Consider the following 71740-nt stretch of genomic DNA (forward strand, 5'->3'; position numbering starts at 1 on the left):
TGGTAAGCTAAAAGACGCAAAATATGTCAGTAGGAAATCACTCTTACGACATTTAGTGACAAGACCGGGATCCCGGGATCCCGGGATCCCGAAATAAAAACTTTCGGGATCCCGGGATTGGCAAAACGTTCCGGGATTGCAATCTCTATTCGTAACATGTTACGAAGGCACCAAAACTACTTCGTAAATGTTCAAATGGTTGCTAAATTCGAATTGAGCTCCAAAAACTAGCCTAGAAACATGTAAAACTCGAAAAAGTGAAACGAGGTCACCCGAGGTCACCAAAGGTCAATGACCTGACCTGACCTTCAGGTGACCTTCATACGACCCCCCCCCCCTCGCGATTGGCTCCTATGACACTTAGAAACGCCAAATTTACACGGTAGGTGGGTCCATAGGAGATCTTGCCCCTGCGGAAGTTTGGTGACTCTATGTCAATATTTAGTGGGGTTTTGGGGGGTATGAGTGCAAAAATTTGGCTAAAACATGTTAAAAGTTTTTTCGCTTATAACTTTTTACCTAGTAAAGATAGAGCAAAAATAAAAGCACCAGTGAACTCAGGACGTCTGTGCGCATCGAATGATTACGGAGCGAGCGAAGCGAGCGGAGTCTCATACTGAATTAAGGGAAAATCCTGAGTATGAGCGGCCGGCCGGCCGGCCGGCCGGCCGTGGGGACGCTCTTCAAAAGCTAATATCTTAGGAACGGGACATCCGATTGACAAGCGGTCTTCTTTACTGAATGTCACTTGGACGTAAAAGTTCTGTGGTGTGATGGCCACCATGCGTTCTTGCCAACCACCGCACGTGGCGCGTGGTAAAGTTGGACATTTTTTAAGAACCCCCGAAATTGCAACCTCAATAACGGCACAACGGTTGGGCCGATTGAATTGAAACTCGGTACACAGTTAGGTCTCCATCAGATAATTCATCTGCATGTGTTAGGGTTGGGGTGCTACAGCACGTGCGCACGTGCAGGGGGCGCTCCCAGATCTCGAGAACGGCTGGGCCGATTGCGCTCAAATTTGGTACACGGTTTGGGACCAGTTAGTAGGGTGCCGTGCAAAAGTCAGTTTGGACCCCGCTTGCACGTGCGCACGTGCAGTGTGCCGCTTCCAGATCTCGAGAACGACTAGGCCGATTGCGCTGAAATTTGGCACATCGCTAAAGACCGGTTAGTAGGGTGCAGTGCACAAGTTAGTTGGAGGTACCCCTCGCAATTTCGCACGTGCAAGGCCCATCCTCTCGCTCGCTCCGTTGGTCGCCCCAAAAGGCGTTTTACTGGTATACTTTGTTACCAATTTTAATGAATTCTGGAATTCAGCTGCCGCTAAGCTAGTCCAATTTTCCCCTGACCTTGTACCGGTTTTTGTATCCTGGTGACCTGACCTGAAAAGACTGGGACTTCAAATTTTCAGGAAAGGTGCGGAAATGTTGCCCCAGAGGGTATGCCAAATTTGGCGGCGCTACGCGCCGCCGTTTTTACGTTATTTGCGAAAAACCTTAGGGGGGGGGTTGCATCAACCCCCCTCGTCGGGCGAGGGTTAACAAGCGACTGGGAGGTAGATTGTACCGCAGCATAGGCGCGGGAACCGGGGGGGGGGGCAGTGGGGGCAGCTTGCCCCCTACCCAAGTCTGGGGCTGTGGGGGCGGTGCCCCCCCCCCACAAATTTGAGACGGAATACCGCACTTGTTTTGCAAATGTTTTCTTTTTTGTTGAAAAAGCCAAGGGATGGAAAGTAAATGGCCTAAAACCGGTGAGAAAACTAGATTTGGGGTACCCTAGGTTGATCTCTGTGTATTATGGTGTGCCCCTCCCCCCAGTCTGAAGGTAGCTCCCGCGCCCCTGTACCGCAGTACCTATTTTAGCAAGCGACTGAGAGTTAGACTGTACCGCAGTACCTATTTTAGCAAGGGACTGGTAGGTAGATTGTACCGCAGTACCTATTCTAACAAGCAACTTGGAGGAAGACTGTACCGCAGTACCTATTTTAACAAGCGCCTGGCAGGTAGGCTGTACCGCAGTACCTATTCTAACAAGCAACTTGGAGGTATACTGTACCGCAGTATCTATTTTAACCAGCAACTTGGAGGAAGACTGTACCGCAGTACCTATTCTGACAAGCAACTTTGAAGTAGACTGTACCGCAGTATCTATTTCAACCAGGGGCGCCGCCACGGATTTTTGACCAGCTGGTTTGAATTACATACTATGCTTGGTCAACGCGTAATTAGCATCCGCTGCAATATAGGTAAGTAGCCTCTACGAAAGATGGAAAATAGTGATGTAAAAATAGATATAAAATCCTTTTGCAAATATTCATTATTTCCTGACCATTTTAAGTTTAAAAACTCATAAAACTGTGGCAAAACAACTGGTTTGAGGAAAGTAGTTTAGGTACATACCTAGGTGTCGATTTCTACCGAGTTGGGGGTGCCCGGGCGCAGCAAATCCGCCGCCGCCCTATAGCGGTGACCTTGACCCGCGCGGTCTGTTGAGGCTCCAAAGCCAAGCTGGCCGAGCCGGCGGGAAATTTGGAGAGCTCGGGCACCCTCGACTTGGCGGAAATGGACACCCATGTTTAGGTATTTCCTTAAAGTAATGGCTACAGACCGCATTCCCACCGAGTACCTACCTACATATATAGGGGAAGGTGGGGTAAGACGGACCAGCTAAGGTTTGAGGCCGCATATCTTGCTACCCTGCTCTCGTAATTCATATTATTTATAGTCTTCGGAATGCTCAATCCTTCCTCTGTTGATATGTGTAAAGATTAAATTTCAAATTAAAGACATCTAGGTGGTGGATGCTCTTAAAGAGGGACATGTCAAAAACTCAGACAAGAAAAAACGTGGGGTAAGACGGACCACCCAGCAGTGCCTGCTATCCGTTCATGTGTGTTACACTTCTGCTCTGTACTCTTGTAAGAAAAAGTAACCAGAATGGTAAAATAACAAAATGAGCCTTTATTCTTTACTCATGTGTGATGGAAGTGCAGCTAAAAGCTAGGAACATGTGTGTTGATTGTCGTTTGGCATGAATGCATGCTAACTGAGCACTTGCATGCATGGCTCACATGCAACAAAGACTCCTTCCTGAAAAAGTAGCTTACTTAAACTTGTGTCAATGTTTTGGAAAAGAACTTTCCATATGCAGGGTACAATGGACCACCACAGGGTAAGATGGACCACAGTGGTCCGTCTTGCCCCAAATCTAAATTCTGTCATTATCATGACGTATATGTCAAATAGCCCAACATTGCAAAACCATGCCTTTCCTAAAGTGTGACTATAACTAAGTTTATAACTTTGTTCTTCAGTATAGTGCAAAATAGAATGACTAATCATGCAAGAAAGGCGCCGTAATTGAATCACCCGTAGACCTCTTATATTAGATCGGTTTGACGAAAAACAACATTTTTCTCAATAACTCAAAAGCTATGCATCCTAGCAGCATGAGCTCAAGGTAGTCATTGTTACGAAGGAAAACAAACATAGTGAGTGCATAAAGTAGTAGATACCAGCAGCGGTTCAGCCTGGAGGGCTGGTGGTCCGTCTTGCCCCGCTGGGCCGTCTTACCCCACCTTCCCCTACACATCTGAGGCCTCTTGCACCAAACTACCTAGCTAGGTAAAATCGAAAAACCGGTTTCAGAATAAGCTAATCTAACGGTGGTATATTTGTTTGCAATAGCCCAATACATACCTACTCCTACATGTGCTTACTAAATTTTGCACGCAAATTGTTACAATTGAGGCTTGGACTGGGTATACGTTGCAAAATAATCCAAGCATTGGTGCAAGAGGATTTTGGTGCAAGAGGCCTCGGATGTCCGATTCAGTTTGACACGGCAAAGCCTCGTGTTCTATCACGGTATAATTGCTGATGTATGCCACTAATATGATCGATAATGCATAGGTCTTGCATATCCGCGTGGGGGAGGGGGCGTTGTATAGTCACAAATCTCTCTTTTTGGTTTGTGCACGAATGGGCGCGAAGCGCCGCGAAAATTGACAAAAAACATTAGGCAAAACTGCTCCAAAATACGAATTTTGCAGCCCGTGTAACAAGCTTGATACCAGAAAACCTTAGGTCAGGAAAACCAAGTCAAGTAGTCAAGTCGCCTCAAAGTTTTGTGGTCCTGTCAACCGTATAGCTTATTTCTTAGAAGCTGGAAATTTAGTGTAGCGTGACTGCAGAAGTGTGCGGTCGGAGCCGGAATCAGTCGGAGTTGACTGTTTTGGCCAGTTTTGGCCAGAGTCGGAGTTGAAGTCTTCGAAAATGTTCGGATTTTGACTTCGAGGTCGGATTGGTGTAAAGTCATGTTCTTGGCTGGTTAGACGAAATATATTAGGCCCGTGTTCGGCCAGTCGTGTTATACGACACACGTTGATCACGATATCAAAAATCGGCAGTTTTGCGATGACATGGGTCGGATAAGTGCTGGAGATTTTGTTGGCCGAGGTGGCAGGGGTCAGACCAATGCATGTAGGCCCACATCCCATATACTGAGTATCTAAACCTCCTGGACCCTCTCAGGTTCGGCACCGGCCGTTCCATCTATTCCATCCTCAGGACAGTCAAATCCTTCTCCACGCCGCAACCCCCTGTTCCGGGCTGGACGGGCAACTCTATCCCATGCGGGAATGGCTCCACTGGAGCTATAGTCCTTTGCCGGGTGCAGTGTGTGCCAGTGGGCTGGGCTGCCTGTTCAATTGGTTGGGTTCATCCCAAGTGGCTCACTGGGGTGGCTGCCCTGACTAATGTCTCCCACTAATTCTTTCATACTTGCGGCTCTGAGACCTGCTCTGAAATGGTCTCATTGGACCGAAGGGCCTAATCAAATTTCGAGTAGGATAACAACCAGTAAAACGCCTTTTGGGGCGACCAACGGAGCGAACGAGAGGGTGGGGTGGGCCTTGCACGTGCGAAATTGCGAGGGGATACCTCCAACTAACTTGTGCACTGCACCCTTCTAACCGGTCCCTAACGATGTGCCAAATTTGAGCGCAATCGGCCTAGCCGTTCTCGAGATCTGGAAGCGGCACCCTGCACGTGCGCACGTGCAAAATGGGTCCCAACTGACTTTTGCACGGCACCCTACTAACCGGTCCCTAACATGTATCAGATTTCAGCACAATCGGTTCAGCCGTTCTCGAGATCTGGAATCGACCCCTGCATGTGCGCACGTGCAGCAGCACCCCAACTGTGGCACATGGATATGCATTGCCTAGTGGGTATACCTACCTACATGCCAACTTTCAGCGCAATCAGCCCAGTAGTTGCCAATATATTGAAATTGTTTCAAACTAACTGACACTTCTTCGTTTTTCACGTGGCACGTGCATATGGTGTCACTCACATGCATCGGGAATAGTCCGATACTCGTTAGAAGGAACGAATCTAGTGCTACCTTACAAAAATTACCGCATGTAAATCGGTCAAGTGGTTGCTGAGATATCAGCCTAGCAAAAGCGTGACCACGGCATACTCAGAAATTTCCGCTAACCTACGAAAGACTACGCTCGCTTCGCTCGCTCCGTAATGAGTTTGGGGGGACGTCCCCCTTCCATTCTGAGAGTGGGGGGGACGCGTCCCCCCCCGTCCCCCCGGTGGCGGCGCCCATGATTTCAACCCTCGCCCCGTTGGGGGTGGGGCAAAATGGCCCCCACCTGTGGTTATTCCTGAATAGTAAGAAAACAGCGGCGCGCAGCGCCGCCAAATTCTCAGTACCTTCCCGGGCATCAATTTGACACTTTCACACGAAAGTCGAAATGTCAAGTCTTAGGTCACCTTAGTTAGGTCAGGAGTTATTGAGGTCAAACTGAGGTCATGTTCGAGCAAAAATAAGCAAAAAACATGAAATCTTCAAACGCTCACAAAAGCTACAGTTAACAAGCAATTAATTTCAAAGTTTTTTTTTTTGTGTGTTTCGTGTAGAGAGAAGACGGCGCTACAAAATTGCTGTCTCAGAGTGTTCCAAATTTTGTGATTTTGATCCCTCAAAAAAGATGGCAAACAAATCCCTTAAGTTTTTTTCGAATTTCAAAAAACCTGGATATAAATGATAGTCCCTGCACTCTTCTATCTACATACCAAATTTAAGATCGACACCTACTTTTTTGGCGAAGTTATAGCGAAAAAGCTGTTCAAAATTGATTACGTGAAATTTTTAACTTTTTTTGCAATTCTAGACCACGTAGCGCAAAAGAAAGACCATCATTAGACTCCACGTGACGAGCTACATCGAATCGATACCCATTTTATGCAAAAGTATGAAGTTTGAAATTTGACCTAATTTGACCTGGCCTTGACCTGACCTTGACCGTAACATGGCCTTAACTGGCCCCAAAGGCTGCCTGATCCACATAATCACATTTGCCATGTACAATGGACCAGAAAACATGCATCACATTATATTTTTATATTGCGACCCTCAGTGACCTGACCTCTGTGACCTGACCTGGTATCAGTGACCTCAAATAGCAAAATATGTGTTTGACGAACAATTCCCCATCGATGATTTTCAATGACATGCATGCATTTTATTCGATTTTACAACGCATTTCTTGAAATGCCTGTAAACGGTGAAAATTCGATATATGGCCTGACCTGTGACATCATCGGTCTGACCGAGGTCAATGATTGGGTCACAAGGTATTACCCGTTGGGGCTATCCAACACCGTTTGCTGCTTGTCGCTAGGTTGCGTGGTTCTCGAGATCGAGACCCTGATCGAGCTAAAGCTTTGCGGAAAAAACGAGCATGTTGCCCGTGACGAGAGGAAGCCGATGATTCCAATTTTAAGATCCTAGGTCACTGATTGACCTTCCAGATCAGGTCAATGACCCAAAAGTCGGGAAAATCGGGAGCTGCTAGAACATCGTAAAGTGTGACTGATAAAGGGTTTTTCGGGGTGCTGATCACGAATATTATGTTGGTTTTGACTTTTGATCACAGATGCCTTCATGCATTTAGGCCAGTTCGGGTCAGGCCAGGTCAGGTCAACCAGTAGGGGTCCTGCCGGGCATTCGTAGTAAGTGTAAACCGCCTCTGGCTGCTTCGTAACATGTTACTAAGGCACCAAAACTACTTCCTAATTGTTCAAATGACTGCTAAATTCGAGCTGAGCCCCCAAAACTAGCTTAGAAACATGTAAAACTCGAAAAAGTGAGCCGAGATCATCAAAGGTCAATGACCTGACCTGACCTTCAGGTGACCTTGACAGCCACCCTAACGCATGGGAGCAACATCATAGGTATCACATGTTTGAACGCTTGAAAACACGAAAGACTGCAAATGCGCGGCTAATGCGAGCCGATATACGCCGAATCGCGATTCCGGCCAAACATGGTCTCGAAAAGTAGGTCACAGGTCAAAGGTCATTTGGGCCAGGGTCATGAAATTTTCAGGGTTGGTGTAAAATTGATAAACGCGAGAATACTGAAAGTTTCGTTGCGATCGGCCGCTTTTGATACGAGTTATTTATGAAAAGCCGAGGGGGGTCTGCTCGAGCCTCGATCCCCCCCTCCCCCTATACGGGCGAGGGTTAACAAGCAACTGGGAGTTAGACTGTACCGCATTACCTATTTAAACAAGCGACTGGCAGGTAGGCTGTACCGCAGTACCTATTTTAACAAGCGACGGGGGCTAGACTGTACCGCAATACCTATTTTAACAAGGCTCTGGTAGGTTGACTGTACCGCATTACCTATGTATTTCACCAAGCGACTGTTAGGTACCTACTACCTACATTTATCAGGCGGCTGAGAGGCAAAATGACCACAGAAGTTGGTAATTACAGGGGTGGAACTTGCGAGACAGAGTAGTCTGCACCGCAGTTTTGAAAAATTACGAGCGAGCGAGCGCAGCGAGCGAAGTGAGTCTTTTCAATATAACGGAAAAATCTCAGTATGAGCGCCGAGCGGCCCGGCCCGGCCCGGCCCGGCCCGGCCCGGCCCGGCCCGGCCTGTAACGCTTTTGAGAGGCTTATATCTCAGCAACCGCTGGACCGATTGGCCTGCGGTCTTTTTTGTTGGGTAGCCCCATCCCTTCTACCCCGTAATTGACTACTTTTGATACATCTCAGTGACCGTCGTGGCACGTGCCACGTGAAAAGTCAAGGGTGTTCAAGCTGTTTTGCAAAAGTAGCGATTTTGAGAGGCTCATATCTCAGCAGCCGCTTGGGCGATTGACTTGCGGTATACTTTGTAGGGTAGCAGCATCCCTTCTACCCAAAATAGGATACTCTCGATGTATGTGGGTCACCCCCCGTGCACGTGCAAAATACAACAATAAGAGGTGCCAAATTTGTTCCCATTTCAGTAACTCGGTAATTACTGGGGCGATGTCGCTGAAACTTGGCATACAGGTAGGCACCCACCAGGCAATGCATTCCCATGTGTTGCGGTTAGGGTGCTACTGCACGTGCGCACGTGCAGGGGGCGTTTCCAGATCTCGAGAACGGCTGGGCCAATTGCGCTCAAATTTGGTACACGGCTGGGGACCAGTTAGTAGGGTGCCGTGCAAAAGTCATTTTGGACCCCGTTTGCACGTGCGCACGTGCAGAATGCCGCTTCCAGATCTCAGGAACGGCTGGGCCGATTGCGTTCAAATTTGGCACACCGCTAGCGACCGGTTAGAAGGGTGCTTTGCACAAGCCCGTTGGAAGCACCCTCTCGCCCTTCCGCACGTGCAGGGCTCACTATCTCGCTCGCTCGTTCTTCGCCCAAAAGGCGTTTTACTGGTAATTATGGGTAGGAAATGGGAGCCTACGCTTGTACAGGCTCCCATGTACAACCCATTTTCAGGCAACTGGCAAACTAAATATTCAATTTGCAATATCGAGAATAAAATCTCTTCTCAAGTTTTCCGAGGGGCGGCTCCAAATGTTTGTAAGCACTAAGGCATACCAAACAACAATCTTGCAAAGGTAACTACGCTTCTGCAGCCTGTAGCTATGCCAGAAACTCGCAATCTCATTTTCTGACGCACTCGCTGCAACGAAAACATCAGCAGATTCTGCGCGCTGGGGTTGTGATACACTTACCTTGCCGACAACCCTCCCTCCCTCAGCTGCTCTTCCTCCCCCTCCCCCCCCCCCCCGCTGACCACCGGCCTTGGCGGACGCATGTGGCACGTGCAGCGGTGCATGGCGGAGGCGGAGGTGAGGTGCGCGCGGCGGTGACAAGAAACGGCGCAGAGCGGCGCGCGGCGGCCACGGCGGCCTTGACGCCGTCGGCTGGCGTTCAGGTCACGAGAAGCGGTCACACGGAATTTCCGGTGGTGACGAGACGATCGCAGTGGTTGGCTTCATCATTTCAATATTGATATCCCCAATGTGCCTCTTACAGTTTAGACCTCAGTTCAATAATCGAACCAAGATTTGTAATTATCTCACAGCTGTCATTAAGTTTTCTTACTATTTATTCGTAAACGATCGATCGCGACTGATCGCATGCGATTGAAGTTGTCAACTGCCTCGAGACATTTGTATACATTTAAGTCCCAAGGAAGGAAAGGAATCGCTTCTCTCAACAATTATTATCCAGCTGCTCTCAAACTCACGTATATGTATAATATGCAGAAACACTCAAGACTCAAGCTGGGCTCTCAAACCAGTAGCGATCATCTGCAGGGTAAACGGGGTCAGCTCGAGAGAAAGGCGTCAGCGTCTCTCGCAGATTATTCCTTCTGCTCGGGGTCGACCGGCGGGTGCCTTCTCTTGCTATTCCAGGTAAGTGAGAGGAAATTCACAGATGAGCTCCCAACTGACTGGATCGGGCATCCGAAGGCCAACAAGGCATGGGGTGGACTGCTCAGAAGCACTAAGCAATTGCTACTGGCTGCGTATGGAGCGCTTAACTCAGCCGACTTATGTCTGCCCGGCTAAATGGCTTATGTCTAATATTTGACTAAATGACTAAGGTCCGTCCGGTTAAATGCAGTTGCTCGCAAATAGACTAGGTGTATAAACACTGTTCTTGTGATTATAAATATACAAGCATGCATGACTGTGTTGATCGATTCAAGAAAAACCAGCAACCCTTGCAAAACTTGCAAAAGTTATTAACCCTCGCCCTGGCAGGGGGGGGGGGTCGATGCGACCCCCCCCCTAAGGTTTTTCGAAGATAGCGTAAAAACGGCGGCGCGCAGCGCCGCCAAATTTGGCACAGCCTATGGGGCAACCTTTTTACATATGACCTGAAAATTTCAGGTCCGGGTGACCTTGGGTCAGGTCACCAGGTCAGAAAAACCGGTACAAGGTCATGGTCAAATTTCAATTTTCTTTTTGCACCTGTCCAGCTCACAGTTTTGCACTGATTTCCTTCAAACTTTCAGGATGTGCTAAGTTCACCGAGTTGTATAACATATAGTTCGGGTTTTTTGAGGTCACTGACCTGAGGTCAGTTAGAGGTCATTACGTCGTAATGCTAAGCCTATGGGAAAATACTAAATTCGGAAAATACTGGAGATATCCGCTTCGTTCTATCACTTTTGTGCTTTGAAACCACAGTACTTAACAGCAGGTCACTTGGTGCTTCTTTGTTTGGTGTACTTATCCATGGGTCAGGTCAAATGAGGTCAAATGAGGTCAAATGACGTTTTTGCCAATAACTTCGCACATAATGACGCTAGAGCTTAAAAAATGGTATCGTTGTGTTCCTGGTGATCAGCCGAATCGAATGATATGCGATATGATGCAATTTGGTTAAATTTAACTTAATTTATTAATTTAAGTTTACTTAAAATTTAAGAAAAACTTTAAGTACACTTAAGCAAGCTAAAAAGTATATCATTCTACGCGCCTTGACGTGCTGAGTTCACTGGTGCTTTTCTTTTTGCTCTATCTTAATTAGATCAAAAGTTATAAGCGAAAAACTTTTGACCTGTTTTTAGCGAAATTTTTACATTTATACCCCCCAAAACCCCCCTAAATATTGACCTAGAGCAACCAAATTTGCACAGGGGCGAGAACTCCAGGGGGTCCACCTACCTACCAAATTTGGTGTTTCTAGGTGCCATAGGAGCCAATCGCGAGGGGGGGGGGGTCGCATCGACCCCCCCCTGCCAGGCCGTGTTATGAAAAATGCCCTGCCAGGGCGAGGGTTAATAAAAAAACTGGCCACATAAGTTGCAACCTTTAAAGTAGTTAATTGATAATTATACAGATATTTTGTTCATACCCTTGCACACAAATCCGAAAATCGGTGGGAACGCCAGCCGGATGACCAAATCTCCTCAAATTCCACAACTTAAGCGTTAAATGTCACGGCAACCGAACGATTGCGCGACCGGTTGCATGACCTCGGTATCACGCGTGTTAGCCACGTGTGCTCCATCTAGCATGTTATCCCAACATTTTGGTCAAAAACCATGCCTGGTTTATGCAATCTTGGTGAGCCTCTGTATTGTATGATACACTGATAAACAAACGTGATACTCGGGCATAACAAGCGATTGGCAAAAGGTCACGGAAGTGGCGCAAAGGGAAAAGGAGAAGAACCCTGACCGCGGTGGCACTTCTAAGCTTCAAATAAACAATACTGAGAAATATATATGTAGCATTTCGGTACTTCTCATATAACCATTTACCACGGTGATGAGTCAATAGCATTTGACAACATTAGAACATCCGCGTCTTCGATCATGGGAAAAATTATTCACTGGCGGATCCAGGGGGAGGGGGGGGGGGGCACTTGTGACATTCATCCCTCCCGCGCCGTCCAAAATTAACAAATTTTATCGTTACCCTCGCATAGAGGAAACAATTTTTACTAGAGTCACATTAATTTAATCTGCACAGCAACTCCCAAAAGCCATGAAAAATAATTCCCTTCTTATGATTCTCCTACGCCATATGTGACCCGAAAAGTACCGAAATAAAAACGATTTTGATGTAACGCTTAATGCTTTCAACTTCTATAATCGTTTGATACGGACACCAATAACGATAAAGATAAGACTTATTTCCTCTGCATACATCGGACTATTGGTCGCGTGAGGCTGAGATCAATAAGACGTTAATCGGAATCAGGTTCTAGGTACTTTCTTTCGTTGCTGATACTGCAAATAGCCGGTTCTTCTTATTTCAGGGAATTCATTGACGGTTGATGCCGCAAGTACCTTGATGTCGATGTTCACAGCGATGAGAAATCGGCAATGATTTCTTATAAATAGCTCGTCTCTTGTGCACTGAAGGATGGGTTGAGCATTTATGGTTCTTAAATACAGCTATGGTTGAGAGGGCCAGCCTGTTTGGGACTTTGGCACTAATTCTGCTGCTAGCTATATCTGCAAGTATTACATGGGGCCTTATATTACCTACTTCGTCTGTTTTGGTCGCCTGCCAAAAATCGGCATTTGATAATGGTTTTACGCCATTTAACCCTATTAGTTGCAGGCTCCTGGCTACCCCTATTAGTGGCAGGGGGGGGGGGACTGTTTACGACCCCCCTTGATATCTTGAGATCTAACGGGCCGATTTTCAAAATTCAAACGGCATTCGATTTCGCTCAACGTGATCTACATTTCTAAAAAATAAAAATTTTAAAAATGTCAATAGGGGGGTAGAGGGGGGTAAAAACGGGCAAATTGCAGATACATTTTAGACTGTTTATCACGGCCAGGTTTCTGAACCAATCTTAACGCAACTTTTGCCGATTGATAGAGAATGAACCAGGAATTCACATGAATCCTAAAAATATGCATTTTCAAAAATCATAGGCGGATACAGATCATTGAGATTGGGGGTACACAAAAAGTATAGTAAATAAGGTTTTTGTTGGTACTGTTTCTAAAAAGGGTGGTAATGGTCTTGTTATGTTACAATTTTCTTATGAGAGAACGACTACAATTGTATTGGTCATGCATAGGCGGTGTCAGGGCACCTATGTTGGGAGGTAAAACATAACCCCCCTTTTTGGACGCCTGGATCCGCCTATTATAGCAAAAACGTGTCATCAAACGTGTCAAGGAGGATGCACAATAACTTTGTATATGTTATCACATGATACCTTTCATTCACTGTTCGTAAAACTGGTGCAGCATCGTGATCTTCGCCCGAATGACTCGCTTCACGAATAGGACCCCCAGTGCTCTGGAGCCGCCCCTGGTAAAGTTATGAACTTGAAATTTCAGGGAATGTGCCCAATTCAGTTTTAGGAAAAGTCAGAAAATTTCAGCATCGTAGCTTCAGCGGTTTCAGAGATATTCCCGAAAAACCTGAGGGGTGGATGAAAACAACCCCCCCTGCCAGGTTAAACGTACAGACATCATTATCGTTTTACCGTATGCAAACATTGCGTTGAAATGCCAGCATATAGACTTGGCCTTTTCTGATTTGATACGTTGAGCATAATAAATATAGAGAATTGCTAAATGCCCTCACTTTTACTTCTTGAACGGCTTAAGTGGACGTTTTTGATGTTTGACTTCGCTGGTGATCAGTTGTCGTCATGATTTTCCAAAAATATCACAGCTCGCCTCAACCGTTCAAATGTGCGCAGTGCACACACCAATGAATCCAAAACCAACGCACTAAACTGCAATGAATCGTGTATTAACAAATTGGCGAGTCGCCCCTCACGGGGCACATGGGTCGATGATCGGCGAATAGTGCGGGCTCAGTGGTCTCTCTCGGGTCTATTCGAACTGCTGGGGCGCCGAGGCGTACGCGGCCGCCTGTGCCTCGGCGTTGGGGTCGACGGGCGCCACCGGGATGGCATCACCCTGGGGCTGGAAACCCCTCTCGTCGGCCACCCAGTTGATGGTGATGTCGACGGGGTTGCCGTTCTCGTCGGGTGCGGTGAAGCTGTAGGATCCGCGCTGTACGGTGCCGGCCTCCTCGCCGATCTGCTTCAGCTCGCCGCTGACGTCCTGCGCGGCCGGGTCGGCCGTCTCGTAGGCATACTGGAAGGTCCGGCCGTCATCCGACTGCGACGAGGCCATACGCAGGATGCCGAAGTCGGCGAGCGTCTTCTCGACGACCTCCTGGGGCCGGGCGGCGGCCACGGCCACCAGGGCGAGAGCGACCACCTGTCCAACAGAGGGCGAGGGGCCAGGTCAGAGGAAGGGGTCAGGTCTAAGGGGAGGGTTTAGAGGGTGGTCTGGGTGATCGCATGGGTTATTCTGGAGATCAGCTGAGAGGGTGGCCCATTAGCTTCTGACAAATAATGACAAATGATGTGTCTTTTTTGGGATATAGATAAAAACAAATGAATTTTCACTTATCACCGATGCACGAGAGCCGCTAACATCGCATAAACGCGAAAAGGTATTTAGCACATTTATTGGGGGCCTGCCTTTTTTAGGCTTAAACAATTTTGCAAAAAATTATTAGCGTCTCTTCAAAATGCAATCCCGTGCATGGAACTAATAGATAAATGACGGCTTTAAAATGTGTGTTTTGCCGTTTCCATCCCAAGGTGGTGGGCGGCTCAGCGAAACTGCGGTCCTCTCCAATGCACTAAAAGCGATCAAGCGAAAAATATCACGAGAAATGGAACCCCTGTGCTTCTTTGTCTTTCAAGAGTGAATTGCTTAAATTTGCGGGACATCTCTTCGATCAAATATCTGTTACGATAGGTGGTTTGAAGTCACCTGAACGTAACACAAACCGTTCTGTTCAGCCCTGCGCACTCAGTGCCGGCCAGTGTACTCACGTATTTCATGTTGAGTGTGTTGGTGGGCGAGGATCACTGGAATGATGTCTGCTGCTGTCCGCCGGCCGCCTTTATACCTGTCCGGTGGCTGCCGCGGGGGCGGACAGGTGACGGTGGGGGGGGGGGGGGGGGGGGCTGGGAGGCAAGGCCGCCGGCCAGTCGCGGGAGCCATCTTCACCCCGCGGCCAGTCCCCGGCTTGGCAACACTGCCCAGTAGTCTGGCAACACTGCACGGTAGCCGGCTGCAGCTTCGGAAGCCAGCCGCAGCGGTCCGGAGCAAGCTCTCAGGCTGCCTCCTCAGCGTGAGGTGAGCTGACGGGGCCTGGCTGGGCACATTAATGAGCAAATGACACCCGAAAGGAATTTACGAGGCGACGTAAATGATGCACCTATAAGTGTGCTCGTGTGGGTGGCGCATTGATGGAATGGAAATATAGAATGGGGATAAGTAAGGAAATGTTCATGGTTTAACTCACAATGCATGGGAAGCCGAGTTGCGTTCATTCGGATCATAGTCATTCATTCGGTATTCAACGGAGTCAAGCATTCGGATACCTACTTGACATCGTTGCGGGACCGGACACAGCAGAAAAAGGGCAAAACGCTTAGCCAAATTGAAAAACTCCTACTTCTCTTTCTTTTTGCCTTTCTATCATTCTATTGATGCTCTTTGTTGCATGTTAATTAGTTGTTTTCTACGTGAGAAAAATAAACAAATTTGAATGAGTTTCGGACGTTGCTGGGTCCTAGGGGTGACCAAAATGCGTCACCGGTTTTGCCATCTGAAAAGTGAAAAAGAGTGGATTACGATCGCGAAGAATGGGAGTAGATGAAGTGCTGGAATAGTGTGGCTCTTATTTTTTAGTCCACACTGTTGAGGCAAGTCTTTACTATTGAGAGTCACTGCTGAACAGTCGATCCTTTGAACACATGCTTATTGTTTTACAGCCAGCACTTTCAGCACATTTGTTTCAACGCTGGACTACCGATCCATCTAGCATACTTATCAGTACTGAATAATTGATCCCTTCGAAATAAGGGTACTTATTTGGTCATTGCTAAGCTCCTGATCCCTTCAGCACCTATTTGTCAGAGCTAAGTCGCCAGCCACACAGCAAACATTTCTCTGTGCTTACTAATGAGCAGCTGGTAGTGAGCGTCGGACAGGCTGATTTGCGTTCAACGTCAGTCACCAACCCGGCCTTCTCATACCTGAACCTAAAGCCCAACTCTCGGCTCCATGTTTGGCTCGAGTGCCTACCTATACCTTCAATGGATTTTTTTTTTGTTGGGTTAGGCCCTTTCGGTCTGACAAGACCATTGCAGAGCCGGAAGGATGATAGGATATAGGGGGAGACATTGGTCTGGGCAGGCAACCGAGTGAGTCGCCGGGGCTGAGCCCGTCCAGAGGACAGGCCACCCAGCCCCAAGGCACTCACTGCACCCGGCTACGGGGTGCGCTCCCTCAGGAGCAGCGGTGCCGCTCCAAGGGAGCAGCCCGCATGAGATAAAGTTGCCTGTCCAGCCCGGAGGGGGGTTGCGGCGTGGAGGAGAAGGATTTCTGTATCCTGAGGATAGAAGCACGGAAAGGTGGGGCCTTCGATGGATGCATGGAAGCACTTTTGGCATTATGATCGCAGACTTTTCACTACCAGTGATCTATCGCTGCATGCAGAACAGTAGTTCGCCTGGCTCGCCGCATCCTGTGCCCTTCGATAGAGCTAGTGGTGCCAGTTTCAGAACATACTAAATATATGTATCCAATGTCCGTTCAATATCCGGTATTTTCGTCCAATGTCCGTCCAAAAATGTCCGTGCCAGCCATTTGTCCATAGATGTCCGAAAACTTCGTAATAAGTTACACTTAACACTGTTATTTAATTTGCTTCAAATGTCCGCGTATAGGTACTATTGCCGGCCCAAAAGTGTTTACTGTATCGAGAATCGAGCTTCCTATTCGCCAATCAATGCTACACATGATTATGCTTTATAAAATTGCTGAAGTGTAGCAAGTGAACTGATTGTTCAATGTTGTCCAAAGCCTGCTTGAGGCCTTTGTGCAACCAAATTCCGAATTGTCGAATTGGACATGGGACAAAATCGGAACTCCGAACTCCGAAGGTCCAAGTTCCGATTGGCACCACTAATAAGGACCCGTGTCCTTGCTCCCAGTCCCAGACATGGGTCAGGCGGGCCACGTACTCTCTCACCCTTCCTGGCCAGTCGGTGGGCCCAGGGTCAGATCTTACCAGATCTATCCAACACCCTGCCCAAGCCCAAATCAGACGACGCATTGCAGAGTTTAGACTAAAGCGGATTGGTATGCGAAATGAGCTCCGTTCACGTGAACAGAAGCTGATGCGCAGTTCTCAGAAGCTATTCGGCCTGTCGTTACGCAACCTCGATGACATCATTCTAAAGTTATCAAGTGATTATTTTAAGACGTTGAAGTTATTCTGCCTGAATGTAAGGAGTCATTGACAGTGGTCATATCTTGAAAATGTCGTCTTGTCCATTTCCCTTTGCAGGAAGCGGATTTCATGAATTGCATGAAATTGCATGAAGTTAAAATAACAATTTCATATAGATTACATGAATTGCACGTTTAAACGCGTTTGGTACCTACTTATTTTTTTTTTTTCAGGGAAAAACCTACTCAAATTTCCTGTCACTTTCGGAACCGTCTAAACCAACGTCTACACCAATAGTTCTTGGCTCCTTCCGGCGGAAACCCTATCAGCTCACCTCCCCACGTAAATTGACATAAACGACTTCGTTTTCCCTGTGGTGTTCTGCTGGGACTTGGGACTGCAATCCGCCACAGGCCACAGCCACAGCAAGCCAACTGTCGCGTCGGGAAGAAACGCTCTGAAATCGGCAGCGGAGAGTGGTGTAGAGCTGGGCACCGCAAACAGCTGGTCACCGCCAGGATAGCGACGACCGCCGCGGATGGAGTGACCGCAGAGGTAACGATGACCTCAGTGACCTTCAGCCGGTGTGAGTGCGGTGGGCTTTTTCACCGCTCCTGAGACCTCAGCTCTGCGGGTCGACGATTCCCGGGGGGGGGGGGGGGGCGGGGGCGGGATGAGACGGAAATAGACCACTAACCACTAAACAAGGTTATACCTGTAAGTCAATATACCCTGGTTATACCCACCTACCTTTGGCCATCTACCATCTGTGAGCGTAGACTATATATTCCGTGCCTTGACACAATGACCCATCGGACAAGAAACACTTCACATTTTGGCACGTTTCTAATACGAACTTCAAATGCGCATACATTAGCCATGTATCAGTGAAATCGCTGCGCCTGGGACTGGGTGTTTCCATAACGTGCTACAACGCTGAGGTCGTCTTATGCATACCGTGTGTCACTTGCATCTGCCGGTATGCACCCTATAGTCACATGCGAGGCTCCAATGTCACGTCACTCACACGCATAGATAGACGCCTGAGATTGACATGGCATGTCTGTTCGGCTGTTTACGCTGACATTGCATGGCAGCTTCATTGTGGGTGAGTTACCTTGAGAGCAAAAACAGCACTCGGCTCAGAGCTGACCTCTGTCGGTTTAGCAGCCTCTATCGGTCGATCACGGGCTCCTTTTCAATGGTGTGATTTCAGCAGTCCAAATGTAGTACGTCAATAGAATTAGATACATATACCTATAGGCGAAAAGAGTGGCGATGAAACAGAAGTACTTAAAGAAAGAGTGTTGCCAGAATGAAACAATGCGCTCAATAGCAAAGCCACTTTTTAGCAAGGCACGGTAAACAAAACCAAAATTATTTGCTTTTGTTTACCATCTTTACTAAAAGCTCGTTCTCTCAGTGTTCATTGTTCTGATACTGCATAGTGCATACCTAGTATCATACCGGATGTAGGGTCGCACTAAGTCCTCTGACTGGTCAAAAAGCTGAGTAATTTGACTTATCTGGGGATCATTCCAATGACATACTAGAAATGCTCATTAGTGAACGGCAGAACCGCTCCTGAGAGTTGAGTGCAGTGATAGCAAAACCTATCGTCTCTGATGAGAAAATCGTGAAGGGCACTCCTCGGCTGCGGCTGCCGGACCTTGTGCTGGTCTTTACAGACTCGATAACGATCGGTAGGATCGGTAGAAACTAATTAATAATTAAGCATGCTTGTTTCTGATATTGGGCAATGGGCTTGCCTGGTCCTCAGCTCGTGGTTCTATGATAAAACGTCACAACAAACTCCTTAAGCTGAAGAATATGTCATTGTTAAACGGTAACGTGCTTCTTGTGGCTGGATTTGTGATAGGTTGGGTCTGATTAGAAATAAGGATAAGGCAGATTAACTCACATCTCTTTTGAGCTATTAGCGCTATGCAGGAAGACAGCACACAAGTGCGGCCTTACAGTTTATCTCTTTGACCAGCTTATGTAAGTTTAGCGCGCCATCAGCTGGTGTCTAATGTTTTCAAGATGATCACAGTAAAAATATTTCCCTGACTGCAGTCTGCATCAACCATGCCTCGAATATTTGATGGACATGCGATTTACAAGGTCGATGGTGAATGCGATGTCTCGCTGACCCATTTGGCCTGTTTGATTTAGGTAACGATCGGGGAGAGCTCACCGCCGACAAGCCAAACAAAGCTGAACACAGCGGTCACTGCATAAACAATGAGCGAGAGGACCCAACACGGTTTGAGAGAACAACAACAGTAGCGGTGGAACACCTTCAATTAAGGGGGGCACTGTCGACTTTTGGTCCCATCCTTTCCATGCAACGCCCATAGGGCTAATGTTAAAATGCCAAAATCAAAGGGGCACGGTGCCCCGGTGCCCTCCCCGTTCCGCCGCCTATGAACAACAATACCCATTATCACCAGTGCAGACGCGACACATAGCGTCAGATTAATGCTGCTCTCACTCCCGTGGGAATGTTGGCGTCATTTGAGTTTTACGGTAACCTTTATCTTTTGGTCATTGCAGCTTTTAAATGAACGATTGGATAACACAAAAAGTCAGTGATGTCAGCGGGGCACAGTCAGGGTTGAAAATGGTAACGTGGCAAGCATAAATGTAGTTGCTAAGGCATCACAAACATAAATTTATCGTTGAGTAATTATCAGACACCAAACCGCTATTTTCTTATCTAACGGACAATCTAATGGTCTGTTGTAATCATTTAGACATAACATAATAGTAAACGGAATACGGATGACAGCACATCCACAATTCGGCTATATGAGGCGTATGCCTATCAAATAATCGAGACGTTTTAGATGCAAAGAGGATAACATCAAATTAGAGAGCGTTTGCACAGGCCCGGCGTTAGCCGAACAGCGGGCTACTCCAGGGCGAACGGAGGGCGAACTGGGGCGAACCAGCTACTCCAGCGCCACCTGTGACGACAGCGACGCCACTTTGGTCCGTGTTCGAGAGGATCTGCGGGCACTGCTATCGGCGCACTCTGCACGGCGCCATCTGGCGCTATGGGTATCTTCGAAACATGACAGACACAGACATGTCAAGTCATCTGTCTAAATAAATCTGTCTTTATTTCGATGCATAATTGATGAAAGAGTTGGGAAAGTCACATCAAATATCACAACTTTTGTTTCAGAACAGCACCAGATTTCATTTATTTGACTCGGGTCGTCTAAGTGGCCCGGACCTTTAATTTCGGACGTTAACTTCTGAGTGTAGTCGGTTTCAGGTTTCAGTCCGTATGATTTAGTATTGTGGCGAGTCAATCTACGCTTAACAGCGGACGTATGTATGGGCGGCGGTCGGCCCGTGTCAAGTGGATCAGCGCACCCTGATCAGTCAACAACAAGATGAATTGGCATAGTTACTACTTAGTCATTCGTCAGTGGTCGTATTGCCCGCTATCCTCCCCGGGTAACATATGAGCTGTCTTGTGTTTGATCAGTAGTGCAATGCGTGTTCAATGCGGCTGTTGGGTCTCCAGCATTGCAACGTTGCTCTCTACTGCATGCAGAATGGGGCACACTTAAGGTGTGGTCTTCTGACGCGCCGCTGAGCCACCAGAAATCGAATCTCGTTGCGAGTCGAGACTGCGAGCTCAGCCCGGGACCTGTCATTGTGTGTTGTGTGTTTCAGAAGTCACGCTCATGGAACTGAGAGAGGTATGACTAGCGATAAAGTACGGTGAGTGGTGACTATTGCTCCGAACGGGTCAAGTGAATACAGCGAGGTCTCGGGACTCTGCAGGACACGCTGCCCCATCATTTGCCTCAGTTACTCGAGAGGAACTGTACTTTGGCTCGGTTTCAACATAGATGACCTTGGTTGACGCTGTACTCTAACTTGTGGGGCAAATATTCGCCTCACACCACAAATCTGCAAACCAAAGGCAGCCCGTACAGGAACATGCTATTCGCTAGAAACAAAGTACCTATTTGCTACGTTAGGTCTGTCACCGTTATCATATCTTTCTTTTCTGAAGGTGAGGCAATGCATTCGCTACTCAATGATAAAAGCCGATAGACCACGATCTGGTTATCTGGCATTGTTTGCCCCACGCTAGTTCAGGGTACATGGCGAATCCACACAGCCTTAGGCGTACGGAAAGCAAATCACTTAAAGGACATTCAATGACATTTTGATTGGTTATCTATCTTATTTATGATTTATCTGCCAGGCAATTGATATCAAAGCAGTGCACACGCAGCACGCCCAAAAAGACTTTCCGCAAAGCCACCCAGTGCGTCATTTTTTTTCCTATTCGTACGTTGGATAGCAACCATGTAATTCATACCCGCGGTATGTGGGCGATCCTCACAGTCTCCCATCCCACCATTATATGGCCACAGCCACCTGAAAGGTATAGGGCGCACTACATTCGTTCATGTCTAACAACATCTGATAATGCACGGACAACACGAGCTGAACTCAATGCATTCACACAAACGACGTAGCAAAATAACATCGTGCTGTTTAGTGTTTAGGCAGCAAAACAAACCACCGAATCGCGCCTGGAGCCGTGCCAGGGCCTTGGCACGCCGGTCTCGCGTCGTCAGTCGCGCCGACGAGTCGCCGGGCGAGTGGCGGTCTCCTCGGCCGGCTGACTCCGTACCGTCGCAGCACGATGACCGAGTTGAACCGGCCGACCGGGGCCGTTGGACCTTGACCTCTCGCCGGACCGTTTTGAGGAGACCCGGGCCAGAGCTCGCGCCGAGCACCCGCTATCTGGCTGTTCGAGAGGGCAGCAGACGGCCGCGATAGCGCCGTTCTGGCTGTCTCTGTGGGACTGTCCTGTGCTCGGCTGACGTGGAGCGGCTCGCGGCGGGTGCAGTGGGTGTGGCGACCTGCCGAGGGGTGCACGGGGTGCGGCGGACCGGTGACGGGTGCAGTGAGCTCTATAACGGTACCGGCCGTGTACGGACGGAGTGGGGCCGGCGATGTGGCTGATTTGGACGGCGCTCCTGGCGCTGGCGGTGCTGGTTGCGCTCGGTTACCTGGAGAAGAAATACAAGCGATGTGGAGTTTACACTCAGCCAGGTGAGTGACGGTCGGCAGCGGCTCTGAGCGGCCGTACCAGTCCAGAGTTTCTCCGATGTATAACAGGTAATGGGTGATCGTTCAGACTGGGATTTTCCGTTTTATTTAGTTCGTCCTTCCGCCTTTCGATTAAAGCCGACGAGCCGTGGACATTAAATTCGACATCTCCTTGACAGGGAAGAAGTATCTGGTTTTATTTGACTAAAATTTGCAATGTAGGATAACTTTTGGTTCGATACAGGGTGCACCATAAATAATTACCCGTCGATAAATTCACTTAACTTCCAAATTGGCTGGTATAGGTAGACCATCTTTTGCATACATATGTATAACCCGCATATACCCCGTCCGTGAAAATGCAGATCTTTTGATTCCTTGGGACCTGTAAAAGACGTCTAAAATATCATATATGTGTAAAACTCCGTTGTATTTCGATAGATTGTGCACAACTCCGCATCTAAGTAGCTACACGTTTATATAAGAAGAGTTAGGATCAGGCTGGGTTTTGGTGCTCCAATGTTTACGGAAGCGAACTTCCACGAAAGCGTGTGTGCAGCGCTCTAATTGCCCTACATATACCTAAGGCTAGCGTAAACACATTCTTAAAGCGATTAAGATTGCACTAAATCATCATGAGCATTGAACACTGATAGCGTGGAGACACTGAACACTGAACACTGATACACTGAAAACAATTTAACCCAAGGCTGGCGAGTAAACCGGTGTTTTACGGGTACCCCTATCCGCAACCATTTTTAACCACCCTCCCAGGAGTAGTGCTAGGTCCCATTGCGGTGTAGTCGTACTTGCTCTGAGCGTATATAACCGCTGTCAGCGAGCAAGTCCGCTGAGAGCAGGGACGACTACACTGCAATGGGACCTTACTGTACTCCTGGGAGGGTGGTTAAAAATGGTTGCGGATAGGGGTACCCGCAAAACACCGGTTTACTCGCGGGCCTTGGGTTAAATTGTTTTCAGTGTACGTAATATACTTATTACTTATTGTTTGATTGGGCTCACCGTGATCAAATATGACAAAATTCATAACATTCCCGTCGCCGGCCGATGAAAAGGGGTTGTTGACGCCCCTGATTGTTTATTGGTGGTTTACCAAAATATGTTTGAGATAGGGAGTTCGATTTTTGCCCAAACTAACCTTTTAATTTAATTGTACCTCTGAGCAAGCTACCTCATTCCCCAGCCCCATCAGGTCGCTGACCTATAACATCGTATGCAAAACTGCGTGAAACCAAAAATATTGTGATTTCGTGACTCTATCAGTGTTAGGACTTATTTCAGAGATAAATGCAGTCTTAATTGAAAGTTCCCAGGAAATTACCTATCATTTACTCTACATTACTCCGATTTTTCATACGTGGCTATTGCAGTGCCGTAATGCCGTAAATGTCATAGTACAACGCATTTCACACTTCACAGGCATATGCTACAACCTGAAACGTCTATTGGCGAGGGCGCACTTCCAGTTTGTGCGCCTTCGCCGCTCTCCGCGGGTCAACAACTACAACTTGTACGCGGACGACTACGTGAAGCAGAGCTTCGTGCCCAGCCCAGAGGATGAAGACGCGGAGAGTCTCCGACCGCTGGCAGAGCCCGAGGTAGGGCGACTGGTCCGGTCGAGCCTGGTCGACGACTCGTGCACCCCTCTCCGTGGCTGCCGGGAAGCTAGGACGGCTCTGAAACAAAATGCGTTTTTAAGCCACAATAACGCTGCATGTGATATTGCTGTTAACATATAATTCTGCGAGATGGCATGATCCATAACGGTAGTAATTATCTCCACCGTGCGCTCCAGTCAAAAACGGCCACAGAACTGTTCGTAACGCAAGTAAATTTCAAGTGAGGTCATTGTGTATCTTATTTTATTTTCCTGCATTTTATCGATTACACCTCACAGCCCACGCCCCTTCTTCGCCTGTTACCCAATACAGTCTCATGACGGCATCACGTTCTTCGGGAGCGACTGTGAGGGCCGGCAGCTGCTGATTCGCCTGGTGCGGCGCACGGGACGGGAGACGGAGCTGCTGCTGCTGCTGCAGGTCAACGGCCAGCTCTACCAGTTGCCCGGTGAGAGCCGCACCTGCCAACGGCACGCTACAGCTCAGCTCCCGAGCTATTTTGCCGTCTCAGGGTCCTGGTTGAAAACTGTGTCTCAGCTCATACCAAGATCACCTGTGCGGGAGTGCTCGGTGAAATCCAATCTTTTCACTCCTAGACTAAGCTAGCGAGTGGACACGTCCTAAAAGTAAAAATCGAGTCAGCGTTGTGACTCGGCAATTGCCACACATAACGAATACCTTTGATATCGTGTTTCTCCATGGCACCTCTAGTGTATAGATACGTGCTAGTTCGACCTGCTCCAATTCAGCCTCCAAACCACATCTCGTTATTTCGGCCAATAATTCGTGCTGTACTCTCAGGTATGCCGGATACGACCATCTACAACACTGGCAGCGGCTGGCGGGCCGGGGCGTTGGCTATCGAGTGTGTGCTGCCCATGAGGCTCTGGAGGATCAGCTACCGCGGCCAGCTGCGGTCAGTCGGGACGAGACATGGTTACGAGATGGGAGACGGGTGGAAAAGAAAAAGAAGGATCATGGAATGACTTCGTGCATCAAACACCGAACGCCACTACGTGTCGTCGATCTATGTCCTTTCGATATCTTATCATTAGTCCATTAGAAGCATGTTGTGCTTGCTTATGCTCGGATACTGGCGATTTTGTTAATCGTAAATATGTAAAAGTATGTTGCTATCCATCATCGTGTGCGGAGTCTTCGGACTAAGTTACTCACCCTCACGTCATCCTCACCCTTTGTTCTCCGTTTTCAGTCGCTGTGTGACCTCTCAGGAGGGCCCGGAGGAGGCGGGTGACGCTGGCGCCACCTACGCGTCCCCCTCGGCCGGGGAGCTGGTGCCGGTGCAGTTCAGCCTCCTCTGGCAGCCCCTCTCGGCACCCTGTGACCTACGAGAGTGCGAGACTGACCTGATGGCCAGAGCGGTGGCCTGCGAGCTCTGGACGCCCGAGTTCCTCTCACTCATGGGGTGAGCGTGACGCGATATGCAGCGTCAATCAGCAGAAAAAGTGACACTCAAACGTCCTACAATGAAAAATGCTGAGCGATCCCTTTGCAAATCGATAACGTTATTTGAAAGATAGTTATTATCGTGCATATCGTTCCATATTATTATAGAAACCGCCGCAGAGAGAGAGAGAGAGAGAGAGAGAGAGAGAGAGAGAGAGAGAGAGAGAGAGAGAGAGAGAGAGAGAGAGAGAGAGAGAGAGAGAGAGAGAGAGAGAGAGAGAGAGAGAGAGAGAGAGAGAGAGAGAGAGAAAAAAAATATTGAGACCCGAAGAAGCTCTTGAAGGCAAGCCATAACCAATGATTGTGCTTATCTACATACTAGAATCATAAATATAAGCTGCCAATTTCATGCACCTCCTTTACCCCTCGGCCCTCCCCTCGCTCACAATCCAGGTCGTTCTCTCTGGACGGATACGCTCAGTTCGGCTGTATGCGCGGCCAGCTGACGGTGGCCGGGGGCGCCCCTGAGGAGGTGTTTCTGCGCGGCCCGCGCCAGCACCGCTGGTCGGACGGTGAGGGTCCCCAGGCGGCGCCCCGACACCGCAGTCTGCGCCTGCAGGCGCGGATGGCCGACGGCAGTCAGCTGCTGCTCGCTGCCGACAGCTGGCGCGGCGGCATCTCACAGTGAGTTTGAAGGATCCTCACAGTATACCGGTCGAGCTCATCTTCATTGAAATATGCCCTCGTAATATGAACATTGAGCACCCAACCCACGGGTAGACCAGTGTTTCATGATGATGATGTTAACCGTTTCCTGCAGCTTGGTTTACGGCGTGTACATGGGAGCCAACTTGCACATGTCGCCGATCAAGTCCTGCAACATCAGTCTTCCAGACCTGGCCGAGGAGGGCGACATCCCCAGCATCTTCAACGTCATCTTCTCCGGTCAGTCAATCTGTCAGGATCCGCCAGTTTTATCTACATACCTACTCGGGGGCTCGAGCCTTCCTTTATGTGGAAAATGGCATATGATTACGGGTTAGGCAATATAATAATTCAGAACGAGGGAAGTTATTGGATAGTGCTGTACCTTGTGTAATTAGGCATCGAAAGTCGCCCCAAGTCGTTCAAGCTATTGATAAGCATTGCGGTACAGCATCACTCCAGGCGACTACCGCTAGCGCCATCTATGGGCGTGATTTGAAAATGCCAGATTCTTCGAACCTGCGATGAATACGAATTTAAATATAACTAACGTCTCTTCCATAGATGGCAAAAAGGAGCACGCTATCGCATGCATAGCGACAGGCAGTCCGATCTCGTCCTTTTCCGAGCGCCCCTGGCGGTGGATCAACAAACTTCAGGTGGCCGATACCTGCCTAGATGGAGTCCAGGGCACCGCCATCCTGGAGTTCGGATACCGGTAAGAAAAGAACGATGGGCTGGAACTGTTTTTTATGTTCACAAGATGTTCCTGTCTGATGATTATAGATTGATGCTGTGCTGAATATGTGTCCCTAGGATGTTGGTCGGTCTCGGTACCCATCGGTTGAATACCCGGGGCCTCCTCCAAGTTTCCCGATACCGTGTTATCCGTCTAAATAATTCGATGATGTCCGCTCCTCTGACCGTTTCTGTATCGGCAGCTACTCGGGGCCGTGCCCGCTGCGGCCGGAGATCTCCCTCCCTCTGCTGGTCGGCTCGGAGCTCTCAGCCGTCGAGCCGCGCCGCGTGGTGTCGCTCGCCGACCCGGCGTGCCGCTGCGAGGCGCTGGTCGGTGGCAAGGCGTGCTCGCTGGCGCTGCTGACCGAGCTCGACCTGGCCGAGGTGGTGGTGCCGCGCGGCGCAGTGGTGACGGCCGAGGGCTACCGTCACCAGCTGCAGCACCAGCCGGAGCTGCGGCGCGCCGCCGAACGGGTGGTGCGGGTGTCGGCCGGACTGGAGGAGGGCGACCTCAGCCAGGTCTGTGACAGGTGAGTCCCGGGTCTGTGACAATAGTATGATAGTTTTGTGACATGTGAGTGGTAGGTTTGTGGCAGGTCTGTTACAGATCTCTGACAGATGGGCGACAGTGTTGTGACAGCCGACAGGTCTATCCACATGCGATAATGCTTAGGAATCCCAATTCAACAGCTACGTGATCTCTCCATTCTGCCGCACTAACCGTCCTACGCTGCCATTTTCAGCACCGTTCAGGAAATACAGAACGCCCCGGTTAGCCAGCAGATCATAGAGGAGCTGGAGGCGCTGCTGGAGGAGCAGTTCGGCAAGACCTGGCCCGAAATGCGCTTCGCCGTGAGATCGTCGGCACTAGGTAAAATAAAATCGAACAGAACATTGTCTATATAATTAGCTGTTCCTCGTATTATTTACGAGTGTCAATTTTTTTTCGTCAGGTTTCTTGCATATGCGTTTTTGTTTAACAAATGACTTTTTACGATATTTTTGAGGGATATTGCACTTACAATCATTTACCTTGAACCGGTATGATTTTTTTTTCAGCGAAAATAAGCTTATTGGCTTTGGTGTCACGCTCGATTGGCAAACGATAAATTTGAACGCCGAGTCAACCACCGTTTCTTATGCACCCGTCTAAGCCCCCTTCCCTCTCCTCCAGGTGAGGACGGCGAGGAGCTCTCCTCGGCCGGTCAGAACGCCACGGTCCTCGGCTGCCGGGGTCGTGACCAGCTCCGGGCCGGCCTGGCGCAGTGCTGGGGCTCGCTGTTCGCGCCGCACTCGGTACAATACCGCCGCCAGCACGGGCAGCACATCCACCCAGGAATGGCCGTGGTGGTGCAGCAGATGGTGGCCTCTGAGGTCAGTGGGGTCATGTTCACCCGTGACCCGGTCACCGGCGACCCGTCTCAGATCAGCATCACGGCCAGCTACGGACTCGGAGAGGTTAGTGAACAGACCGGGTAGGCGACAGGGAGAAAACAGACGTGTTATTTGTTAGGAAAATACCGTTTTATGAAGGATATTTAGTTGATGCTTGAGTAACAATCGAACATTTTTTGTCTTAATTATGCTTTCATCGCAGGTAAATTCAGTGCATGTAATCACTTCGGCCGTCGCATTCTTGATCTCTTTGCCATGTTGTAATTAGTTCATAATTTCAGCGTTTTTACGATTGTTTCCAGAGCGTCGTCTCGGCCAAGGTTGATCCCGACACCATCACAGTGAGTCGGTCTCACACTGATGAACTGGCCGTCTCCAGCCGCCATCTTGGAACGAAGCAAATCCAAACGGTCATGACCGGTAAGATAATTTGCTATATTGAATATCTTCTGGATATAACGTTACTGAAATGTTACGGAGCGCTTTTAAGGTCTGGCTACACTATGCGTTTTCTGCGTGCGTTTTTTGCGGGTTGGCGTTTTCTGCGTGATATCGTTCTAGAAAACAGTTAAATAATACAACTTTTACCTTACTTGTGCATTAAATATGCACTTAAGTTAAGATAACTCTTATATTAAGTACAATTTAAGATAAAAACATCACAAATACGTAATAACGTTTTTTATTCTAAAACGATAGGTATTACGCAAAACCCGCAAACCCGCAAAAAAAACGCACGCAGAAAACGCATAATGTAGCCAGGCCTTTACTGTTCCGCACCTTAAAACTAATTGGTACCTCCTCTCCTACACACGTAGCCCAATTCACTGAATCTGAACCATGTGCCTTTGTCAGCGGCCGGCGGCACGGCGGAGGTTCCGATCGACTCCAGCGCCGCCGCCGCCGGATGTCTGTCCGACTCGGCCGCCCTCCGGCTGGCCAGAATCGGAGTCCAGCTCGAGAGCGCCTTCGGAGGACCGCGAGACGTCGAGTGGGCCATCTCAAAGGTCAGTCAGTCAGACAGTCAGTCAGTCAGTCAGTCAGTCAGTCAGTCAGTCAGGCCGGCAGGCCCGCTGTCAGTCAGACGATCAGGTAGGCAAGCAGGCAGGTAGGTAGACAGGACGGAGTAAATACATTAAGTTTTGGTTATGTGATTTATTTTATATTTAGTGTTGTTCATTTGAACGATAACAAGCTTTGTGTCATTATATTCGTCACAAAACTTCCTTACTCCCAGAATTATTGAACTACGGACGACCGAGCCTTGTAAACATTAACGCAACAAGTTAGGCTGTGCCGCAATACACGTCTGACGGTCAGACTGTGCCGCAATACACGTCTGGTCGGTAGATTGTATACTTACCGCAATACACCTCTGACCGTTAGACTGTGCCGCAATACACGTCTGGTCGGTAGATTGTACCGCAATGCACGCCTGAGTCACATACTGTACCGCAAACACCTCTGGCTGGTAGGCTGTGCCGCAATACACGTCTGCCTGTTAGGCGGTGCCGCCGTACACGCATGTCTGATTGGGTGCTCCGCAAAACACTATTGGCTGGTAGACTGTAACGCAATACACGCCAGGCTGGTACACTGTGCCGCAATACACGCCTGACTGGTAGGCTGTGCCGCAATATGCACCTGTTTGGTACCTATGCTCTTATTATGCACGTCTAGCTGTTAGACTGTGCCGCAAAACACCTCTTGCTGGTAGACTGTGCCGCAATACACGCCTGCCTGTTAGGTTGTGTCGCAGTACACGTCTGACTGGTAGGCTGTGCCGCAATACGCGCCTGACTGGTAGGCTGTTTTAAGTGTTATAATTATAATCCACGTCTAGCTGTTAGACTGTTAGACTAGTAGTCTAGCTGTTAGACTGTGCCGCAATACACGTCTGACTGGTAGGCTGGGCCGCTATACACGTCTGAATAGCAGACACTGCTTGATGCAAATTTCTGGCTGCTTTTACAGTCAGCAAGACATCAGTCAATGAACATGATCGTTTTAACTTTTAGGAACCAATTACGATATTTCGTTCACTGTTTGTGATGGATCATGGAACAACAGTTATGTGACTTGCAATTGCACTCTCCGTGCGCGATTCAACTGTCTTCACCACGTTTGTTCAATAACGCATCCTTCCCTGCCCGAACAGGACCAGATATTCCTGCTGCAGTCCCGTCCGGTGACGTCTCTGGCCGGCTGGTCGGAGCCGGAGCTGACTCACGAGAACGACGCGGCGCTGCTCACGGATCACGAATGCATCACGGGTGCCAACACCGGGTCAGTAAGGCGACTCCGATACACTCCTGCAGTGATTGTCGTGAGGCGAAGAGGGGAGGGGTCGATTCTTAACCGGGTGGGGGAAGATAACGTAAGGGAGGTGTAACTTTATGTAGTTCGTGAACATCAGCGAATTGATGTTTACGGTGAGTTGAAGAGCAGTTCATGATATTTTATTACAAGTACCCGTATACTATTGATGCCGTTTTAAATGTAAGCTAAGTTTTCAAGCTCATTTCCAATTTTAATCCCTTCCCCTTTCCACGTCACCCCCCTCCCCCCCCCTGCACCCTCCTCTGACCGGCCGGTCTCGCCGACAGCGAGGTGCTGCCGAACGCCATCAGCCCGCTGTCTATGGACACCATTGCTCGCGGCATGGAGATCGTTTCGGACACGCTGCGCGCCTTCTTGATGGGAGTAGAGAACCCGTGTCCGCCCTACACCGGCCAGTACTTCCCTATCACACACTTCCGATACATGATCGACGTCACAAGGGTGGGTTCGGTGAAGGCGTCTTAGTCCCACCATACGTTTTTACCTTTTTACAGTTCTTGATTTGTGGTTTCCCCGTTTTACGGTTGGACTTTGACATAACCATTTAGTTAGGCGTCAATGTTATTTTTGTCTACCTATAGTGCATACAAATAGCTACGTTTGCCATTCACGCGATTCTTTCCGTGTTTTGACCATCCGCGAGTTCCTGAAGCTGCTAACTAAATGTCCTCATCGGCAGACGTTCATGTCTTCTGTGCAGTCGTGGGAGGAGGATGACGTCGAGAGGGCTTCTGCCATGACCATATTCGGCCACCTGGTGGACCTGAAAGAGGCCAGAGCCACGGCCATCCGCCGCTACGGCGTGCTCAGCCGCTATTCCAGCATCCACCAGCAGGTCTCGGCTGCAAGGGTAAGTGATGGCGGTGGCGATCAGGGCCCAATGTTTTAGCGCTGTTAATTCCAGGCTGATAAGCCACGCAACAAATGATAAATATACAGGCTGGGTGTTTCATTTGAACTACTACAGTATGCTACTGACGGTGATTTCCTGCTCTCCGTAGCATTAAAGTCTCGCCACGAGCCGGTTGGATAGCTAAGTCGAGTGGGTCTGGCCATGTGAAGACGTTCAACGCTCATTTTTGTCAATCCCCCACAGCTATCACATGCCCTGTATATGCTCATGATGATGTCAGCACCCACACATTTCTCTTCACGCTACACTGAAAACTTTTTTACCATTTCCTGAAGGGTAAACCCGCCATTGCATGGTAGCTTGACACACAGACGTTTTTTACCACCTTCCAGATGGTAAATTTTACTCTTTCATGAAGAGTAAACTCGCCAGGGAGGGGTAACATGACACACAGACGTTTTTTACCATCTTCTGAATGGTAAACTCTTTTGATTTACTCTTGTCTAGAGTGTAACATTTTTTTGGGTTACACTCTTTGAAAGGGTAAATCTTTAACGGAACCCTTTTTTAGGGAGTAACGCATCATCTACTCTGTGCTTTACCCTCCTACAGAGAGTATATTTTATGGCCTACCCTTTGTCACATGGTAATGTTTACTCTTTCCTTTAGTGTAAACCCCCCAGAGGATGGTAACAGACCCACAGACGCTTCCTTCAGAAGCTTCACGAAGCTTCTTTTAACCGGAGCTCACCAACTAAAAAAAAATGTTTCAAGAGCAACAATGTAGGTATATTTGGGTTCCGTACAAACAATACGAGGGGCACACCAACCATGAACATTGTGAGACTCTTCACTTATTCATACAAATTTATAGAAAGCGTTCAGCAATGCACAAGCGGTAAATAAACACCACGATACAACTTGAATGCAATTTGAATATGAATACAAGACATTCAGCGCCCTCATATTGGATTAGGCAGAGCGCACAATATTTGAAGTGAGCGACGGCGTTCCTGGGTGGTCGCCCGTCTGCGTGAGATAATGAGACTGGATCACTACAGTGCAAGGCTTTTTCAAAGTCACCAACAAAATGCATAAACTTGTAGCATCACAACAAAATTAATGTACGTACTCACAACACTAGGCCACGTGGCCGTGCACGGGGTCCTGTTAACCAGGTCAAATTAGCACCACTCAACGGCACGCAATGCTCTAGCACATCGGTACTTACAATAAAATGTCCACAGAGGCTCTATAGGCGATGAACAACACACAAGCACAATCACCAACGGCCACGCCGCGCGGCACCGACACTGCTCACATCCGCTCTCGGAGACCAACGGCCGAAAACTGACAGATGCGCGCGGCCTTCAAACCGCAAACGGCCGATCTCGTTTCTGATTGGCTGATTGTTTCCATTTCAAATATCATCTTAACGAGGGTAAACAAGATCCACGCATGAAACGACTATCTGTACCCGAGTCACGATACCCAGGAGGAAAGAGTTTTCGTGATGTTCTGGATCGCGAGAGTAATATTGATATTGACATGGTAATAATACTCTTCGCTGGCGAATAAGTTCATATTAACCACGTACCGTTACTATGCACATAATGGTAGCAGCGAGTTACCCTTTCAATATACTATTATCTTGCGGGTTTGATGAAAATGAACTCTCCAGGAGGTAGTAAAAAAGTTTTGAGTGTATGGGCTTCATATCCACTCGTCAAAATAAATATATCGAAAAGGAACCGGCCAAGAGAGCTGAAGAGCCTCCTTTTTCTCACTCCTCACTACCTCTGGTCCGCAGTTGGCGTGGGGCTGCAGCGGACTGGTGAAGCGTGCTCAGGAGCAGTTCGGCAGGTTCAGGATCGACACGGACGGCCAGAGGAGTCGGACGGCCCAGCAGCTGTTCCGCCACATCTGCGGACAGCTGCCGCAGCTCAAACAGATCACCGAGGACCACGTGTTCTGCACGACCACCGGCAACATGCTGCAGATCGCGCTGCTGGTCACACTCTCCGAGAACGGACAGAGTGAGCGCCCGGGACGGGACCGGGACGGACAGGGACGGAACCTGAAAGGGACTGGGCCGAGACTGCAGCACTCGGGATAGTCCCTGTCTGCCATAGAGAAGCCTAAATTGGTCAGAGTTAGATACTCAGGACGGCATTCTGTCACAGTCATGCCCGACCCTAACGTTCAAGAACCTCGGTTCATGCATCACGCGTGTCCAAAGAAATCAAACTTATGCACGAAAGACTGTCAATGCTGAATGTCGATGCATTTTCAGACGCGTGGAACCAGGACATGTTCTCGAGCTTCGCTGTGCTCCTCTCGAGCTGTAGCGGCGCTGAATCGGCCGAGGTTCCATCGTCCTTGAAGGTAAGAGAAAAAACTTTTATTGTGCAAGAATTTCCGTATTACCAATACAGAACAACTTTAATTGGGACAGTCACAAAGCATTTGGTTTACTTACGCGCCAACCCGTCTGACCTGTCTTCACTCGCCATGCTGTCCCACACTCCGGCTGACCCACCGATCCCACACTCTGTACAGCGCCTGTCGCGGCTGATTGCCGCTACCGAGGACGCCGACGAGTTTGTCTCCGCCTCGCCGGAGGAGGCGCTCGTCTGGCTGAAGACCAAGCACACCGTGGTCGCCGTCACGTTCAAAGACTTTCTGGCCACCCACGGTCATCGGGCGGTTGCCGAGGTGAGCAGCATGTTCTTGCTCTAAATCGCCCATCATTACCGTATAAGATACATGATCTTGTTTCATGCCTGCTCGTGCCGTCACTCTCTTTAGTTTTCAACCGAGCTAACTCCAATATTTTCCGCAGAGGTGCGTGGGATATAATATACATACGTCCGGGCAGATAAACTAAGCCAATGGGAAAACTTATCAGGCATAAGTTATTTTGTAAACTTTACTTCAAATTCACCACCGTAACCAGTACCGCCATTTGACTACCGCGACTAACCGGGGACTGTTCTCACCTCCCGCTTCCGCTGCAGATGGACATGCTGTCGACGCCGTGGGAGCTGGACCCGCGGCCGCTGGTGGCGACGCTGCAGACCATGGTGAAGAACGCCGACTCCCTGGAGGACAGCAAGGCGGAGGTGGACGTGACGCAGGCGCTGGACCAGCTGAAGGTGACCGTCTCCAGCCGCAGTAGGTCAGTGGTGACGGTGACAAACGTCAACTAGTTAAATAGGATAGCTCGTTAAGCATGTGCTTGTTGGTGTAATGTGATGATACTCCTAAATATCATTGCGACTTAGAGGTTTTCAGATTAAGCTACTCAAGATTACGTGGTCTGGTGTTTCGTCTTTTTCTCCCAAATGTGATGTTTCATGGTTGCTGGTGGATTATGTCGATGGCTTCATTCCGGTGTAAAGATTTCAAAAAAGCTTACTTAGCTTTCGAGGTTTGACGTGTCGTCTCACGCCCTGCTGCTGTCCCGAGTGTGGCGTTTTACGTGTCTGCTTCCTTAGGAAGGGGCTGGCGTTCCTCCTGCCGTACGTACGACAGGGCGTGGTACGCAGGGAGTGCACCAAGTCTCTGCTGGTGCGCGTCCATCACCAGTTCCGGCTGGCCTTCAGGTAATGCTGCGACTCTCCGCGTGCGTCGGTGTTGAGACTTAGTTTGAGTCGATATCAATTTTGATGTTTACTCATCACTCTTCTTGCTATAAGTATGTCTCAGTTGTTGGTTGCCTACAATTTTAGAAAAATAAGCGACAGATAAATGTTAAGCCTTCGTTAATGTACCCTCAATATCTTACTTTCTTCAGGCGCCTGGGTCAGCTGATGGTCCACGAAGGCCGGCTGCCGGACGCCGAGCTGGTCCACTTCCTGACGCTGCGCGAGCTGCAGAACCTGCTGGATACCAGGTCACCGGCCATCGTCATCAAGTCAGTCAGAGCTCTTCTTCATTGTTTGTGTCATAAGCCGTCCGTGTTTTTGTGTCAATGATATATGTATAGGCCTTGATTGCTCGCATCTCTTCGCACTATTTCGGTGGTTCCATCTGCCTCACTTATTCACTGGCACCCTCATCATGAATCTTCAGAGCCTCTCGTCGACGTCGGCTGCTGCCCAAGCTGAACCAGCTCAAGTTCGCCGAGGTGATCCGCGGCATCCCCCGGCCGCTGCCGGTCCAGGAGCCGGTCCGCAGCGCCGACGGTCTGGTGGTGGTCAGAGGCACCCCCGTCTGTCAGGGGCGGGTGCAGGGCACGGCCCGGGTGGCACGCTGCATCGCTGACGCCGCTCAGATTCAGGTGAGGGAATAGTGCAGGTGTCGGAGAGGTTGGAATTGGGGTACTGTGAGGCATTGCAACTGATATTAGGCGCGTTATGTTGTTTCCGAATCGCTTATTCCTGATGTGTCAGTTTTTGCACGATGAAGTATTTAGGATGAAGTTGTTAGAACATGAGTGTGAAGAGAGATGTGAAGATAGATAGTCGACAGAAAGGGAGAAACACGCAGAATACAAAAAGAATGCCAATCTGTTTCACCACCTTCTGAAGGTCTGAACCCCTCTATCCATCCAGCCTCTGAGCCCTTTGGTGACTTCTGAGCCTTTCGCCGTCAGCGGGACGACATTCTGATCACGCACGCCACGGACATCGGCTGGAGCCCGTACTTTCCGGTGCTGGGCGGCGTGGTGACCGAGCTGGGTGGTCTCATCTCGCACGGAGCCGTGGTGGCGCGCGAGTACGGCCTGCCCTGCGTGGTCGGAGCCACCGGCGCCACCGACGCCTTCCAGTCAGGTCAGTGGAGGAAAGGGAGACGCGGATAGTGTGTGGTGCGAAGGGGAAGTGACTGCTTTTTGCATTCATCGGTCCCATGCTCTAAACAAATGATTCTTTGGGCTTAGTTCATAAATGGTACGTTAGTGATGCTTTAGGCAGAATGACCGATTTTTTTTACCTTGATTGTGTATTTTTCTACCATTTCACATTTCTTTCTGACCTATTTCAGGAGACACTGTGATTCTGGACGGCGCGCTCGGTACTATCACTCGAATCGCGTCTGCCCAACCGGAGTCTGAGGATAGCGAGAAAACCGAAACTCAAGCTGACGCGCCCAGATATGAGCCCGAGAAGCCTACACCCAAGCCTCAGGCTGAGACGCCCAAACCTCAGGTAGAGACGCCCAAGGCTCAGGATAAGACGCCTAAGCCTCAAGCTGAGACGTCTAAAGCTGAAGCTAAGACGCCCGAGTCTGAACCTAAGACACCCAAGCCTCAGACTGAAACGCCAAAGCCTCGGGCAGAGACGCCCAAGCCGCAACCTGCTACGCCCAAGCTTCAAGCTGAGACCCCAAAACCTGAAGCTAATACGCCCGAGCCTGAAGCTAAGACACCCAAGCCTCAGACTGAAACGCCCAAGTCTCAGGCAGAGACGCCCAAACCGCAACCTGCTACGCCCAAGCTTCAAGCTGAGACCCCAAAACCTGACGCTAACACATCCGTGTCTGAAGCTAAGACTCCCAAGCCTCAGACCGAGACGCCGAAACCTCAGGCTGAGACGCTCAAGCCTCAGGTACAAACGCCTAAGTCTCAGGCTACTACGCCACAACTTCAGGCTGGGACACACAAACCTCATGTTGATACTCCTAGACCTCAGACTGAAACATCCAGACCTCAGACTGACACTCCCACACCTCAGCCTCGAACGCTCAAACTTGATGTTAAGCCCGAACCTCAGTCTCAAATAGCCAAACCTCAAACTGGGGTGCCTAACTCTCGGGCTGAAGCGACAGAAGACATGCCAAAGCAGCTTAGAGAGTGACACTTGACAGGTAGTTCCACTCGACATCTTCAAGATGCCTCGCTACTCTGCCTGGAACTTAGTGAAATATGATGTTATTTATGAGGGTGTTTAGCTATGAATAGGGATCTAATGATGCCATATAGCCCTAGGTGTGGTGCCTGGCGCATGTCTATCAAAATGGGCTTTGTTTTATCGGATGCCATGGCAGACTGAGAACGGTACGGCTAATTAAATGCGATCTGCGAATATTTTGATTCTGCTCAAGTACTTGTTCGTTGATGGAAATGAATAGGTATAAAGTACCATGTTGATGAAGAGTTATTATCGCATAGAGTAAATGAATATATGGAGTTTATGCAATATACCAATGTTTTTTTTTTTGTTGATCGGAGTTTGCTCTAACGATGGTCTATGACGCTACATTTCAATATGCACCACTTTATGCAATCGCGGTTACAGGGCATTTGTAGGACGGCGCATCAATCAGAGTTAACTATCTTCATGCCGCTCCGGCGGTGCAGTGGTCAGTCAGAGCTCCCCTCTATCCTCGTCTGTCGGGCGCCCAGGCTGACCACAGCGCCGGCCAGTCGGCCCCAGACGACGCCCGGCCTGTCCACCCCACTCTGTTTACACTCGGAGCTGCGCCCGGCGCAATTGGATAAATATTTACCGGTGGCGGCGAGCCGCGGCCGGCATGTCCGTCCAAGGGCCCGAGTGGTGCGTCCCGTCACCAGCAGCCGCTCGGCTCCAAACATATACGGACACGTCTATACGATGAATCCCGTAACTACGCCCTCACCTATTAGAAAATATTTGATAGGTTTGGCTATGTCGCAAGGCTTAACAAATGTTAAAACATAGTTAGATTCATCGGAATTGCAACATGAGGTGTTTCTCGTTAGACCATTCTCGGTACTTTTGCTTCAAACAATATTGTTTGATAACCATCAACATCATGTACGAGCATTTTGATTTATGAGCTCTCTCAGGTTTTACCATTGAGCATGCCTGCTTTAGAATACCACCGACTTATTGTGTGTAACCCACTATACAAGTGAATGATAAAGACACTTGAACAAGTGTTTGAAAGCATGACAGCGTAGGTATCAGCCCTGATTACATAGTCAAACAAAGCAGTGTTGGATAACGCTTGATTGCGTTTTAAGGGATGCATTAGTCTAAGACATCTTACCTCGAATGAGGGCCATTCTTTCCGATGCTGTCCTGGACAAGCTAGAGATAGAAAAGTTAACCAGGACGGCGGCCGTGGGCTGTCATCTCACTATTTCTCGGCGGTAGTTTTGCCCCCATGTTTGTCATTTATCTTTGTTTAACTCGGTTGGATATGGATAGTCACCGGTCAGTGACCCAACGGTTTGCCTCCAGCTTCCCCGAGATGACTCTCGAGCATAGATTGCTCTTCGGATTGCGCGCCTACCACGAATACTCGTATAAGGCGTATTTCCCGTTCAAAAATGCATGGCACAGTTCTCTATAGTGCTCTTCATAATAAAAAAGACAGCCTGATTTATGACCGCATAACACGAACAGTGTTCAGTGGGTTCGTTTCCACCTGACTCGTAAGATGGCGATCTAAATTTGAATCTAGCGCATGGGAACACAGCACGTGTATGCTGGGTATCATCAGACAGAGCCAGCGTGACAGCAAACACCACAGTTCCCTAGATAAGACAGGCACACAAAGGCGTCGTTGAGGGCGCCAGCGTACTGCGTGTCCAGAGAGAACCATCCCAGCTGCTGCCCCTATGAGTGCAGTAGGTATATATTGCCGCTGGATGTCGAAATAAAGTCGCCTGCTGCAAAGGTAAACACACCCCAGAAATGAGGCTATGTTTACAGTGCTGGACCAGAGAACTATGCAGCGCCAGTACGTGTTTGTATCGAGAATATTCTTGGTGTAAAAAATGGTCTCCGACCATAACGTCGAACACATCATGGATCTATAAGATATAATACTCGTAAGATCGTATTTAACGACGAAGAGGCCATAGGTGCATTCAAGATTACTTTACTACTCGGTCATTCTTTCAAAAAGTTACTTATTAAAAATCTATCGTGTCTCGTTTTCTTATCCAGTACTGTGTAGCGTTAATCAAGTGAGGTTAAAGGGAGACTTTAAATCTGTCGAAATAGGTAAGAATGCCTGTTTTTACGTCTAGACATAACATTGTTTTTAGCTATATAGTGGTGGTAGTTATTTCTGTATGTGCTATTTCTGTTCCATTCTTAAATCGTGAACATTTTTTTGTGATAAGTTTGGTTAACGCGCTAAAAACGTCAATTGTATTTTTGGTGCCTAACCAGTGCTTTGTATTTTTGGCTTACTCTAGAATAAGTTCCTCATCCTTAGGCCTCATTGTGGGTTTTTTCTTGAAATGCTGGCTTTTCACAATGGTTTCGTGGACATTGCGAACTGAATCTTAAATGGATTTCAAAAGCTGCATTGGGCTCATCTACTGCTCATTATGGGATTTGCCATGAATACGGCCTGTATGTATACATCAATATTTCCTGGGAATGCTGTGCTAAACATTGTCAAAAGGGTCAGAGTCAGACAGACCAATCAGCCCCGATCGGATTCGATCCCACGGCTCTACCACACCCGACTGACTGGGAAGGGTTAAAGGGAAAGCCTACCGCGGAGAAAGACGGCTACCAAAAAGGACTTACAAAGAGACGTGTCGGCATCGTGCGGACACGACAAGAACAAAGGAAATGCCCGACGGCGGCGGCGGAGTTGAGCATTACATTTGAAACCTGGCGGTCTCCGAGTAAATTCGAGGCATCCAGCCAGCCAGGGCGGGCAATCGAAGCAGGCGCCAAGGCCAACCAACGTATCTGAGCTCGTGACGTCATCTCAGAGAATGACGTCACTCCTCTGAGTCGGTGGCGTCGCAGTGGACCACTGCGAGCCAGTGGTGCCGACTCGACGTCACTGCGGAGCGGGCATGAGGTGGAGAGGTGCCCGTCATACCGCGGTTATAATGTTTCTGCCGGACCGTGTTGCGAGTCAAACGCACCAACGTGTAAATGGCGCCGAGGAGAATGTAATAAATCATGGAACTCTTTGCCAAAGTGAGAAATGTCTTTTATCTATCCAACGATTAAGAACATAAATCGAATAACATATCTGCTCAAGTCATTTAATAATCACCAACTCGTTTTTGGTACACCTGTTCATACATCATTTCTGCACATGTGAAAATTACAGACCCAGGTCGTTCAAGGTCAAGTCACCAGGTTAGGTCAAGTGACTATACCTCAGAAAAAAGGCAAAGGCTCGCTATAGCTACACCGACTGAACGATCCCTTTGAATCTTCCATCGATTGATATGAGTAACAGTATGTATGAAACATATTTATCGGATTTTTATATCTGTGACCTAAGGTCAGGTCATTTTTGCGACCTCTCCATTCCCCCCCCCCCATGAGAACCTTGCAATGTTTATAATGTTTATTTACACCGATTTCAAAGTACAGACAGTGTTCACCGTAACTAATTAGTTAAAAACATTCTAGCAGGATTTTCCTAATACTTTGGAGTTATTTAATGTAGCACATAGAAAGAGGTGGCTAGTCATTTATCCAACAATTGCCTAATTTTCAAATGGCGTCCCTCCGAAATTGATCCGTCTGCCAGTCATGAACTTATAGCGACCAGTATCAAGTGCTTCAATCAGGCACCAATGGTGGTTTACAAACATTTTTACCCAACGTGTAAATGAAGTGACTGATATGACACATATCATTTAAGTGTTTGAGGCACCGAATGCAACTGTAAGCCATATTTACGTAGGAACTCTATAAGTACCATACAGGAACGGTTATTTAACTAGCTTTCATTTTCATGCATAGCTTTAAAAGGTTTAAGTTTGATCACACTTAAGATAATTTGCGATGTTCAACTTAAACAGCTGATTTACGAAGCAAAAAGCTGGTAGTGAAGCATATGAATACATTACCTGTGGCGGCCGCTAGATGGCAGCAGCGATGGGCGCCTGAAGGTATGCTGTGCCGCAAGGCAGCGGTGCGCGCCTGCAGGTATGCTGTGCCGCAAGGCAGCGATGGGCGCCTGAATGTATGCTGTGCCGGACAGCAGCGGCGGGCTCCTAAATGCATGCTGTGCCGGATAACTGGAATATGTCCGTACTCTGCGTGCTAATGCGCGTTATTACAGGGGGCAATGGGGAAAAATGCGTCAGTTTCAGCCTGGGGACACGGAAAAGTTGCGCTTAAATAACTGTTTGCTGAATGGTAACGACGTTGTACAGAGCCAGAGTTTGCTTTGAGCTTGTACCGCAACTCAGATATTATTACGCATTAAATCTGTATGTACGCATGTATGTATTTACAGCGATCCATACATGGCGTGGCGATGGCATGAAAAGAATCAAGCATCCGATAAGCAATTTTGCAGTATGTATGTCCCATTTCCGCTTCTCATAACTAGCTATCCGTAGCTGTACAAATAATGTCGCATGCTAAGTAAGTATTTTCTTCTTGGCGAATGGGAATGCATATTCATTAATTAACTCTCTTTTGGAGCGTTTTACATGACCCGAACAACATACCTAATGACTGAAGCATACCAGGAAAATATGTTACAAATCAACAGCAAAATGCATCGGCTGGCACCCAACTTTGATAACTATCGGAAGCAAGGCGATCATTTTCTTGCTCAGCCTCTCGTTGAACTGACCGCCCTAGTAACTTGAGCCAAACGAACAAAGTAATCAAATGTATCCTTTGCTCTCTTAACTCAAGTGACCGGGTAGTCTGGTGATGCGATGAGAAACGGCGATCGACAGTATAGTCGACAGCGAAAAATTCGATGCTTCTCGATTCGATGGCTGTGAAAGAACCACACATCCCCAACCGATTACTTCTGAGCTCTTGGAACATTTATTCGTTGCCTTAACTTAACTGAACACACATGATGAATTGCGAGACACTTGATTTAGTAACCACATGCGACAGTTGGGCGGTATGTTATCGCACCATTACTTGTCATTTTTGATTTCTCAAAACAAAAATACAAGGTGATGGAATGTCGATGTTTAAACATCATTCTATCTTTTTAAAGAAAGTATATTGGATAAATCCACCCAAACCAAAAAAGTTTGAGACGAATATTTAGTTATCACTTATCAGGCGCATTAGTGGTAACTTAATTCGGAATAAAAATTCTGGCCTATTAATTATAACGAATGTTAGCTTCTACGCTAAAACAAACATGCAGACACCTGTACTATCACTTTTACATGGCTGCAGCTTGCTCGTTAAGCGTATAATACCATGTTACAGTGGGATTATAACTGATAGTGCTACAGAAGCAAATGATCTCAAACAGAGCAATAACAAATGATTCGCCTGCCACACAACATTATTCCTTGCAACACGTGCCACAAAACGGGACTCCACCATCCACTGACCTGACATGACTGCACCTACTCATATGTGACAGGTTGTGTCGGATACAACCAATGAAGATCTGACCTCTCACCTTTGCAAGGCTCCGCAAAAACAAGCGATGTCCAATGGACTAATGGCGGCCAATACCTTGAGTCTCCATGACGCTGGGAATGCTTCCCTGGCGATTCTCCCTCTGCCTCAGCCACCCGTTCTCTTGATACCGGCCGTTGGTAATGTCCTCCTGTATCCAGTTGTCTCCTTCTGTCTCAAGATGTCTCCTTCTGCCTCCAGTTGTCTCCTGAGCCGTCTCCTGCGAGGATGGTCGGAGCGGCGCGGACCACACTGTGTGCGCCACCCACGCGGTGTCCGTCTGGGCCGATAGCCCCTCAGCTGCCCCCGCCACCACTGTTGGTGACTGTCGGTATTGATAACAGCCGGCCACCTGAGCGGCACCCTGCCTGCTCGTCCCGCCGCGATTAGATAGGGCGCCTGCCGCACCCTGTCACCGCCCCCGCTGACACACTCCCTCTCGGCGCGTCGTGTCCGGTTCGGGCGGGTCATCCGGGTCGCGACGGCCGGAGGTCGGGGGAGGGGGTCGCGTCTGATCGCGGGGTCGGGTCAAGAGACGATATGAATGGGGATGGATACGAGAGGGGGCTGCCGTCTCACCCGACTCTCTTGTTTCACAAGGACCTGGCTGAGTGAGGACAGGGATGACCCGCGTTGTGAGAGCTGGGAATTCGGCCACCGCCCCGCGGGACCGTCCGACGCGCTGGGAGGTCACCTCGGTTGAGAGTGCCACGCGTCGCACTCCACACGTCGCGTCGGCGCTCAGTTCCCAGTCGGTTTGTTCAGGTGTCGAGTTCCCATGTGGCATCGGATGGGAAATGCACAGGTGGCTGTCTTATCTCTGGGAAGGCGGTGGGGAGAGAGAGAAAAGTGGGGAGGGCACAGCGGGGACAGGGGATGAGAGAGAGAGAGAGAGAGAGAGAGAGAGAGAGAGAGAGAGAGAGAGAGAGAGAGAGAGAGAGAGAGAGAGAGAGAGAGAGAGAGAGAGAGAGAGAGAGAGAGAGAGAGAGAGAGAGAGAGAGAGAGAGAGAAAGAGAGAGAGAGAGAGGGGGGAGAAGTGACAAGGATTGAAATAACTTATTTGTAAAATAAAGTTGGAAGCAATTAACAGTAGCGGCGGAACACTTTCAATTAAGGGGGGGGGGGCACTGACGACTTTTGGTTCCATTCTTTCCATGCAACGCCCATAGTGCTAATGTTAAAATGCCAAAATCAAAGGGGGTACGGTGCCCCGGTGCCCTCCCCGTTCCGCCGCCTATGGCAATTAACGAGAAAATCCGTCATGCAACCGAGTTTGTTACATCGTCTACTATGCGCTCGGAATTCACGGACAAATGAGCGTAAAGAGCGACGTTTTAAATAAAAATTCACACGACTATCGTCACCGACTTCAATAAGAGCCCTTACCATTTTTCTTGGAAAATACAAAAGGACGACATCAGTAGAATAACGATTACCTCCTTAGCGCTTCAACGCCCATGACCACGACAATCAGAGCTCAAGTACTTTCATCGGCGATGAAGAGACGAGCTTATTCCAAACTGTTGGCTCTTCAGGACGCTCTTCCCGTAGGCCAAGAGGGTAGTGAGGTTCAAAAGTCTGTTCATCGGCTTCGAAATAAAAAAGCTAATTACCTCGTGTCTGAATAGTGCTTTCATCAGACTCCCCTGCATTCGTCTTGTGTCGGTCGGGTACTGTTTTGCTTCATGGCTATTGGCTTCCCATGTTGACTTCGTGACTGGATCTATATTCCACCCAGCTGCGCTGCTGTTTTTCTCGCCTGGATTCTCACCTCGTTCAGCTGCTTAACCCTCGTCTTGACCTTCCGCTCCGCGCAGGCAGAGCTCCGTCCCCAGCTCCGACGATCGGAGACTTCTTTTCGTCGCTGGCGCCGCCGCCGCATCGCCCCCGTCGTCCGCGGCGCTCGCGGTCGGCCCAGACCTGTCACAGAGTACTGGAGGACACTGCCGTGCCCGCGGCGGCCTGCCCAGCTGACCGCGGCTGGACAGTGTCAGCGCGCCGCCCCGGCTACAGTCGAGCCCCAGGGACCGGCCGGCCACCCCCAGCACGCGGCTCGCGCCTGGGAGCAGTGGCAGGCGGCGGCGCGCAGTTCTGGTCAGAGCCACGTGCCCCGCCGCGCTGGTGCCTCGCGGTGCAACGTGGCAGCGAGGCAGCTGCTGCGCCACGCCGCCGCAATGGCACTGAACTGGCGTTCTGATAACTGGGTGCTGGTGCTGTGGTTGAACTATGTCGACAAACTCTAAGCGAACGAGCTCCGCACTTGGACACTGGACAGTAATAGGGCAACGCAATGGACTGCATGTGTGTTTTAATGCTGAATAAAAATAGATTTGTCATGACACGGTTATTGCTGGCGTGCATTTATTTGAGTGGTTAGTAGCATTTTTGAAGAAGCATCCACGAGGAAGCTATATGTACAATGTCTATACCTACATAATACATATATCTTTTGCGAATGTGTCCGTATGTTTGACCAAGGGTCAACGGTCTGTTCTTCAACTCACAAAATATCGTCAAAATAGACGTTTTGTGGAGCTTTTTTCAGAAGCTTTTTGCACAAAAAAAAAACTTTAGCACCATGTTCCAGCACCAAGGGAAACATGGAATTATATTATTTGTAATTTGACATTAGAACCGTAAAATTCAACTTTAAGATTTGAAAGTAAGACTTTAAAAATTGAACATGAAAAAGGTCACTGCCCGGTAAAAAAATATCCACATCACAGTCGAAATCCATGCTACCTATGATGCAACTTCGCCTAAGATACTTTGATCTCTTTGGAATATGTTTAGTAAAAACGTCGCAGAAATGCTAGTGACCTTTTTATGACCTGTGATGACATCAAAGTGGTCACAAGAGTACTTTTCCAAGTCCGTACTAAATTTGATCATACCAAGCGATATAGGCGATTAGTTTAAACGCTCGAAACGGGCGCAGTCTCATTTGGTACCTACCCTTGGCTTGTTATGGAGAGGTTTCAAAATTGACCTAAAATTGACCTGCAACCGATATTTAAGTCCGAGATAAGCGTTTCAAACATCCTGATTCCTGATAATCAAAGATCGCTAAAAGTTTAAAATTGCATCGTTCAATGGGTGCCGCCAGGGCAAGCATTTACATTTTCCTGATGTAAGGTCACCTGACATGACCTCGTGACCTAACTATAAATGGCCTGGGGCTGACTTTTTTTAATGTATATACCTACGGAAATCATGCATGATAAGGTCATGAAGGATCCGTGCTTAGACACTCGTAAAAAATCTCATCCGACCTCTAAACGGCTCCCAAACGGCGTACAGTGATTATATACGGGACACTTTTATTGTAACAGGAATGACATTGCATCAAAAGTAGGTATAAGTCTTTTGAAAAAGATAATAATTAGCTCGAAATTACAACTGTTAAAAATGAAAAATACAGCAGTTTATTATAGCAGCCAAGAAATGCTAAAAATGCAGGCAGGCTGACAGGCCATCGCTCGGCAGCGTCTTCGGGACGCTCCCTGGGGATTGAGTCGACATGCCTTGTGACCATCCCCGTCACTGGGCCCACATCGTCCGCCGTGAACTGTAAACAGACGGCAGAGGCCGCCTCATTGACGCCTGGACGGGGGTACCTGGGGTATGTGTCACCCCTCCCCTCCCCCGCAGGCTGCAGGGAGGTGCTCGCGGGGCTCGACTGTATATCCAGTCGTGTTTGGACGCCGGACTGGCCGCGCCGCGGAGACATGGCCTCTGGTGTCGGGCGGAGCTGACAGAGTGCGCCATGTCAGCGATAATCGGGCGACCCGGGGGCACGAGACACGGGGCACGAGACACGGGGCACGAGACACGGGGCACGAGACACGGGGCACGAGACACGGGGCACGGGGACGGGGCACGGGGACGGGGCACGGGGACGGGGCACGGGGACGGGGCGGAGCTCTGACTGAGCGCGGGCTCGGACTCAGGGCCGGGCTTCTCGCCAGACCTCGGGTCCGGCTTAGGGGGTCGGAATTTGTGCTGGAGATAGGGACACAGTTCAATGGTGGTAGATATGTATTCACTATTTGGAAACCGGTAAATTATTTAGTTGAGTGAACTGGCATCTGCGTAGTCTGTATCCCAGAGCTCTTTACACAATATTCATCCATCGATATCAGAACGCTATGCAAAAAATGCAGTTTTGTATCACATAGATGTAAATATTTGCAACGCAGTTGATCCTGCTTCATGGGAAGCTTCGTTTTCAGGCGATGCTCCCCAGAGCTAATTATCAGCCTCGCCTGCCCTGTCGTCCCTTCTCATTGCGAAACGGTTTAAAACACCTACCAGTGAGAAGCATATAAGTTAGGTCGATTGGCATCTTTGAACATTTTGATCTGAGGGTTTTATAATGAGAGAATAGCGGAAGATCTGGGACTGGGTCCACCTGGTATGAAGGTATGAGTATTTACATCGCAGCGGCCGAGTCCATCTCGTTGGGATGGTGCTGTCCGGAGGGACAAGTCACCCAGCCATTCCAACAATCATCCCGGACTCTTGAGAGGTGTGTCCCTATTCGAACTGATTTCTGCGGTTTGTCTGACGAGAGGACCGCCAGCCCGAGACGGGAAAGTGTCATATCGGGAGTGAGGATGGGTTGGTCCCGGGGAGACGGGACGGGTGCCATATCTCCCCCGGTGTAGATGGCGCCAGGCTGCACACCGTCGCCAGCTGGCCTGATACACCTCTGAACATCTCCCCGACTGACGACAGTGACGCCACCAGTCGGCCAAAGTCGAAACTGCCTGTCCTTGGTCGGCATCTGTCCGCCCGTTCCACCCCTTTTCAAACACACTAGTTATAGCCATCCCTTAAATGCAACGTAATTCCTAAATAAACATACATCAGAAACGTAGGCACCGGGCACAAGCCTTGAAACATGCCGAATTGACCTCCACAGATTGTGTATTGTGGATCCTTTTACACATTTTACACAACACCTCAGTCGTTACATCAATAGCGAAACGAAATAAATGAATTAGTAGGCTAACTCCATTCACAAAATGTACATTCACATGCTTCCAGCTCGCTATTGAGCAATGCAATGCCCTACAATCAAGAGGTGATCACTAAAAGCTACACAAGATCTAACCACAACAGTCAGAACTCATAACATGTACACTCCATTAACTACCCCAACCACTGCTACTACGAGGTTACAACTTACAACCGACTTCTACCTAAGCGCGCACACATTTCGTACAAAACGATACCTTATCAAATAATATCACCCGTACGTTCGGAACCACTACCTCCACACATCCCCCCTTTGGTGTCGCCCATTCATACACCACCGGTCCACATCAGACACCTGTCTATCGTCTCTCTGACACGGAATAAGCTGTCCAGTGAGCGTTCACCACCGCACTCACTAGGGATAAATCCCGTCACAACACGGGGTGTGTTCACAACACGGTGACAGTGAGGTGCCCTCATCAGAAGGGACGACACCGCTCGTCAGAGCGCGCCACTCGTCAGAGAGTGAGCCGTCCGCTCGTCAGAGCGCCGCACGCTCCCTCTCGCGGGAGCAGTCAGTGTTCAGCACGGCAGGCCGCCACCGACACGGCAGCCGCCCGGCGCAGTGACCCAGAGCTAGTTCCGGTGCCGGTCAGCGATCACCTGCCGGGGAAAATGAGCTGTTAGAACTGGCCTCAAGGATTGATATAAGTGACCACGAAAAAATGTCTAAAAAACGAATTCTAATTACACACCAACAATCAGCATGCACAATGTAGAGTCCAGTCCACCGCTAAAGTAATGTGCGGTTTTACCAATCTGAACGGATGGCTTTGACTAGCGATTTTTTAATGCGGAGCGATTGAAAAGAAGAAGTCAATAGATAAAAGTTGCAGCTGCAAGGGTGACGATACACGCCAGCTACATTCAAAGTTTCACTATAGTCTGGCTAATCGTTCCTAAGCTTCAGAAGCAGAACATACCCATGACTGAAACCGCACATTGCTTTTGCTGTGGACTGTACATAAGACAGGCACTGTACTGCAGTGTTCCAAAATTTGTTATTTTGGGTGGGAAACGACATCCAAATGAATATCATTTCACACTCTCACCTCCAATTTTGAAGAGCAATTTTCCACTCCCAATATTACGAAGAAAAAGCATTAGCGTGGATAATCGTTGTACATCTCATATTTTATCACGCATGGATAAATATTAATCCTATCGATCTTTTCCCATCTTTCTGGGCCTCACCTTGGCCAGCAATTTTCCACTCTTATCCCCATTTTTGGAAAGCAATTTCCCCTCTGACACCCAAACCAAAATGCAATTTTGGGACACTGCTGTACTGGTGCGGGTGTCATCCGTGACTTCATATTGAACAGAAGTCTTAAGAACTCCAGATAAAACTTCAACTTGCCGATTCAACCGACTGCTAAAATGACTGACAAGTGACATGACAGGTTATTGGTCAGAATGCTTGCTGGAGGCAAATGAGAGTGGCAAATGGCAATGGCAAAATTCAATGGAACACCCTACCTAATCCTTACTCAAGTGGGAGGACAGGATTCTAGGACTATGCCGTATGCCATCACTCGAAATGTGTGTGTGTGTGGGGGGGGGGGGGAGCAGGCTCCTAAAGTTATCCCTCACTAGAGATGGGGAGGGCAGGTTCCCAAATTTAACCGCTCACCTGAGGACGGCGCCGGCCACGTTGGCCGAGTTGATGGAGGCCATGGAGGCCACCGGCATCGGCTGGTTGATGGACGCCATCGACGCCGCCGCCATCGGGTTCATGGACGCCGCCATCGAGGCCGCCACCGGCTGCGGCATCGACGCCATCGTCGCTGCCGCCGCCATGCTGTTCATGGAAGCCATGGTCGCCACGGCTGCCTCGTTGATGGAGGCCATGGAAGCCATGGACGCCGCCGCCGGCTGGTTGATGGACGCGGCCGGCTGGAACACAGACTGGTTGGCAGCCATGGTGGCAGCTGCCATCGGGTTCATGGAAGCCATGGTAGCAGCCGCCGCCTGAGTCATGTTCGCCATTGACGCCATAGATGCGGCGACGGGCTGATTCATGGATGCTAGCGACACCGCCAGCGGGTTCATAGAGTTCATGGTAGCCACCGCGGCCTGGTTCATGTTGGCGATGCTGGTCATAGACGCCGCCACTGGCTGGTTCAAAGACGGCATAGTTACGGCCAGCTGGTTCATGTTGTTCATGGAAGCCACGGCCGCCTGGTGGTTGATGTTGGCAGCCATGCTGGCCATAGACACCACGGCGGCGCCCTGCTGGTTCAGAGTGACCGGCGCCAGGCTGACTGAGATCGTCCCCGCCGTGCCGGGGGTGTGAGTCAGGGTGACCGGCACGGCGCCCATGCTGCCGGGCACGGTCACCACCTGTGCGGCGGCGCCCTGGGCCACCAGCGGCTGGCTGATTGGACACATGGTGATGGGCGCGGCCGCCACGCCGCCAGAGCCGGCCGCCATCGACACGGCCGGCACCGAGACCGTGGCTAGCGTGGTGACGCCCGCACCGCTCGCCGACTGCTTGGCCAGCCGCATCTGCGCGTTCTGGTCGAGCAGGAACTCGTTGGTCGTGGTCAGGTCGTCCACCTAGGAAACAGAGGGAGGTCCGAGTCAGAGGTTATTAGGAGGACGGGCCGGCTAGGGGTAAATGGGACGGATCACAGAGTTGCCCGACAGTGAACGGTTGGCAGCCACAAGAGCGCACCAGTCTTCCTGAGCCATTTTTAAATCCAAGGTTCTGAGATAGAGCGTAAGTGTATCTTGGAAGAAAAAGAAATAATTAGCATTATTTCTGGAAAGCTTAGCGTTACGTAAGGCCTGCAACATGCAAAAATATAGACAAATCTTATCATCGTCATACGTAGATAGTCATATATAACTGCCATCGTTCCACGCAGCGAAGTAACCATGGCTCAAACTATGTTAAATTGAATGACATTACCAACATAAGTACATCACATTGCTGAAACTGATCTCGTCCAGATCCCGACCCACTCGCCCCGGTCTGACCTGTTTCTGCAGCTCCTGCACTCTCCTCTGCAGTATCCTGTTCTCGTCCTCTATCAGTCGGTAGTCTATGATGGAGTGCGGGTTGGGTTCCTGCGACAGCGGCGTCTGTCGATAGTCGCGCACCACCACCCCGCGCCGCGAGTAGTCGTCAAAGTGTCTCCGTTTGGCCTCTGGCGGCTCACAGTCCCCGCTGTCGGGGGAGCCGCTGGAGGCGGGCCGACTGCCGCTGCTGCTAACGCTACCTCCACTACACAGCTGCTCCAGTTCGGACACCGTCAGGTGGCGGTACTTGCACTTGACACCGCGCGAGCACTCGCCGCGCGCAAAGTCCTTACACACGGGCACCTCATGTCGGCCGACACGAATATCGGCGCCGCGCATCACGGCTGCCTCGAGCACGTGCGACGGCAGGTGGCCGGTGCGTCGGAACAGCTCCTCATCGCCGCGCTCGCAGTGCACGAACCGGCACGACGGCCGGGCGCACTGTCCGTTCTGGTAGTCGTGGCAGAAGGTGACCAGCTCGGGCCGGGCCGGCGGCGGCGCCACCACCTCCTCCTCCGGGTGCGGGAACTTGCAGCGCCGGCCGCGCCGACACACGTTACGCAGGAAGTCGCGGCACACCAGCTGGTCGTCGACGGCGCTGTCTGCGCCGCTGCTGGCGTCGGAGGCCGCGTCCATGGCGGCCGGGACGGGCGGCAGGCAGCGCCTGACGACACCGTGAGAGGGTGCGGGTCACAAACAGGTCACAGAAAATACGGTACGGCAGCCAATGTTCATGATTGATTTCTGGGGATAAGGGAAATGTCTCCGCTGTAATTTTATTAAGTAAGTTTATTTACTTAATAAGTTTGTTTGACGCTGTAAGTTTACTTAACAATGCTGCAAAAAACATATCATGAATAATCTTTATTGTTTGCTGACATGCCTATATACATATAGGCTAAGGCAAGGAAACATTCCAAATGATGATGTTTTAAGTTTTAAGCTGTATAACAGCACAATTAAGTTTTTTCAGAATTTTGGGTGGAAAATCACACCTAATAGGAACAATATTTCCATCCCAAAGAAGAAAAAAGTGATATTATTTCAAATTTGAAATGTTTTTCATGTATTCAATCAGCCAGGCAACAAATGACTTGGCAGTTGGCAGTTGATGCATCCACATATATTTCTTTCAAATCCTGTCAAGATTCTGCCATGAAATCCTGCTTTATCAATTGGCATCACACCTTTTAAGAAAATACTACAGGTATTTACTTAACTATACTCTTTCTAATCATAGGATTTTTCTTCACCAGCCGGGCAGCACACCCAACCAAAATCCAACCTCCAGAACACTGGCACAATGGAGACGTTCCTTACACTTGCTGAGTGCAAAATTTAAAAAAATTAAATCAAATAACTGATAGGTAATAAATCAAATAACTGACCATAGACCACTATGTAGTCTATGGTCAGTGGTCAGTATAGACCACTATATAGGTAGACCAATATGATACGTAGTGGTCTATGAACTGACACAATGGATTGACAGCCAGTACCCATGCTATGCAATACTTGCTGAGTTCCTCTGGCCCTAACACTAATTGCACCCAAAAAGATCAGGCAATCCACAATTATGAGCATCGCAGTAATATAAATTCCCAAAATTTGGCACAAATATCAAACCAATTATTGTTTGATCTGACTTAACAATTTCATATAGCTGCAGATCCTCTTACCAACCAAAGATGAATCAAATCAGCAGGGCAACTCAAAAGCCTCAATGATGTTCCGAGCACAGGCACACAATTGGGTGACAGTTTCTGTATAGGTATACAGTATTTGCATATTTACAAAACTGCAAATATGGTCATTAAGACTGAAAGAAGAAAGAAAAGAACAAAATAACAGGCAATCTTGCAAAATAATAAAGCATTCTAGTTGAAATAAAGGTGAAGGAAATGTGCGACAATTACGGCGCATCTACGAGGCTTCCACCTGCGGGCCCTCACACTCGCCATACGAGAAATATTTCTGGATGATGTATGAAGACAACGATTTATCTTACCTTAAATCAAAGGCGAGGATCAGATTCCTTATACCAGCATCACGTGCGATGATAAATCGCGTAGTAAAAATACATAACAATCAAACATCCACCATAGTTGTCGCGAAATCAATGAACCAAGGTCAGCTGAATACTTTGATAATATGTATTCACGTTCGTCAATCTAGCAGCAGCTTGATATTCGCAAATCTGCTACTGGCAGTCAAACCTGCAAGAATCTTGGTCAAGTTCAGTGGTCAAACCACAGATCAAAAAAAATGGATAAACATTCGGCGGGGCGAATATGCTGCTCTGGCAGTGGGTTTGACGGATGTCCATCTACAAGCAGCGAATTCAGAAATTCGCCTCGAATACACTGTTGTCGCAGTGGATTCACCAATGTTTGGCTACCAGCACAGTGGCGTAGCCAAGGGGGGGGGGGACACAAGGGGCACGTGCCCCTCCCATCGGGACCTGGGGGCCCCTCGGGCACGAAGGGCTCGAGGGACCTTACGGCGCCAATTGGCCGCTGAGAGTCCACGCAGGCCATATTTCGACTCAAAAGGGCCTCACAGGGCTTGTAAGGGCACCTCATAGGCCGCTAAGTATCCACACTAAAATCTCCGTAAGGGCACCACGCCGGCTTCTGAGGGCCTCTTGTCACCGGTAAGGTCTCTCAGAGGCCGCCATGGATCCCTTAGAGGCTGATAAAGGCCCTCAGAGACCGCCAAGGGACCCTTGGCCTCTGAGGCCCCTTACCAGCCTCTGAGGGTCATTTGCCGACCTCTGAGGGCCCCTTGGTGGCCTCTGAGGGCCCCGGCCTAATAAGGGCCAGCTCTAGGAGCTGCACACCCGGCTGTGATGGCCCAGCACCAATCTGACTGAGGGCCCCTATAACGGCGACTGTGAGGGCCCTCACCGGCGCCTATGAGAGCTCACACTCTGGGCCCACACCGGTATTTCTGTGAGCCCCCACACCCCCAACTATGAGGGTCGACACTGCATCGACGGTTCTGAGAGCCCCATCCAGCGACTGTGGCGGCTCCGCACTGGTGGCTCTGAGGGCTCCACCGGCGTCTGAGAATACTATGTCGGTCTCTAATGACCCCTCAGGGCTCCTGAAGACGCCGCCGACATCTGAGATTCCTTTGTCGGCCTACGAAGGATCCGCACCAGCAGCTCTAAGGGGCCCCACGCACATCTGTGATGGCCCTAAACCAGTGTCTCTGAGGGCCCCCACAACGGTGCTTGTGAGGGTCCTCACCGGCGACTGTGAAGGCTCCACACCGGCGCCTCTGAGAGCCCCACACTGCCACCTGGCCACCAGTGCGCTTCTGAGGGTCCCACACCGGCACCCCTGAGGGCCCCTCACCAGTGCCTCTTAATACCCTATATCGGCGCCTCTGAGGCCCCACACTGCCTCCTCTGAGGGCCCCACACCAATGTTCTGAGGGCCCCACATGCGCATCTGACGGCCACCCACCGGTGACTTTTGAGGGCTCCACCGGCGTGTGAGAATACCGTGCCGGTCTCTAAGGACCCCACTGGACTTCTGAAGGTATGTACCGCCGGCCTCTGAGGGTCCTTTGCCAGCCTGAGGACCCCTTGCCGGTCTCAAAGAGCCCCTGCCGGATTGTAAAGGGTTCGCGTCTCGCGACAGCTGCTCCAAGGGCCGCACAGTCCACACCCGTCTGTGATGGCCCCACACCAGTGTCTCTGAAGTCTGAGGGTCCACAACGGCGCCCGTGAGAGCCAGCACTGGTGCCTCTGAGGGACTCAGACTAGCACCCATGAGGGCCCATAGCGGAACCTTTGTGAACTCAGCACCAATGCCTCTGATAGCCCACACCGGCACTTCTGAGGGCCTCCAGTGCCTCTAAATGCCCGTAACCGGCGGCTCTGCGCGGTCCTGCACCCGTGATTCTAAGGATCCAACCGAAGGCACCACATAAACCCTTAAGTCTTGAATACCGGCCTTCTGAGAGCACCACACCACTCGCCAGTGCGCTCATTGCCCCACGACGGCAACTGTAAGGGTTTTACACCGTCATCTCTGAAGGTCTCACACCGCCACACCGGTGACTCTGATGGCCCCTAACGGCGACTCTGAGGGTCCTACACTGGCGACTCTGAAAGCCCCCACGGGCCTCTGAGAGCACCACGCGCCTTACCTTACCGTTTTTTCTCCGATAAACTCATTCGTTCATGCGCTCGGGCTCGCTTGATCGATGTAAGTTATCATTCTCGTATATAAAGAACACCCCTAGCCTCCGGCCTTTGGATGGAAATTAAACGTCATTCTGAAGTTCCTCTTAGACTCACGTCGATACACCAGGAAGGCATCCCATTGCCACCCTTGCGGCACCCTCTTTCGAGCATTACAGCAAGGCCATCTATAGAAGGTACAGTCACTCCCCCGCCGACCAATCAGAGACAGATCCTGAGTGACGTCACCCCTGATGCTCGAAAGGGGTACTCCATTCCTTTACAACGTAAAAATGACTAACTTCATTTGAATTTTGTTGGTGACACTCTACGCATATCGCTCAACCATTGATGTCATTGGAAAGTCCAATTAATTTTCTAGCGATAAAAAAGAGCAGCAATATGCTAAGAAATGGCCGGTTTTGAAGATATAGACGATTTAAAAACCCTCTGCAGTTGCAGGAAAGCAACGTAAAAACGCATCGAGCTTACATTTTTACTATGAATAAATCATTTTTCAGTAAGTTTTTAGATATGGTATCGATTTATTCAACAACTTTATTACAATATTTTTATTACTTGGAACTTTATTTTAAAATAATATTTTCAAAAATGGCAACTGTTGGCAAGTAGCTTTGAAGCGATTGTGGCGCGCCGCGCCATTATTGTCCTGAGGCCCCCAGATGATGTCATCAAAAGTGGAGTGACATGGGCCTGCATTACAGCTCCTATCGGGGCACCCCTCTGTACAACGGCTCAGCAATGGGCTCAGCAATGGGCTCAACTTCATCATCTCGGAATGGGGCCGACGAAAAAAGCGTGCCGTCTTTGTCGAGCATCCGCGTCTTTTTGCTTCTGGACGGGGGCTGTTTTACCGAGACGATCGATAGACGGTTGTCGGCTTGTTTTTGCGTTTGTGGTTTGTATGGATTTCCTGACGACCGCCGACGCGGTGTCGAGTGGTGTACAAATACTTGGGCGGTGAGTCGACGAGCAAGAATTCGCCCTGAGCCGATTATGCCTACTCTGGTCTGGATGAGGGGGGGGGGGGGAGCGGGGGCATCCGATGCCGCAGTCGGTCGCTCAAGTCTGCGAAAGAAACAGAAGGGTGCGCTATTTTCCTCTGAGGATGATTCTAATTTGGAAAAGGGAGTTAGTGCAGTGCCTGTTTCCTGACCATGCATTTTTGGGGGGGGGATAGGTGCAATGATTACACGGGATGAAATATGGCCTTATTGGAACGTTTTACTGGAAGTCCCATAATTCTGCAGTGCACTGCGCAGTCAACTTCTGCATTTCGTTATTGGCGCAGAGCGCCCGGCCTGCGATATTGAAGACGGGGTGAACCAGCTGCTTGGCAGACATGAGGGTGTTGGGCGGAATGGCTCAACCTTTATCTCCTGAATTAACTGTGGCCTGATGCAAATCCGGCGTATACAGTCCCCGGCTAATGGTTTAGTGGCTCTCAGGGAAATTAGTTTTCTCCGCAACACCAGGCGAAATGGAGTATCACACGATTTGTATTGGTTTCCTCAAGGACATCGCCGTGCGGCACACTGGAACTCCCGGCAGATGACAAGTAGAACTCGCCATAGTGCCTGCAATTCCATCCGGAACAAATACAGTACATAGCTCATTCGTCCAAGATATAGGTAAGGTTGGTAAAGTTAGGTCATGGACTATATATGAGATGTATAGTGGTCTATGGTTAGGTAAATAAACGTACCCAGACAATATTCATTCATGAGTGATTTACCTCATATACCTAATACGAATTTCTTCGCGATCTCAAATAGGCACTAAATTCGTTATTGCCTCTTTAGGCCTTCATTCGTTGATCACGACTTATTTTGTCTCGATGAAATTTCTGTCTGCACTTTCGTCTAAGACCATCCTTCCAGTTCCTTTAACATCACCAACACCTGGTGGAAATTCCAACCGACAACATAACGCAGAACATTGCGGATAAACAACTGATGTATTAGGAAAATTTGATAAACAAATACGTAAATTCTGGTACATGCCTAGACTTAGAGGCAGGCATACTTATAGAAACCATGCAGACAGATGGATTCTGGAAAGGCTTTACACTAAAGCGGCTTATATGTAGATATGCTGAAATTTATAGGTCGGCTCTCGGCTCTCCGACCCATAGGCTAGATCAGTTGACATGGGAACAATTAGCATCGAGAGTTCAGCTCAAACGGTCAGTGCTTCTGAGTTTACAAACTACGGTTCGGACGAAAAATGCAAAAACATCATTGTGGGAAGACGGCGGCTGTCTGGTAATTGTCTGTTTTTTTCTCTGTGCAAAAGTACCACCTACTATTCTTGACATTCATTTATCACAAATACACATTCAAACATAACATACATTTACATAACATATATTTATGACCGCGGAGGTAATGTCTTGACTCTTGGCATCTATTTCCAGCTGCACGTACAGCATTCCTCACGACTTTCACGCATTTTTCATATTCTCGCCTTTTCACTTTTCACATTCTAAATTGATTCTAACATTGAATCTGTCACCCTAATCTGCGTTCTCCGAAACGCCGCCCACAACCCTGTACCTATAGGCGGCGGATAAAATCTGATGTTATGTCGGAGCGTGTTTTAGCCAAGTGAGGTCGTCAGGACGATAAAAAGTGAAAAAGCACAGTCTCTGTGGCAGCTTCTGGCTGCGCGTTTTATCATTTTGAGTAAATCATCGTCACGCTGCCCTCATGAACATAGATGTCAGTTTTCCATCATATTATTTGATTGAAGTAATGACTAATGAGCATAATGCACAGCAAGTGGCAATACGAATTTTTATTCCACAGAAATAACTGTCAGTATGAAACAGTGGACATAAAAAAACCGTCAAACATGCGATATTACCGACAGCCGGCGTTGAAACCGTTTTGTCTTATCGCCCGATTGGCTACACTAAAAATCATAGCCTGAGCTGAGATATGAGGAGCAGATAGACGCTGCTTCCGTTTATGTGAGTTGTGATGCGTTTCCTATGACTCACTGATGGTGAAAAGCATGTGGTGACTCAGATGCTCGCGGCATGTTGATAGCACCTCATAGATACCTAAATGCTGTGTAGCTCGTCTACTTTAATACTTCAAGTACTAAACATTCGTAAATTTGAAAAACATGAATTGTGCCTTATGAAAATATATATTTTGTAAGCATTCCTTTTGCTGCATATACGTACCTAACTGTTACGTCATAGGTAAAAAGCGGAAACATTACTCATGACACGTTGCATGCATTTTATTTTACGCTTGAAAAAAGTACAATTGACACTGTTTGATTCAATCGTAGCTATAGTCTGCATGCATTACGAGCGCCATTCATGTGCAACTACGTGTGTGCTTTTGCGTACAAATACGCTCTAATGGTGGTTGGGTTGTGCGGTCAAATGGGTTTGATGGTGATGTCTAGGTCAACTATCGACAATCATCAGGGGTAGGTTACTTCAGCGTGATAAGTTAGACCAATATTTATTTTCAGGCTGACCATTGCGCTTATTAGCACATACATATCAATTAACTCGGGGTTCAATGCTGGTTTGGATTGATTATAAACGGGACTGGTTTGCTGTATAGTGCTAATGTCGAACTTGAAACGCTCTTTATTTGCACTAACTATATCATCATCGCTGCGAAGCTTAGAAGTAAACCAGACAATTATATAAAGCATAGGGCTTATAATTATAGTCATATAAATATAATTGAATATATGTGATGTTTACTACATGATGTATCTATGTAATATATTATATTATCATTGAAGCAATTATTATTTTGTCCATATTCACATACCGCTCAGTAACTACATCAATTAATGCTAGAAAACACATACTTCCATAAGCAAATGAGAAATGTAGGTGTCATACTTTTAAGTGTCAACGTCCAGCACTTGCTTTTTTATATCTTATCAGGAGCATTTACGTTTCCTTACACACCATAAGCCGAACCATATTCAAATATCACACCAATACAGCACCCTGTGTGTAGTGTGTCCTGACAGCAGCCACGCCCGCCCGATCTTCCCCACGACACGGCACCATCCATTTCCCGGTGTCCACTGCTCGCATTTTAATGAGCCGTCGCCACCGCGCCGCTCAGCCTGTTTTCCTTGGACCCTATGAATTTCGATGGAGTTTGCCGGACCCGCTCTGCTCGTTGGCTGGACGGGAGCAACGAGCAGCTCGTCGGACCAGAAGATTCGACGATGAATTGACTTTCGGGCCATTCTTTGTTAAGTTCGTCGATCTTGACGCTATTTATCAGTTATGGAGATCTGTCGACTTTGCTTGGTTGCAAGAACACTTACCAAGCAAGCAAACGTAGTGTAGTTTTGCCTACACATGGTTGAATTTTTCCTTATCTCCTAAAATGACTCACATTACTCAAGGTCAGGGATATCATGAGTTCCATTAGACCCTCACCCATGCACGTATGCGTAGCTAGAATACATTAAATAAATTCCCTTATGTAAATGTTTTTATGTTATGTTTTTTCTGTTATGTATGTAAAAGTAAATGTTGTGTTGTGACATAGGTATGACCAAAAGCTTCAGTTAACTAAACACATTTCTTTCTATTAAAAACCTTATAAAGTAGTGCAGTATTTCGTAACCTACGACAAACTAAGAAGATTCTGTATCGTACATGTTTAGAGCACCACCTTCAACTAATATACACTTATATAAGAAGAGTTTCATTGCAGCAGTTGCATTTGAGAGGAGGCAGCCAGGACGCTCTTGAACGCCAGTTTCGTCGCAGCTTCTGCAAGACGCACTGCATGGCTGGCCACATTGCTGTTGGTCCCGCGTCAACGTGTGACCGAGTGCGCTGTCCGGATACTTTGCAGACACAATTTGTCAGGGGCGCGCCGGTTTCTCGGGCGGGGGCGATATCTCAGACTTCCGCGGTGGCCCGGAGACGCTGCCCTGAGATAGCCCGTAGTAGAACTGTAATCCCTGCTTCATATGTATGACCGTAACCGTCACCCGTCACGACGAACGCTGATCTCCACTGTCACGGTGGGATGTGCTGGAGGGGAGCTGTAACGTGACTCATACGTCGAGTTCTATATGGACCCCTAATATTCCACGGTTCGATCGCACCTCCCGGGAGACTTTCCGAGAGACTGTTTCAGAGTAAAACCAATTATTGAGCACATTGCAGCCTACGGTGGACCCAGCGAGCACAGGCCAGAAATTTCTCAGCTCAGGCTCAACAGTAACGCACTTATCTGCGTTTCACGGGTCGTCGAGCTGAACCCCGCTGCTGTAGCGTAGACGAGCAAATGGAACGCCTCAGGGCCATTCATAAATCAGCGATGTTTGAATGATTTATCGCGATGGCGAGCGGAAATGAAAACGACCCGACGTGCTGCCAGTCGATATTCTATATCACCAGGCGCAGCTTTTAGCGATCAGACGTGCTCGGTAAGCTAAGAAGGAGATGCGCAAATATGATGGGCTGGTGCAGTTCCGTAGGGAGTTATCTACAACTGTCAAAGAATGTGAATGCATTTCCGTTTTGATGGTAGTTTGCTACATTTTCCCCAAAGTGTTGAGCAGTTGAACTGCTCTTAGTGTCGATGTAAAAAGGGAGACTGAACTTTGAATTGGATGGCTGCATGAGGTAAAAGGGCCTGGGGTTTGAAAGTTTGTTGATGATTGGTGAGCAAGCTTTTCCGCATCTAAACATCCTCTGGAAATCAAACCGATTTTTTTATATCAAATTTGCTCTTGCATCTGGGTAGCCCATCCTCAGTGTTTATGAACTTCACAAAGGTATGCCCTATGCATGCTAGGACATACATACACATCCTGGCCATTAACAATGAGACTGACTAGCTATCAGTACTTCCTTCAAGGCAACACGATCCGGACCGATGGAACGTGGCGGACCCAAGAATAACACCGCTGTCACAGTTGACCGGCGACGGGCGTGACACGCGGACAGGTATCGATGAGCGTGTCACGTGCTATCGTGGAATGCCACCCACGGCGGCGCCACGAGTGTCCGGCTCCCTTGTCGGAGGAGGAGGGAGGGCGTCACGTTTTCGATGTAATGACCAATGAAGACTGAACATTGAGCAGAGCGAAGAGATATTTTTGGTTTGGTATGTGATCTCACTTTGTTAGTACGCTTTAAAGTGGAAGCCGAAGTGGTTTGTTCTGTCCAGCTTTTTAAACGAATAAAGCAGATGAGCTAGCATGATGGGATGGCCAAGTGCGATACTGTGTTTCGATAGTTTCTCATGAATTTCATGGGGAGCAGTTTTTGTGACTTGGCAAGACATGCCTAACATCTAACTTGCAATGCGAATAGTTCCTTGGCGTCCCGAGTCATGCAGCCGACTGGAACCCCTTATAAATAATAGGTTTCAACTTCAAATTTCTTCAACTAAACGACCTTTTCATTATCCATTACGCTACATCTGTCGCAATGCAAGCGCCTTGCAATTCATCTACTTGCGATCTAGTGAATATTCATTAGGCGTTCAAGGTAAGCCTGTTTTTCCAGAGTTTTTTTTTTTCAGAGATTTCAGATTTTCTCTCCGTCTTTGATATGGCTAGTGCAACACAACGGTTTTCTGGTCGAATGCCATCTCAGCGTGAGATTGGCGTAAAAATGGGCGAGTGACCATGGCTGAACAGCTCTCTCTCTCTCTCTCTCTCTCTCTCTCTCTCTCTCTCTCTCTCTCTCTCTCTCTCTCTCTCTCTCTCTCTCTCTCTCTCTCTCTCTCTCTCTCTCTCTCTCTCTCTCTCTCTCTCTCTCTCTCTCTCTCTCTCTCTCTCTCTCTCTCTCTCTCTCTCTCTCTCTCTCTCTCTCTCTCTCTCTCTCTCTCTGTCTTCTTGTGTTACAGGCAGCCGTCTCCCTTCGTCTCCCTTCGTCTCCCTCCGTTTCCTCGCCTCGGGCGCGATGTGATGGTTGACAGTCTCCAGCTCCGTCTCTCAATCGTTCGCCAGGTGCGACTGAAGGAAACCTCTGTCCGTCACCAGATGTCAGGAAATTTGCACTACATAGACACCGAACGAAGAGCAGCACACCGTCACCATCTTCGCACCTGCCCTGCACAATAAAGACACTGTTGCCTGTTCAGTTTTGCTAACTCTTTCTGTTGAGTCGTTGACTCTCCTTTTCTGTAGTTCCCAGCTATTGCAATGTCTGATTGTTCCACTGACAAAACTGTTTCCACTTTCCTCGTAGTATGTTCCTCTAACTAGCTAATATAGCATCCATATATTCAATACAGTGCTTTCATGCAAATTCATTTCCTGTCTTATAGGTATCCGCTTAAGTTGCACATGCCATGCCCCTATACGCACATAAGGTTAGAAATGATCACTTACGAAGCCCACGAGGCACGAACTATCCACCAATCACCAATCACAATCATATCTCTCGGGATAATACTGTGGTTTAACTTTTTGTGTTTTCACCATCCAATGCACATCTGCCTTACCACTCAGCCATCGGCCACAGGTGGTTGGCCTCTCGAGCCTCCTTGTCACCACCTCTCCTCAGCGCGCTCTCTGGCCCTGAGGGCCCCCGGTCTCCCCTTAGGATCGAATCCCCACGGCCTCAGCTCACAAAACCGCTGACCGTCGCCCAGCAACGCCCTATCTCCTGCGCTGGGCAAATGTTGACACTGCGCCCGGTGCACGCGGCGCGTTCAATAAATCGCAAGTGGGTCAGCGCGCCTGCCTGCACCCCTCGCTGGGTGTTAGGACGGCGATGGAAGAGGGAGGATTTCAGTGCGAGGACGTGAAAAATGAAGTGGGATAGAGATGTGGTGGATAGATGAACGGGGAACGGATGAGTGTAAGAGCTGCGGCACTGAAATGTGAGTTTAAATAGGTACTGAGTTTGCATGGGTGAGGAGATAGGGAGCTCTGCAGAGTAAAGTGGGCACTGGCCACTGGGAGAGCGGGAGGGAGGAGACGACTCAGCCACGAGAGGTGCCCGGCTGGGTTCTCCGCCGTTAGCTCCCGCTCAGGTCAGAGGGGAGGTCGTGCCCACTGGCTCCGCTCTGGGGCCTGAACCGTGCCCGACTGGCCGTGGGTGGTCGGAGCCGTTTGGAGCGCCTCACACTGGCTGGGTTTTTCAGCTGGTCCTGCCCACGCTGTGTACTGATGATGATGTCACGGGCAATGTTACGAGGTGTGACGCGGCGCCGAATGGAAGCGGTGCTTCCGGGCACCGTCACAATGCTCACAATGTGCGGCGCTTGTTAGCTGCTGCGCAAGGCGTTAATCTATTCATGCAGTGCCAAACGGCTGTTTGAATAAGTGACGAGTTTAAAGCATGAACAGTGACTGGTATGTACTGAATGGCATAGCCTTACTCGAGGTTAAGCTCTGCATTGTGTCCTGAATTGAAAGTTAACCCGCGCGGGGCTGGGGGGGGTAAATTTTACCCCCCCTCGCGAATTTTTGCGATATCTCAAAAACGGCGGCGCGCAGCGCCGCCAAACTTTCAGTACCTTTTCTTACATCAATTTGACACGTTCCCTGAAAATTTGAGCGAAATCCGTCGGAAAATTTTTGAGAAATTGACGTTTTAGTGACGTCATGTTCGCCATTTTCGCCTCAAAAACGGCAAAAGTTCAAACGCCGCTAACATCTTCATTTTTAAAGGAATCAAGACGTAACAAAAAAGGTTATACGTAATTTTACTTTGTCTATCAAATGGCTATCTCGGTTTTTGAAAATTTTGGATTTTGGCCTAAATTTTTTCAAAAAACTGACTTTTTTGGAAAAATCATTATAAAATCCAAAATTTTGAGTCTATCGAAAAAAACGGAATATATGTCAGAGAAGTGGTCTATGTGCACCTACATACCAAATTTTAGAAGAATCGGTTCAAAAATGTGGGAGTTATTCAAAATTTTATGACGTCACGACACACAAAATTTTTGAAAAATGACTTTTTTGGAAGTTCTAGACCTCGTACGGAAACAAAAATAGCACCATTCGATTCGCCGTGAAAAACTGCATCAGATAGACACCTTTTTAGGCCTTAACAACCAACTTCAAAATTTGACCTCACTTGACCTGACCTTGACCTGACCTCGACCTGAAATTCATCCAGAGGTGGTCCATATCACTTATTGAGTGTGCCTATTGAATTCTATGAGTAAAATGACCCATAAAACATGTGTCGCACATGCCCTTTTCTATATTTTGTTTTTTGGTGACCTGACCTGACCTGACCTGACCTTGACCTTGACCTCTGAATGATATTGTATGCAACGAATATTGTCTTGGTAGCCTAAGAACACGTTTTGGGCGATCAGTCTCAGTCCATGACTCCATTCTTCGGCAACTACGGTGCAACTACTATGATGCTGAAACGATTCAAGAGGACTTGGATGTTTTGTCCCGCTGGTCAAAGAGTTGGCTACTTGCATTCAACCCGTCAAAATGCAAGGTGATGCACGTGGGTCAAGGCAATCCTGACTCCAACTACAACATGAAGCAACCAGATGGTACCATTGTTACCCTACAGGTGAGCAAGATGGAACGCGACCTGGGTGTGCAAGTAGCAAACACACTAAAGGCTGAAATGCACTGCCAGTTCGCCGCAAGGAAGGCATCGACGGCACTTCGCCAATTGAAGATGGCATTTCCCACCATGCGAGTCTCTAACTTCAAGGCACTCTATACCACGTATGTACGCCCGCACATTGAGTACTGCATGCAGGCTGTTGGACCCTATCTCAGGAAAGATATAAAGGTTCTTGAATCAGTCCAGCGTCGTGCTACAAAAATGGTACGTGAGGTGCGCCACTTATCATACATGGAAAGACTCAAACACCTGAAGTTAATGAGCATAGAGGACCGGCTGAGAAGGGGAGACTTAATTTGGACTTACAAGCTGTTGTCAGGGAAAGTAGCTGTCGACTGCAACCAGTTTTTCAAACCCAGTGAAGAGGGCAGAACCAGGGGACACAGCCTAAAGCTGGAGAAGAGAAGATGTAGGATGCTATTACGGAGCAAGTACTTTGCAAATAGAGTAGTAGCAGATTGGAACCAGCTCCCCGAAGAGGTTGCAACAGCACCCACAGTCAATGGCTTCAAGAACGGCCTCGATCGCCTTTGGGCAACAGAGCAGTGACCATTAATATGTCCTATACATCCACGAAGTGGGCCCTAATTAGACCTAGTCTACTCCCCAGCCCACTAGACACCTAAACCTAAACCTAAACCTAAGGCCGATACTGTAGAAACTTGCAATTTATACCCTTGACCTGACCTTGACCTTGACCTCAAACTTTAAATTAAGTACATGTTTTTAGTAGTTCGTGATGAGAGCTTTCGATTGGCGTTTGAATTTTCCAAATCGGACCATTAGTTTGGGAGATAACAGGGGGGGTAAAATTTACCCCCCCCCCCAGCCCCGCGCGTTCGGCTGGAGACCCCAGCCCCGCGCGGGTTAATGCGACGTTTTTGGACCATCGCAATCTTTCCCCTTTAAGTTTATTCGAAACTTTGTAAATAACAACCTCGAATGTGTAAGCTCACTGCTCATACTCGTACATGCACCTTTACCACAACCGTTTTAAAATCATCTACTTAAGTGTTCGCACGCTTGTATCGCTTTCTCTTCTCTTTGTTTGTCCAAACGTGCCGGGGCACTCGATAACCATTTGTCTCTCCGGCAGCTGAGCCGTCATTATTCCCTGCATTTATTCCTGGCGGGGTCCGTGTTGGCCTTTTTACCAGCACGCGTCGCTGCTGGAAGTTTCGGCTCCCTTTTATGGTCGCGCCATCGGAGCTGATGTGGCCCCGTTCTAGCCCCGGGACGAGCTGGTGGTTTTCGTGTTATTGAAGAGGGTTCGGAGAGGGGAAGAGAGGGTGCATATCTTGGATCGAGCGATGGTGGGGTCCGCTCACCGACTCGACTCGATCATCGACTGATGATTTCTTGTCGAAGGACTTTGGGCCGAATCAAAAAAGTCGAAGCGACTATGACAAACGTTGGCTCTAATGTGAAAGCCATTATGTGCATCGATAAAAAAAAAAAACGAACTAATACTGCGACGGCGATTGAAAAGAAGGAGGGAGCTCTCCTAAATGTTTCAATAAAAGATGTGACGGAACGAGGAAGCGAATAAATTATGACAGATAAGCCGTGAAGTAGCCGATTGCAACTTGAGCATGATATGCTACATTAGTGGACCTAACTCATTAATTTGTTTATAATACAACAAATGCAGCGCATCTGTCCGCTGTCGAACAACTCTGAGCCGTTTCCGTTGTTGCCACTGCGCCCTTCCCTGCCAACACATGTCCGCAGAGAGTGGAGCCATGTCAGCGCCTGGCGGCCTATCACCCGAGTCTGAGTCGCCGCCCACGGAGCTGGGCGGGTCCCCGCCGACCGCGGCGGCGCTCCCGTGTCCCCGACCCACACACCACCCTCCCCACCGCCTCCTCACCAGCAGCCTCCGAAAACGAGCCGCCTCCCCGCCCCGCCAGCGATAGCTGCTTTAATTAATCAATTAGTCGCGGCTCTCAAGAGAGCTGGCAGCGGACGAGCATAACGATTTTGGGAGCGGTGTCGATTCGACTCCGGGATCGTACCGCTGCCGCCGCCGTTAGGTCGCTGCATTGCCCATGTATGTCCCGGTGGTCTCATCGTCGGTGTCGACGCGGCCAGCTGACGGTCGTCGGCGCCGACGGAGGAGCGCCGGCGCGGTCCGACGAGGTCGACGAACTCCAGTCGGCGAGGATCTCGCTGTACTGCTTCTCTGAGACGGTCACGGCGCGGGCGGCAAACTCCGACTCATGTCTCAACTGTGACATTCCATCTTCAATTAAAAACTATCTGTGCAACTCTCGTTTAATTATGTTGCTCTTATAAGCACATTCGACTAATTTGCAATAATCTAAATGATATTTTTAATGTAATTTGTGTGATGCTAATGGATCGTCATAAATTATTCTCATTAGAACAATCATGACTGAGCTACCAAACGATGATCAAACCACAAACCTTATCAAAATCATTTACATAAATCAATTAGGCACACAGCATCACGCCAAATTATCATTCCTCCCTCCATAGAAGAGGGCCTGCCTACCATTCTTGGCTGTGGCGGAGTCATGAGCGAGTCGGCCGGCGCGAGTCATGACTCTGGCCGGACTCCGGGCGTCTGCCACCGGCGGCCTATCCCGAAAAGGAAGGCGGCGCGACCTCGGTGCCGGCCTGGCGCTCTCAGTCTACCCGGACGGCGACTGAGCGACGCCGAGCCAGTGGCGTTATCGGCGCGTTTCATCGCGACTCGACGGCTCGTCTCGGCGGCGCGGCACTGGAGGGCCTCTCCTCTCGACTACGCGACGAGACTCGCTGTTTCCTCGCACCTGAGTCGCGGAGGAGGGAGCTCACCGTTCCCGGCATGAGCCGCACAGCCGGTAATTGGTCATTAACCCGCGCCCGGCTGGGGGTCCTGGATTTCCACGCCCTGCTGGGGGGGGGGGGTGTTTGAACACCCCCCCTTGTAACTCGGCTCCTGAGCCACGTACCGATACGCGGAAGGCGGCGTTCGAAAGAGCGTCAAAAATAATGACGAAATCACTTTGGTCAATTTTTTGGTCAGGTCAAAGGTCAGGTCACCAGAGGTCATTGAAGGCAAAATTTCGCCGATTTCCAGGTCGAATGTCGAAAATTTCCAAGAAGCCAACGCATAACTCGGGAACCAATAGAGCTACAGCGCCGCGGAAAAGCGCATTCGATAGCACTATTAACGCCCTTTCTGAGTAATTCTCTCAGATTTGACCTATCGTCAACGGTTTTGCCTGCAGGGGGCAAAAACTGCAAAAATAGCCGATTTTTTCGGAAACAGTTTTTCTGCAATAACTTTTGACCCAAGCCTTGTACGAGCTTACTTTTACCAGCATCGTGTTCCTCTTGTCAAGACGCATCGAATGAACTATAACTTGACCTTGAAAGGTCAACTTGAAAATTTGACCTCAGGTCAAGGTCATGACCTGACCGGAAAGGGTCATGTTGCATATTAGTCGATCCGTATCGTCTAGCTGAACACATCTAAGGCGTTTTCATCGCTCTAGCATGCCTCTATCAAAAGTTATTTGCGAAAAACTGTTAGATACCATTCGTGACCTAAGATGACCTCAGGGCATAAACAAGGGTCACGGACACCATTTTCATGTTCAGTGTGTCTAAACCACTTGTAATTCGGTGTTTGGGAGTGTTTATAATGTCTTTCGTCCAAAAGAGGCGCATTTCAATTTTCTCCCATTGACTTATAATGGGGAGGTCGCAAAATTGACCTGACCTTAGGTCATCGATATCAAAATTCTGAGATATACATTTTGTACATGCTATTGCTCTTAGCAATCGCTGAAAGTTTCAAAGCGATCGGTCACTCGGTGTAGCTATGACAGACATTGGAACTTTTTATGAGGTGAGGTCACTTCAAGTGACCTGGTGACCTGACCTTGAATGACCTTGGTCTGAAATTTTCACAACATGTGTAGAATTGATGTATGATAAGGTGTACCAAAAACGGCGGCGCTCCGCGCCGCCGTTTTTGAGATATTCGCGAAAAACCACAAGGGGGGGTGTTCAAACACCCCCCCAGCAGGGCGCGGGTTAACGTGCGCTGTGCCGTGTTGAGAGCGGCGCCTGGACGGATGTGGTGCGATCGCTCATGTTACGGCGCGGCTGCGACTCCGCTCCGCCCCCGCCCCCGCCCCCGCCCTCAGAGGAGCTCCCGTGGGATGGTGGGACAGCTTCCCTCCCCGTAGGTGGGGGACGGGTAAGGGGGGCGCGACTCTCTGGGGTAGTGTTATGGGCGACGGCAGGCGAGGCTGCGCCAATTTCGCTCCGCCGGGAGCGAAACCATCGCATTGAAGTGAGCCTGATGATGCTGAAAAGGCACTTTTCCGCAAAATGTGGCCCCGACAGAAGCCGCCAGGATGTTTTTCCTCGTGGTAGTTTTGTAAATAACGCTGTTGGAGGGGTGGAGGCACGCCGCAGGCTTTGTGAGACGGATGGATCAAAGTTTGGTTATGCTTTGCGCGAGCAGCAGGCTAATGATTTGGAAACATTCAGGTTATTGAAGCGTAGCGAATACCATTACCAATATCGCCCTAAATGACAAGCAAACCGTACAAACATCATCTTTGAAAATCAGCAAAAATTGGCGTAGCGTATCTCGAATATATCGCGCATCACAAACAGCTCGCATTATAATAACGTCGATAAAACTGACGTCGAATCACCCTTTACTGCCTGAAAACATAGTTATCACCCGGCAAACACTGTCCCACAGCAGGCAATATTGAGTCGAGTGGGACAACCATCCTCCCAACGATATTATAATATCGGGTATATCATCGCTTTTTCAGCGGCATCTTTCGGCTAAGGAAGCGCGCTTTTAGTGAAAGTGGTGCGCTATCAGCGAGGGTAGCGGGTAGCACAATGATTTACGACGTGCCTCTACTTCTGTTTGGCTCCCGTCCTGGCGCCCATTATCTACCCACCTGGTGGACGTGATTACGGCCTGTAATTAAAAGAGCGGATTCAAAGAGTTACCTCTGACCCCCCCACATCTACTGGAGACGAGCCCTTCTGTCCCCTCTCAGAAGTCAACTTTATCATCACCAGACGCTGCACTGCTTTTATGAAAAGTAGTTAAAATGTCACGTGTGGCCAGCGATGACGATGATGTATAATTGTGCTTGGGTGTCGATGTTGTGTACAGTTTATTTACATCACAGAATGATAGTGGAGACAGTCTATCAGAATGGCGCAGCGCTTCGCCCTGTGACCAAAATTGGATAGCCATCACGATACTGATCAAGCCGCACAATGAAACTCATGCATAGTAAATCACCTGCGGGCTCCATTATTGAAGCCTCATCGTCAACCAGGCGTGACGTGTGGGTACGCATGCTAGTCACTAGACTTGTATCCCCATATCGCCATATTTCAGTGGCTGTTACCAAGCCACGAGTCCCTCTCTCTAGGTCTGCGGACGGTCTTGGGGTCCACGTGACACATTGGAACAAAACTTTGTCTTCTCGTGACGTTCTAAACTCTGCAGCCGAGCCTGATCGGCAGTTTAACCGTTCTCCGGTCTGACTTTGCTGCACGCCAGTCACCCATCGGCTGAGAAGTTAGCTGGGTCGCTGAACTTTGCGACGTCTGGCTATGGCGAACGGCGGTTGAGTCTTGCCCCCCCCCCCCCCTGATCAGTGACAAGTTCAGCCCAAGTGCCAGAATAGGGCTGACTTTGTACAATAGGGGCGCCACTGTCTGGCATGCCACTAAGTTGGAAGTGAAATGTCTGAGGGGTCATTGGATGAGATGGCTGACCAGCGGGGCGGATCCGACCCCAATACACGGTGAGTAAGACAAGTATATTATATAAATTCGCTATAACGGATGGGGAGTAAAGTAATGTCGGATACGTAAAAATAAAGTTGAGTCTCGGCTCTATTGCTTTTATCAATCGGCATCCTATGTCGTCACACATTCAGTATCAGCCGACCTTGCTTGCTCCTGGTTAAAAAGCATGACCTCCATCAAACGCTTCTCATCATACCCTCACTGACCCACTAGCTCCGATGACGGTCGATGACGTCACTTTCCGTTGGCGGCAGCCTGTTCGGTGAAACGGGCTACGCCCCCGCCGCGGCTCGGGCTACACACTGACCCAATGATGAATGATGTCATAGCGCAGCCGATAGCGCTGACCCCAATGACGTGGCATTGGTGCCCCGGAGCCGAGATCAACTCTGTTGCACCAATACTGTGCAAAAAAAAAATGAAGACTGAACCCATTCAATGTTCATGTATATTGTATAACTTGCCTCTATGTTTGCCAAAAACCGGGACTCCTCAACCAGGAATAGAAATACACGTCAGGATAACCTTCTCCAGCTCCAGCGTCCCAGACTAGAAACCGGTAAGCGGCGTTTCAGTTACCGTGCCGCCGAGCTCCTAAACGACCTACCTCCCGACCTCTCACAGCTGCCACCCTCTAAATTCGCACGCGCTGTCAAGTCTCTGTGGAAAAACGATAGACCTTCGTGATGGCCTGAATTAGGCACTCGTCTTCACTGGCGGATCCAGACTTGCGTTTTGGGGGGGGCCAACTCCTGCAAGTAACCAAACCTAGGGTACCCCCAAATCCTGTTTTCTCATCGGATTTAGGCCACTTATTTTTTCGTCACAGCCCTGAAACGATATTTTTTTAAACTAAAAATAAAAAAAATAGAAATGGTAGCCCACCCAACCCGAGCCTAATTTTTTTTTTTTTTATAAATTTAGTCCGAACCTTTTGATAGGAAGGATTCACAAGGACAGAGCCACCGCTAAGCGAAGCTTGTTGCGGTGACCCTGCCCTCTACCCTCCGATCGCGCAATTCCAGTTCTATGGCAGAATTTGGAGTCCAAAGTTTAACGTGCGCACATAGCCGCGCACGGCCGGTCCCCTCACTGACTTCGCCTGGCTACGGCCTGCCACCAACCGCAACCATACCTGTCAGGAGGCCCATAAATGTCAAGCGCCCGTCGCGCTTCGGACCCGGACTGTTATAACCGGGAACGCGTGCTCTCACCACGCGGAGTCCAACGCTCTACCAACTGAGCTACGGGACCGGCACAAATATTACTTTGAAAACACTTCAAATTGCTTTTGTCGACCAATTAGCCCGCTCCGGGTCGGTGCGTGGCGCAGCCTTCGCGGGCTGGGAGGTGTCGGTTGGACCCCCTGCCGTTCGGCCCCTGATTAAGCTAGAGCTCGCGGAAAAAAAAACAGGCGTGTTGCCCGTGAGTGACGAGACGAAGCCGATGATACCCGATTTTAAGGTCCTTGGTCATTGGTTGACCTTCCAGGGTGGTGTTTCACGGTCGTGCTGACAGCCGCTGACAGCGCATTCCGCGAGCTAAG

At 49.1% G+C, this 71740-nt stretch overlaps 3 protein-coding genes across 3 annotated transcripts; 1 reads left to right on the forward strand and 2 right to left on the reverse strand.

Annotated features, from left to right (window-relative positions):
- Window positions 1–13538: 13538 nt before the first annotated feature.
- Window positions 13539–14722, reverse strand: LOC122393545 (larval cuticle protein 65Ag1-like). The gene is made up of 2 exons (XM_043389711.1): window positions 14662–14722; window positions 13539–14035 (listed from the first exon to the last, which is right to left on the reverse strand). The coding sequence occupies exons 1-2, from the start codon at window positions 14668–14670 to the stop codon at window positions 13643–13645; spliced, it is 402 nt and encodes a 133-aa protein (XP_043245646.1). The 5' UTR covers window positions 14671–14722; the 3' UTR covers window positions 13539–13642.
- A 7140-nt stretch (window positions 14723–21862) lies between these two features.
- Window positions 21863–37398, forward strand: LOC122393546 (putative phosphoenolpyruvate synthase). The gene is made up of 25 exons (XM_043389713.1): window positions 21863–22163; window positions 23601–23779; window positions 24113–24248; window positions 24602–24716; window positions 25014–25226; window positions 25661–25891; window positions 26028–26152; window positions 26477–26630; window positions 26854–27180; window positions 27394–27521; window positions 27825–28108; window positions 28348–28465; window positions 28901–29052; window positions 30204–30331; window positions 30652–30826; window positions 31065–31235; window positions 33049–33274; window positions 33532–33623; window positions 33798–33953; window positions 34256–34416; window positions 34736–34843; window positions 35035–35154; window positions 35313–35520; window positions 35836–36013; window positions 36225–37398. The coding sequence occupies exons 1-25, from the start codon at window positions 22064–22066 to the stop codon at window positions 37034–37036; spliced, it is 4797 nt and encodes a 1598-aa protein (XP_043245648.1). The 5' UTR covers window positions 21863–22063; the 3' UTR covers window positions 37037–37398.
- Window positions 37399–47452: 10054 nt separating this feature from the next.
- On the reverse strand, window positions 47453–52750 carry LOC122393547 (zinc finger CCCH domain-containing protein 10-like). Its single transcript, XM_043389714.1, has 4 exons — window positions 52614–52750; window positions 50564–51269; window positions 49215–50140; window positions 47453–48184 (listed from the first exon to the last, which is right to left on the reverse strand). The coding sequence occupies exons 2-4, from the start codon at window positions 51239–51241 to the stop codon at window positions 48181–48183; spliced, it is 1608 nt and encodes a 535-aa protein (XP_043245649.1). The 5' UTR covers window positions 51242–51269; window positions 52614–52750; the 3' UTR covers window positions 47453–48180.
- Between the last annotated feature and the right edge of the window lie 18990 nt (window positions 52751–71740).

The sequence above is a fragment of the Amphibalanus amphitrite genome, unplaced genomic scaffold, assembly GCF_019059575.1.
Source record: "Amphibalanus amphitrite isolate SeventyFive unplaced genomic scaffold, NRLGWU_Aamphi_draft 000541F_arrow, whole genome shotgun sequence".
In the NCBI taxonomy this organism is placed as follows: Eukaryota; Metazoa; Arthropoda; class Thecostraca; order Balanomorpha; family Balanidae; genus Amphibalanus; species Amphibalanus amphitrite.

Excerpts from the sequence above, each read along its gene's own strand:
- LOC122393546 (XM_043389713.1), top strand. The coding sequence starts at position 22,064 with ATGTGGCTGATTTGGACGGCGCTCCTGGCGCTGGCGGTGCTGGTTGCG. Across the intron at positions 28,109-28,347 it reads CCAGCTACGGACTCGGAGAG|AGCGTCGTCTCGGCCAAGGT; the intron begins GTTAGTGAACAG and ends GATTGTTTCCAG. Across the intron at positions 35,155-35,312 it reads TCACCGGCCATCGTCATCAA|AGCCTCTCGTCGACGTCGGC; the intron begins GTCAGTCAGAGC and ends ATGAATCTTCAG.
- LOC122393547 (XM_043389714.1), bottom strand. The coding sequence starts at position 51,241 with ATGGACGCGGCCTCCGACGCCAGCAGCGGCGCAGACAGCGCCGTCGAC. Across the intron at positions 50,141-50,563 it reads TGCAGGAGCTGCAGAAACAG|GTGGACGACCTGACCACGAC; the intron begins GTCAGACCGGGG and ends TCTGTTTCCTAG.